General features: G+C 47.5%; 1 protein-coding gene and 1 long non-coding RNA gene across 2 annotated transcripts; both read right to left on the reverse strand.

The window, feature by feature from the left end:
• Positions 1–1,492: 1,492 nt before the first annotated feature.
• LOC135057468 (oocyte zinc finger protein XlCOF6-like) lies at positions 1,493–6,823 on the reverse strand. The gene is made up of 3 exons (XM_063963355.1): positions 6,728–6,823; positions 4,534–5,227; positions 1,493–3,144 (listed from the first exon to the last, which is right to left on the reverse strand). The coding sequence occupies exons 2-3, from the start codon at positions 5,207–5,209 to the stop codon at positions 1,562–1,564; spliced, it is 2,259 nt and encodes a 752-aa protein (XP_063819425.1). The 5' UTR covers positions 5,210–5,227; positions 6,728–6,823; the 3' UTR covers positions 1,493–1,561.
• Positions 6,824–6,917: 94 nt separating this feature from the next.
• LOC135057469 (uncharacterized) lies at positions 6,918–59,994 on the reverse strand. Its single transcript, XR_010244142.1, has 3 exons — positions 59,908–59,994; positions 52,650–52,785; positions 6,918–7,022 (listed from the first exon to the last, which is right to left on the reverse strand). It is a non-coding gene; the product is annotated as an uncharacterized LOC135057469 (long non-coding RNA).
• Positions 59,995–72,089: the final 12,095 nt, after the last annotated feature.

Below are 72,089 nucleotides of genomic sequence, written 5' to 3' on the forward strand. Positions count from 1 at the left end.
CGTTTTGCGATCGACCATGAATTAGGCCCATAGACGCTTATATAACACGATGGTCCGGTATTGATGTGGAGAGAGGTGCCGATATCTACTGGCAGGGACAATCTGGGGCTATTTGGATTGGGCATTTGTAAACTTGCAAGCGCACATCACGGGGGGGGGGGGGGGGGCGCAAGGACATGACACACGAGGACGTGCTGTAAGGGGGGCGTGGACTTACTGCACGCCCCCATTTCCATGGAGACAGACACTTTGGGAAGTAGGGGCGGCTAAACCAGAGAGCTAGAGGCTGCACTGCACACGGCCTTCCCATCTCTCTGTGGAACTGGATGAAACCACCAGTCCATTGGCACTTCTGGAATATGCCAGAGGTGACAGATGGGCAGTACAGCCCTGTCCAATGCAATAAAGTGTTGCTACAACCCTGTTGTGTATCACATCAAAGTAATGCTTTACTCCTGTGATTCCTGATGTTTAACTAGATACGATTTGCCTGCAAAACTTTTCCCACACTCAGAGCATGGAAATGGCTTCTCACCTGTGTGACTTCTCTGATGTGTAACAAGACGTGATTTGAATGGAAACCTTTCCCACACTGAGAGCATGGAAATGGTTTCTCACCTGTGTGACTTCTCTGATGTCTAAGAAAAAACAATTTGTGTTCCCTAATGCACACTAAGTAAAAAATAATACTACATAATAATCAGATATAATGGAGATCTTAGTTGGGTATATCTGCAGCTATAGGGTTAAGCCCCCAGGCCGATTGGCAAGGCTTCTCCATCACTGGGGGTCCCTAATACTAGGTATGGGTCTGGGGTGCAGGACCCCATCACGTCGGCACAGGTCAGCTACCCCAGGTCAGTACACAGGTGAAAGTTAATAAGGGTTAATAAGAAGCACCTAAGTGCTATGTATGTGAAGTGTGATTAAAATATTACAAAAATATATACAAAGTGATAGGGAAATCATAAGTGTTAATAAAGTGTTAGGGTGTGCAAAACTGAAGCCGCACAGCCATACCGACATAGGGGCAACCGCACCCCACACCCACCCCATAAATAATTACATATATGTCTGGGCCTGAATGCCCAGCGTAAGGCCACATGATAATGGCTCCTACAGGATCTGAGAGCCAGCTTACCTGGAGACACCCCTAACTTCTCCAATGGCACTCTGGAGTCAGCAATCCATCCTAATGCTGACCCACTCATGCCTCTCTAAATACAATGCACATAATGGCAAGCTGTTCAATCAGATTGTGATGTCACTCAGGTGCTAAAAGGGAGGGGTAATTCTGTGTAAGATAAAACAATTTGTGTTCCCTAATGCACACTGTATGTAATTATTTATGGGGTGGGTGTGGGGGGAGACACTTTGGGAAGTAGGGGCGGCTAAACCAGAGAGCCAGAGGCTGCGCTGCACACGGCCATCCCATCTCTCTGTGGAACTGGATGAATCCAACAGTCCATTGGCACTTCTGGAATATGCCAGAGGTGACAGATGGGCAGTGCGGACCTGTCCAATGCAATAAAGTGTTGCTACAACCCTGTTGTGTATCAGATCATAGTAATGCTTTACTCCTGTGTAATTTCTGATGTTTAACTAGATACGATTTGCCTGCAAAACTTTTCCCACACTCAGAGCATGGAAATGGTTTCTCACCTGTGTGACTTCTCTGATGTATAACAAGTTCTGATTTACACAGAAAACATTTCCCACACTCAGAGCATGGAAATGGTTTCTCACCTGTGTGACTTCTCTGATGTCTAGCAAGATGTGATTTGCGTGCAAAACTTTTCCCACACTCAGAGCATGGAAATGGTTTCTCACCTGTGTGACTTCCCTGATGTCTAGCAAGATGTGATTTGCGTGCAAAACTTTTCCCACACTCAGAGCATGGGAATGGTTTCTCACCTGTGTGACGTCTCTGATGTATAACAAGTTCTGATTTACACAGAAAACATTTCCCACACTCAGAGCATGGAAATGTATTCTCACCTGTGTGACTTCTCTGATGTCTAGCAAGCTGTGATTTGAGTGGAAAACATTTCTCACACTCAGAGCATGGAAATGGTTTCTCACCTGTGTGACTTCTCTGATGTATAACAAGTTCTGATTTATACAGAAAACATTTCCCACACTCAGAGCATGGAAATGTATTCTCACCTGTGTGACTTCTCTGATGTCTAGCAAGCTGTGATTTGAGTGGAAAACATTTCTCACACTGAGAGCATGGAAATGGTTTCTCACCTGTGTGACTTCTTTGATGTCTAACAAGACGTAACTTGAGTGCAAAACTTTTCCCACACTCAGAGCAGGGAAATGGTTTCTCACCTGTGTGACTTCTCTGATGTATAACAAGACGTAACTTGAGTGCAAAACTTTTCCCACACTCAGAGCATGGAAATGGTTTCACACCAGTGTGACTTCTCTGATGTATAACAAATTCTGATTTACACAGAAAACATTTCCCACACTCAGAGCATGGAAATGTATTCTCACCTGTGTGACTTCTCTGATGTATAACAAACTGTGATTTGCCTGCAAAACTTTTCCCACACTCAGAGCATGGAAATGGTTTCTCACCTGTGTGACTTTTCTGATGTCTAACAAGTTCTGATTTACACAGAAAACATTTCCCACACTCAGAGCATGGAAATGGTTTCTCACCTGTGTGACTTCTCTGATGTCTAACAAGCTGTGATTTTCCTGCAAAACTTTTCCCACACTCAGAACATGGAAATGGTCTCTCACCTGTGTGACTTCTCTGATGTGCAACAAGATGTGATTTGACTGTAAAACATTTCCCACACTCAGAACATAGAAATGGTCTCTCACCTGCATGACTTCTCTGATGTATAACAAGTTGTAATTTGCATGCAAAACTTTTCCCACACTCAGAGCATGGAAATATTTTATCACATGTATGAGCTGCACGATGTGTAACAAAATCTGAGGTATTAGATTTACAGTCATCGCAATTACAGGGATCAGATGAAATATCAGCACTGTGAGGTACTGGATGTATAGTTAGAGAAATGGGGATGTCTCCTGGAGAATACTGTGTGATGTTATCTTCTATTTTACTATCTGCAGACAAGATGAGATCTCCCTCCAAGGAATTCCTGCTTGTGCCTCCATCTGCTGGAAATAATATAACTATTATAATGCACAGTTCTATATACAGTGCACATATATTACTCCGCTCTACAGAGAATAACTAGAAAATCACATTATTCCCTGCCCCAGTGGAGCTAATAATCTATATTCCACATGACACACTAGGATTCATATATGTCAGAAGCCAATTAAACTACCAGTATGATTTTTGCAGAGGTGTAAGAAACACATACAAACTCCACACAGATAGAACCTTGGTTGGGCACTGAACTCATCACTAATGCTGCGAGACAACACTGCTCACCACTACACCACCGTGTCACTATTATGAATAATGCTTAGTTGTTCAATATCAGCTTATAAACTATGACCACATTATTACAATTATAAATGTACTAACATCAAGTAAGACTCTCGGAGAACCGATAAAATATTGTCTTCTGCTCCCACAATCACAGATGTCATAGCCCCAGCCACAGGGACATGCAGATGGCACATCACCAATGATTATCTCTCCCCCACATAACGCAGGCTTTACTATGTAATGTACACAGGCCAGCATTACAGAACAGGAAGCCTCTTCAGCTAGTGACATTGCTGAGCCACAATATCTATCCAGACTGCCCCCACACATACATACAGGACACTTGTGGGCTGAACAACCAACATCTGCTTCCACACTACACAAAGTGCTCCAGGTGGATATGTATGTTGCAACAGCAGCATCTATATGGTCCTCTGGTCATCCCCAGGTAGAATAGTCCCACCAGACTTAATTAAGCCAATAAGTCAATCATTATAGTGACAACCTAATTACTGTTGTATGAGATACACCAGAGAGTGTGGGGAGGAAACTGGTCAGGTCTCTGGGCTGGCTACACACACAGTGACATGATGTGAGGGGAAGAGCAGGAGTATAATAGGGGCTGATAGCTCCTGATGTATGAGATACACCAGATAGTGTGGGGAGGAGACTGGTCAGATTTCTGGGCTGGTAACACACAGTGACATGATGTGAGGGGGAGAGCAGGAGTATAATAGGGGCTGATGGCTCCTGATGTATGAGATACACCAGATAGTGTGGGGAGGAGACTGGTCAGATTTCTGGGCTGGTAACACACAGTGACATGATGTGAGGGGGAGAGCAGGAGAACAATAGGGGATGATGGCTCCTGATGTATGAGATACACCAGAGAGTGTGGGGAGGAGACTGGCCAGATCTCTGGGCTGGTAAGACAATGACATGATGTGAGGGAGCGAGCAGTATAATAGGGGCTGATGTTACCTGACTCCCACATTGAGCAGATACATTTCCCTCATTAGTCTGTACTGACAGAGGAGGGTGTAGGGGAAGAGACATTTGTAGTGATGCAGCAAGGAGAATATGTGACTCTTTTCTGTAGTAAGGATTACCTGTGCTGATATCTGTAGGCATTTCCTCTTCCTTACACTTCTGATCTCTCCTCACATACGTCTCTTCTTCACCCTCTATATCTTCTGCCTTCATATCAGTCACATACGTCTCTTCTCCCTCTATATCTTCTGTCTTCATATCAATCACATACGTCTCTTCTTCTCCCTCTATATCTTCTGCCTTCATATCAGTCACATACATCTCTTCTTCTCCCTCTATATCTTCTGCCTTCATATCAGTCACATACGTCTCTTCTCCCTCTATATCTTCTGCCTTCATATCAGTCACATACGTCTCTTCTTCTCCCTCTATATCTTCTGCCTTCATATCAGTCACATACGTCTCTTCTTCTCCCTCTATATCTTCTGCCTTCATATCAGTCACATACGTCTCTTCTTCTCCCTCTATATCTTCGGCCTTCATATCAGTCACATACGTCTCTTCTTCTCCTTCTGTATCTTCTGCCTTCATATCAGTCACATACGTCTCTTCTTCTCCCTTCATATCAGTCACATACGTCTCTTCTCCCTCTATATTTTCGGCCTTCATATCAGTCACATACGTCTCTTCTTCTCCCTTCATATCAGTCACATACGTCTCTTCTCCCTCTATATCTTCGGCCTTCATATCAGTCACATACGTCTCTTCTTCTCCCTCTATATCTTCGGCCTTCATATCAGAAAGGTGCTCATCCTGAATAACAACAAAATAACACTTTAGTAAAGTCTGATTACTTTAAGACTGAACAACAGAATATCACTGTATAAGACACACAGCTTCTCTACAGATCATATAGGGATAGTGTGGCCGGAGATCCCGTCAGCGACAGGGACAATGGCGTCAGAGGCATTGAAGGGGTTATTCCTCCGTGTCCGGCGCCATTTTACAGAGACAATGGGCGCTAGGCACCCCATTCAAATGTACTAACGGCGCCGGGAGCGGAGTGTTTAAAAATGTGTCTATGTTATATCACTGCGCTGTGCGCAGTTGGAGAGTTATAAACTGCACGTTTTATAATGTATTTGTATCCAAGTGACTACAGGATAAGTGATGGTACACTCTCACATAGGAAGTCATATGCTCAGTAACCTCCTAGTGTGATCAGATCTTTTGATGTGTTGGTCAGGGCACAGCAAGTAATGTGCTTGGTTTCTGCAGTTCCTGTGAGAAGGTGTACGAGTGAAATGACCAATGCTCTGGTTACAGCACTTCCTGTAAAATGACCCCTAGGTGGTCTTTTGGTGTGTATATGCTACTGGGGAAATCAGTTTGTTTTCAATGATTTCCTGAATGTTCACTCCAGATACGTGAATGGCAGGGGGAAACAATTTCTATACTTTGTATAAGTTGTTTTCCTGTACCATTTGTTACAAATACAGACACTACTGTATAAACTATAGAATCGGTGTGATCAAAGGAGAATTGTAAATTACCAGGTGGTAAAGGAAGCAGTTTAAACGATATCAAACTATGTGACAGGAAGGAGGAAATTGCTTTATGCATTTATATCCTTTTAAAATGTAATTTATTTATTTATATTTTGTAAGATATCGTGATTGGATGGAAAAAGACTCAAGGGTGGGACTACCCCATGAGATTCAGAGTGGTTTTACTGTATAAAAAAGTTCCTGCGAGCCTCAGGGGGATATACACCATCTTCTGTCTGCTGTGAACATCTGCTGTATTGCTGTTGCCCCTAGAATTAAGGAAGAGTTCTTTTTAGAACTATTTGAGCGAATAAACATCTTTTGCCTCAAGACGACCGCTTCATCTTCTGACCTGCAGGGTTATGTCAAACATAGCCCCGTTATTCGGCTGTTTTGGGTACACCCAGCGTCTCCAAGCTCCGCCTTACGCCAGCTACCATTCCGTGCTTGGGCAAGCGATTAGTGGGGATCAGTCAACGCCACACAGGTGTGGTAAGACAGCGTGTTGACGCATACACAGCAGAACTATGGTTCCAGATGCCACAGGAAGTCTGGTGGTGGCAGCATAGTACCCGCCCACTGCGCAGTGGGTGGTGTCAGTAACAGGCGGTTACTGACGGTAAGCGGGAATGCCCTAATTGGCCAGATCCCTTGTGACCTGGACTCCATTCTGTGACGGCGGGATGCGAGGCAGTGAGTGCTGTCGCAGGTGTCCGGTCACAGATAGTCACTTTGGTATATTGGTGAGACACTACATCCCACCTACCTGATCCTCCTGTGGGATCCTGTGATTCTCCTCTCTACAATCCTGGGAATACAGAAGACGGGGACATCTCTCTGGGGTATCTCTGTTACTGGGTCCATCTGCAGGAGACACACGGTGACTGAGTACAGTGTATATATGTGATTATCAGATGATGTGTGTATATAGGTGCCCCCATACCTGCTCTCCCCTGTACAATACATGACAGTCTCCTCTTACCCAGTGATGTGAGGGGCCGGTGATTCTCCATCATCACGTCCTTGTACAGACCCCTGTGTTCCTCTATATACTCCCCCTCCTGCATGGAGAGATAGACAGTGACATCCTGACACCTTATAGGCACCTGACACACACAATGCTACACACTATAGAAAAAGAACATCCTCACAGGTTATCCTGACATTCTCTTAGTGTTATGTTAGTCAATGTGAATTTAAGGAGACGCTACCTACTACCACAGTTTATACAAAAAGAGCAGAAATCTGCAGCTGAATGGGCGCCGGTCACTTCTCATATATAAAACACAAGCTTTTATTAAAAAATATTAAAATAATAGAAATCCTCACAAAACAGCCCATAAATAACAAAAGCAGAGGTTATGGTAGACTTACCTAGATAACCCTCTTTCTCTGAAGTCCACAGGATCTACCTTGGGATATATAGTAGCGACAGCAGAACGGGCACCAAACAGTTAAGCTTTTCAGACTCACAGGATGCAATGGGCCAGCCCCCTATATTCCCGCCTCCTGGCTCAGGCAATTCAGTTTGTTCCAAAGCTCAAGGCAGGAGCAGTTCAAGAGGGAGATCTATTCAGGTGAGAAGAACACAGGGGCGGAACTCTGGGAGGCAGTGGAGTCGGCTGCCGCCGGGCTCCTGGCCTCAAAGGGGCACATCTCCTCCACTGTCTCCCACTGCGCTGCTGCTGCTGTCTGTGAGGGGAGGAGAGCACAGCGTGCGCCTCCCCTGCCCCTCACTCTCTGGCGGCGGCGCGCTTTAATTAAGCGCCGGTCCGTGAGCCAATCAGAGCTTGCGGACCGGCAGCTAAGGCTGCCGGTCCGCAAGCTTTGATTGGCTCATGGACCGGCGCATAATTGAAGAGGGACACAGCCGCCGGAGAGTGAGGGGCAGGAGAGGCGCACGCTGCGCTCTCCTCCCCTCAAAGAGAGCAGCAGCAGCAGCGCGGTGAGCAGCACAAGGGATGGGGGGGGCATGTATATCTGGCACTGTGGGGACATGTATACCTGGCACAGGGGGTCATATCTGGCACTGTGGGGACATATACATCTGGCACTGGGGGGCATATCTGGCACTGTGGGGACACTGGCATTGGGGGCATAGCTGGCACTGTGGGGACATATATATCTGGCACTGTGGGGACACCGGCATTGGGGTCATAGCTGGCACTGTGGGGACATATACATCTGGCACTGGGGGGCATATCTGGCACTGTGGGGACACTGGCATTGGGGGCATAGCTGGCACTGTGGGGACATATATATCTGGCACTGTGGGGACACCGGCATTGGGGTCTTAGCTGGCACTGTGGGGACATATATATCTGGCACTGGGAACACTGGCATTGGGGGCATAGCTGGCACTGTGGGGACATATATATCTAGCACTGGGGGCATATCTGGCACTGTGGGGACACTGGCATTGGAGGCATAGCTGGCACTGTGGGGACATATATACCTGGCAATGGGGGGCATATCTGGCACTGGGAACACTGGCATTGGGGGCATAGCTGGCACTGTGAGGACATATATATCTGGCACTGGGGGCATATCTGGCACTGGGGGCATAGCTGGCACTTTGGGGACATATATATCTGGCACTAGGGGCATAGCTGGCACTGTGGGGGCATATATATCTGGCACAGGGGCATAGCTGGCACTGGGGGGACACGTATATCTGGCACTGGGGGCAGAGCTGGCACTGTGTGGGGACATGTATATCTGGCACTGTGGGGACACTGCATTGGGGGCATAGCTGGCACTTTGGGGACATATATATCTGGCACTAGGGGCATAGCTGGCACTGTGGGTACATATATATCTGGCACTGGGGGGACATGTATATCTGGCACTGGGGGGTCATGTGTATCTGGCACTGTGAGGCATATATGTATCTGGCACTGTGGGGCATATATGTATCTGGCACTGTGTGGCATATATGTATCTGGCACTTTGGAGCATATATGTTTCTGGCACTGTGGGGCATATATGTATCTGGCACTGTGTGGCATATATGTATCTGGCACTTTGGAGCATATATGTATCTGGCACTGTGGGGCATATATGTATCTGGCACTGTGTGGCATATATGTATCTGGCACTTTGGAGCATATATGTATCTGGCACTGTGGGGACATATGTTTCTGGCCGTGTGGAGGCACCCATTTTTTTTACATTTTTATATGTATGTGGCACTGTACAGGGGCATTATGGGTGGTCTTCAGGTTGCCAACTGTCGGGATCCCGGCGCCAGAATCCCGACAGCCGGCATACCGACAGTTTTTCTCCCTCGTGGGGGTCCACGACCCCCCTGGAGTGAGAATAAATAGCGTGGCGTGCGTAGCGAGCCCGCAAGGGGCTAATTTGCGCTCGCCACGCTGTCGGTATGCTGGTCGCCTGGAGCCCGGCAGTCGGCATACCATACCTCACCCGGGCTTTATATGTATTTGGCACTGTGCAACATGACTAAAAACGGAGTTATGACACAAGGTCATACTCCTACAAACGTCATAACGAAAGGTGTGTGCACAAAATAGGGTGTGGCTTTGTGAAAACTAGACCATGCCCCCATTTTTGCACACGCACCTTCGGCGTGCGCATGATACTGGCTCTTGCCCTTGACTACAGATCTTTTCTGGCTCTTTGCATCTGACTGGTTGGCCACCCCTGTCCTAGTATATTCAGAGAGCTGGCTGTGGCTACAGCTAGGGGGAGCTCCAGAACGCAGCTCCTGCCAGGCCCTTCCAGATGAGCTGGCCGAGTGAAGCTCTCTGTTCTTCCGCAAACAAGGAAGTGTACAGATGGCGCCTCAATTCAAAGGTGCTGCAATCCACCAGCCGGTATGGTCACCAATATCCCAAAATAGTTCAATTTATGTTCTAAAGTTTTGCTGAGGTGCGCTCCCAATATTGCTCCCCGGGATATGCAGCAACTCAAAGGCCCTCAAAGGGCAGAAACATGTTGGTGCCTGATTGAAGGTACCTGCAGAAGCCAGAGGGAACACACCGATTGTTGCTGCATATCCCGGGGAGCAATATTGGAAGCGTTTTTGGGTGGGCCACTGTGACACCCCACAAACTCTGGTAGGTGAGTCCACTAATCTGTGGTGGATTTCAGTTTTTATTTTTTGCAAATTTGCACTTTGTTGTTAAGACGCCCACTGTTTTATGTTGCACTTTAAAAATAAATCACTTTTGCACTTTAAAATAAGCAGTACTTCACTATATATTGCTATTTCCTCCTATTTCCGGACATCTTTTATCTGAACGGAGAGGTGAAGAGGTGGAGAAATTGGGAGGAAAATTGCTATTAAAGTCTGCGGAATAAAGGGAGTGATATTACAAGCGTATTTGGGTGGGCATTATCGACACCCCACAAATTCTGGTACGTAGGTCTGCCAAATCAAGGTGGACTTTAGCTTTTGATCAACATTTTATCATATATGCGACTAATTTTTGTGAACCTATTTGAGCCCTACGGTACTTCACTATATACAATTCTCTCTTTCTTTTTTGGGGATACCATTTAAAATTGGAACGAGGGAGTGCTGCTGAATAGAAAAATCGTCTGTAGATGTAAACTCTCTCTTTCCGGATAGAGAACATTACCCATAGTGACCCAGGGAGCGCACCTCTATTCTTCCGTTGGGCTGATAGCAGCAGGTAGGCACTGGCAGCACTTGCCTCAAGCTGCACTGTGGGGGTGTGTGTAGTTGGAAAGGGGAGGGGTGCTGGAGGGTCTTTAATGAATGTTGGCAGCACTGTGTTTTATGTGTGCATGTTCAAGCGAGGTGTGTGTGTGTGTGTGTGTGTGTGTGTGTGTAAGTGAAGGAAGCATGTGTCTGTTTTTGTGTGTGTGTTTTTAAGTGAAAGAGGCATGTGTACGTGTAAGGGAGACGTGTGTGTGTATGTGTGAGAGACGCGTGTGTGTGTGTGTGTGTGTGTGTGTGTGTGTGTGTGTGTAAGTGAAAGAGGCATGTTTATGTGTTTAAGTGAAGGAATTGTGTGTGTGTTTAAATGAAGGAGGCGTGTGTGTGAGAGTTTAAGTGAAGGAAGCATGTGTAAGTGAGAGGCGTTTGTGTAAGTGAGAGGTGTGTGTGTAAGTGAGGATTGTGTGTGTTTAAGCGAAGGAGGCATGTGTGTGTTTAAGCTAAGGAGGCGTGTGTAAGTAAGAGGTGTGAGTGTAAGTGAGAGGTATGTGTGTTTAAGTGAAAGAGGCGTTTGTGTGTTGTTTATATATATATATATATATATATATATATATATATATATATACTGTATATATTGGCACACCACTGCGCCAAAGCATCTACATTGTGACACACTGTTGGGTGAGGGAGTACTGTAGGTGTGCTATAAAGGTATGCTGGTGTCTATTTTATTGTGATGACTGACTTGGAGTGCCGTCCACTTTGTATGTGTATCTATATTACTATTTGGAAAGGCACCTGAGCACGCTACTACTGTTCAACATGAGTGCCGGATAGCTACATATGAAGGGTGTGTATGTATACAGTATGTAGGGGGGGGGCACCAACATTTATCATGCCTCCGGGCGACTGGGGAGAACTTACGCCACTGGAAGAACATACACACACTTCTATACCAAAGGACAGGAAGAGATTAGTAAGTGCCTCAGGGTGAGATCCCTGTGAACACTGTGGACTTCAGAGAAAGAGGGTTATCTAGGTAAGTCTACCATAACCTCTGCTTTCTCTATCTGGGTCCACAGTGATCTACAGGATCTACCTTGGGACATCCCAAAATAGCTACTAGTGGTGGGGATGCTCCTGATTGCAAAGGAGAATCCTTCGCCCAAATGCAGCATCCTGAGAGGCAAATGTGTCAAAGGCATAATGTCTAATGAATGTGTTAATGGATGACCATGTGGCTGCCTTACAAATTTGGCGCCATGGTAGGCTGTCCAAGAAGGTCCTACCTTACGAGTAAAGAGGCCAGACACATTGGGCCTAATTCAGATCTGATCGCTGCTGTGCGTTTTCGAAGCACTGGTCGGGCGCCCAGCATCCTCTACGGACTACAAGAAAAGGATTTACCGGTAGGTAATTAAAATCCTATTTTCTCTTACATCCTAGAGGATGCTGGGGTCCATTTTAGTACCAAGGGGATGTACCAAAGCTCCAAGTATGGGAGGGAGAGTGCTAAGACTCCCGAAGAACAGATTGACCAAAAATCAGGTCCTCAAAGGCCAAAGTATTAAACTAGTTGAACTTAGCAAATGTGTTCAGCCCTGACCAAATAGCTGCTCGGCAAAGCTGTAAGCCGAGACACCCCGGGCAGCCGCCCAGGAGGAACCCACCTTACAAGTAGAGTGGGCCTAAACAGATTTTGGACACGGCAATCCTGCAGTAGAATTAGCATGCTGGATAGTGAACCTGATCCAGCGAGAAATCGTCTGCTTAGAAGCAGGACACCCAACCTTGTTGGGATCATAAAGGACAAAGAGAGAGTCCGATTTCCTGTGATGAGAAGTCCTCTTCACATAAATCTTCAAAGCCCTCACAACATCCAAGGACTTGGAGGAAATTGAGGAGTCAGTAGCCACTGGCACAATAGGTTGGTTGATATGAAAAGTTGACACAACCTTAGGAAGAAACTGCGGATGCGTTCTGAGCTCAGCTCTATCTTCATGAAAAATCAAGTAGGGGCTCTTGCAGGACAAAGCCCCCAATTCCAACACACGTCTAGCAGATCTAGCAGATGCTAGAGCCAACAGTGTGACCACCTTCCAAGTAAGAAACTTGACTTCCACCTTCTGCAAAGGCTAAAACCAATCCGATTGTAGGAACTGCAGCACCACATTAAGATCCCAAGGTGCCGTAGGAGGCACAAAGGGTGGCTGGATGTGCAGAACCCCTTTCAACAAAGTCTGAACCTCAGGGAGAGCAGTCAATTGTTTCTGGAAGAAAATGGATAAGGCCGAAATCTGGACCTTAATGGAGCCCAAGCGTAGGCCCACATCCACACCCGCTTGCAGAAAGAGGTGAAACCGTCCAGTTGAAACTCCACCGTAGGAAACTTCTTGGATTCACACCAAGACACATACTTCTTCCAAATCCAATGGTAATGTTTAGACATTACTCCCTTCCTAGCCTGGATCAGGGTAGGGATGACCTTCGGAATACCCTTCCGAGCTAAAATCCGGCGTTCAACCTCCATGCCGTCAAACGTAGCCGTGGTAAGTTTTGATAGGCAAACAGCCCCTATAGGAGAAGGTCCTCACGAAGAGGAAGAGGCCTCGGATCCTCCAGCAGTAATTCCAGGAGATCCGCGTACCAAGCCTGTCTTGGTCAGATCGGAGCAATGAGGATTGCCTAAACTCTTGTTCTCTTTACTAGTTTGAGAACTTTTGGAATAAGTGGAAGTGGAGGGAAAACATACAATGACTGGAACACCCACGGAGTTACCAAGGCGTCCACCGCCACTGCTTGGAGGTCTCTCGACCTGGAACAGTACCTCCGAAGCTTTTTGTTGAGGCAGGAGGCCTTCATGTCTATCTGAGTAACTCCCCACCGACTTGTTACCTTTGTGAACACCTCCGGGTGGAGGCCCCATTCTCCTGGATGGAGATTGTGTCTGCTGAGGAAGTCCACTTCCCAGTTGTCCACTCCCAGAATGAAGATGGCTGACAGCGCCAGCACATGCTTTTCTGCCCTGGGGAGGATTCTTGTCACCTCCGACATCGCCGCTCTGCTCTTCGTTCCGCCTGGACGGTTTATATAGGATAATGCCGTTACACTGTCCAACTGAACCTGAATGGCCTGATCTTGCAGAAGATGTGCCGCTTGTAGAAGACCGTTGTATACGGCCCTCAGTTCCAGAATGTTTATCGGAAGGATGGATTCCGGACTTGACCACTTTCCTTGAAAGTTTTACCCTTGGGTGACTGCTCCCCAACCTCTGAGACTTGCGTCCGTGGTTAGAAGGATCCAATTCTGAATTCCGGACCAGCGGCTCTCGAGAAGGTAAGAAGCTTTTTTTCCACCATAGGAGCGAAATCCTGGCTTTCGGCGACAGGAGTATCCGCTGGTGTATGTGTCCAGGAGATACAGTTCGAAAGACCGTGCGTGGAATCTTCCGTACTGTAGAGCCTCGTAAGACGCTACCATCTTCACCAGAAGGCGAATGCACTGATGAACCGATACCCAGTCTGGCGTGACACCAGTGTTAGGGTACAAGCGCCGGCCCAGGACGTCCCTCACGCGCCAACACAGTGTTCTGAGACAGCAGGAGCGCAGCCTGCGAGAGCTGCATTCCCACACTTGTGCCGCCATACCCGCCGACTTCCCTCTAACCGGGTCGCCGGCGTCATACTCACCACCTCTTCTTTCTTCTGGCTCTGTTAAGGGCTGGCGGTCGTGCTGCGGGAGTGAGCGGTCACCTCGGGGGCTTGCAATCATCACCCTCAGGAGCTCAGTGTCCTGTCAGCGGAGACAGAGAACCATTAACTTCTAGAGTTGGTTCCTACTCCCCCCCTACGTCCAATGAAGCAGGGAGGCTGTTGCCAGGAGCCTGCCTGTGACCTAACAACTCAGAAAACAATAAAAACTAGAAAATCTCCTAAGAGCTCTCCTAGCTGTGACCGGCTCCTCCGGGCACCTTTTCTAAACTGGGTCTGGTAGGAGGGACATAGAGGGAGGAGCCAGCCCACACTATCAAATTTTTAAAGTGCCCATGACTCAAAGTAGACCCGTCTATACCCCATAGTACTAAAATGGACTCCAGCAACCTCTAGGACGTAAGAGAAAAGAACTTTAGCTGTCAACCATTTGAGATCCACTCGAATCAGTGGTTCAAAAGGAGCAACTTGAAGTGCCCTGAGAACTCATTCCAGATCCCAGGGAGCTGTAGGGGGGAACAAAAGGAGGTTGAATGTGAAGCAATACATGGAAAAAAGTGTGAACATCCTCTAGGTTAGCAATTTTCTTTTGAAACCATACAGATAATGCTGACACTTGTACCTTCAAGGAAGCTATACGGAGACCCTTGTCCATTCCTGCTTGAAGAAAAGCTAGAATTCTAGAAACTCTAAAAGACCTAGGATCTATACTTATGGCAGCGCACCACAGAAAATAAGCATGCCATATTCGGTAAAAGATGTGAGCAGAGGATGGTTTCCTTGCTTTAAGCATTTTTGGATTACCTCATGTGAAAAACCTTTTGCCTTTAAGACGGATATTTCAAGACCCATGCCGTCAGAGACAGTCAAGACAGATGTTTATAGAGACAGGGACCCTGAAATAGAAAATCTGGACGTTGAGGCAGAAGAAACGGAGCGTCCACAGACAGCCTCTGCAGATCTGTGTACCAATTTCTCCTGGACCACCCTGGAGCTATTAGTATCACAGCGCCCCCTTCCAGTTTGAATACTTCGAATCACTCTGGGTACCAGAGAAATTGGTGGAAACACGTGAGTCAGATGAAAATTCCATCTCACTGATAAAGCATCCAAGAAGATTGCTTCAGGATCCCTTTTTCTTGCCCCGTATGCGGGGGCCTTGTTGTTCTGACAGGATGCCATGAGATACACTTCTGGCAGTCTCCACTTGTTGACCAGGATCTGAAAGACTCCTGGATGTAAGGCTCATTAGTTTACAAGAATACCGCGCCTGCTGAGAAAGTCCGCTTCCCAATTTAGGACTCCTGATATGAAAAATGCTGACAAGGCTGGATGATGAAGTTCCGCCCACTTTATCATGCGGCTTACCTCTTCCATTGCCATTCGACTTTGAGTGCCTCCATGGTGATTGAAGTACGCTACTGCTGTGGCATTGTCCGAGCGAATCTGAATCGGTTTGCCGTGAAGTATTTCTTTTGCCAGGGTGAGTGCCATGTATATGGCCCAAAGCTCCAGGACGTTGATTGACAGATGACTTTCTTCCTTGGTCCAGCGTCCCCGGAACCAGTACTGTTCTGTCACGGCTCCCCAACCCTAAAGACTTTTGTCTGTTGTCAGCACCTTCCAATCTGAGATCCAAAAGGGTAACCCTTTATCCAGATGGGACGTCTCTGTAGCGACTAGACTAATGACCGACGCACTTCCTCAGGAAGAATTATTGTCTGGGGTTTAATCGTCTGATGCTGTCCGTTCCATATGGAGAGAAACAGATGTTGAAGGGGTCTTGAATGGAATTGAGCACATTCTACCATGTCAAATGTTGAGACCATTGATCCCAGAACTTACATTGCTGCCTGGATGGATACTCTCCGACTGTGTAGCAATTCCTGAACCCTCGTCTGCAATATGTTTATTTTGCTCAAAGGTAGAAAGATTCTCTAAAGACTGGTATCCAATACAGCCCCTAGATGGGTCATTCGTTGTGATGGAACTAACTTGTCACTTGGAGATGGCAATGCAAAGTTTCCTGGGACTGAGCCAGGATAAGCAAGTCGTCTAGATATGGGAAAATCCTTACTCTCTGACAAAGGAGATGAGCTGCCATCACCACCCTTGGAGCTGTAGCCAGTCCAAAAGGTAGAGCCTGGAACTGGAAATGCTGTTGGAGGATAGAAAACCTGAGATAACACTGATGAGAAGCTGCTATCGGTACATGGAGATAAGCATCCTGAATACCCAGGGACACCAAAAATTCCCCGGCTCAAAAGCTAGAATAATGGACCGCAAGGTGTCCATACAGAATCGGGGCACCCAGATATATTTGTTCAGAGTCTTAAGATTGAGAATGAGTCGGTAAGATCCATTCGGTTTCTGAACTAAAAACAGGTTGGAATAGAAACCTTGTCCCCTCTGTGCTGGAGAAAACGGCACTATTACTCCTGACTGCAGCAAATTCCGAACTGCGTCCTCTAAAGCCCTGGCTTTCGATTTCACCGGAGACGGGCTGGTACAAAAGAATCTTTGAGGGAGGTTTTTCCTGAAGGAAAAAGCGTAACAGTGAGACACCGCTTCTTGCACCCAGATATCTGTGGTGGACTGCTGCCATACCTGTGCAAAAAGAATTCGGCCTCCCACCCTGGGTTCCCCCAGGTGGAGGCCCGCGCCATATGGCCGATGGCTTGCTTTCTGGTTTAGAAGCCGCGCGTTTGGTTGACTAACGCTGCTTGGTCTTAATCTTACCAGTTTTATCTGATTGAGGCTGCTTGCTGTAATCCGTTACTTTTGCTTTACCATGAGCCCGAAAGCTGGAAATCTGGCTTATATGAAGAAGGATACAGTTAAAAGAAAAAAGTGGTATCTATCTATGTACAGGGCGCAAGAATTAATGATTAAGTAGAATACATCCCTTTTGTTATTGAGGAAATGATATGTCCTTCGTATTGGCAGCCCAGATTTCTCTGATTAGTTCTTCCTCCTCTCGTGGAACCATATGGTGTCCCCGATGTGCATGAAAAACAGAATTGAAGGAAAGATGTGTAGGACAATTTTACACCAATTTGATTATTTCCACAGCTCAGGACAATAAAAGGGCGTACCCCACTCACACAGAAGCAAGTGAGTGGAAACCCATAGAGGTATCTTTCAATTAGATTCTTCAAAATATATTAGCCTGGATCTTGGAAGCGTACCAAACTCACAATGGTGAAATGATGATGAATCACATAAAGGTATCTTTTTTAAAGGATTTGAGGTCTGTCAGATGCGTACCCCAACTTACACAATTTGTAGCTGGAACATATATATAAAGGTATCTTTCAAAAACAAATTTCCTTCTATCATCAAAAGGATGCGTACCACAACTCACTGGATATATGGATATTCGACTCCTGTCAAGGTATCTTTATCCACGATCACATTAGGTTTATTCAATACAGGATACACGATAAAAACCAGGAAGAAAGGAAAGAATTCCTCTTTGTTTGATTAAAACAGAGGATTTATTTTCCAAATACATCCAAAACAAAAAAGATAAATCGTATTTTTCTTCATAAAAAATATGATGAACAGCAGGATTAAAAATCTTATGATAAAAATTGATCCAATTCTGGTCATCCAAAACTACTCACAGTACCAATTGTTCTGCGGAAGGATCATTATTTTCTTTTTTTTTTAAAAAAGAACAATTGGTACTGTGGTTTTTATCGTGTATCCTGTATTGAATAAACCTAATGTGATCGTGGATAAAGATACCTTGATAGGAGTCGAATATCCATATATCCAGTGAGTTGTGGTACGCATCCTTTTGATGATAGAAGGAAATTTGTTTTTGAAAGATACCTTTATATATATGTTCCAGCTACAAATTGTGTAAGTTGGGGTACGCATCTGACAGACCTCAAATCCTTTAAAAAAGATACCTTTATGTGATTCATCATCATTTCACCATTGTGAGTTTGGTACGCTTCCAAGATCCAGGCTAATATATTTTGAAGAATCTAATTGAAAGATATCTCTATGGGTTTCCACTCACTTGCTTCTGTGTGAGTGGGGTACGCCCTTTTATTGTCCTGAGCTGTGGAAATAATCAAATTGGTGTAAAATTGTCCTACACATCTTTCCTTCAATTCTGTTTTTCATGCACATCGGGGACACCATATGGTTCCACGAGAGGAGGAAGAACTAATCAGAGAAATCTGGGCTGCCAATACGAAGGACATATCATTTCCTCAATAACAAAAGGGATGTATTCTACTTAATCATTAATTCTTGCGCCCTGTACATAGATAGATACCACTTTTTTCTTTTAACTGTATACTATTTTTGTAAAATTGGTGATTTTTACTTTGGTATTTTCAGTGGACGGGCTGCATTGCGCCACACGGGCTAACGGTTCAGAAAAAAATCTTTTCTCTTGTGTATATGAAGAAGGAAACTTCACCCTTTTGGAGTCTGTCTCAGACACAAGAATATTATTTAATTCTGTGTCAAACAGAATATCTCCAACAAAAGGCAAAGATTTCAGGACCTTCTTGGATTCCGAATAAGCCTTCCATGCACGTTGCCAGATAGCTCTGGGAGCTGCTACCAAGAAGGCACAGCCTGAGAAGCTACTGTACCAATATCTAGGGCAGCGTCTTCAATAAAAGCAGCTGCCTGCTTTATACATGCAATATGGGGTAAATGTTCTCTTGTAGCTGATGAAAGATCTTCTTCCAACGCATCTCCCCAGCCTGCCACTGCTTTAGCCACCCAGGCTGTAGCCATAACTGGGCTAGTCACTGCCCCTGCTAAGGAAACCACAGTCTTAAGAAAACCATCAATCTTTCTGTCAGTCATATCATTTAATGATGTTGAAGGCAGGGGTAATGTAGATTTATGCACAAGTCGCACTACGTGTGCATCTACCTTGGGAGGAACCTCCCTTTTTAAACAGTCTACAGTAGGAAAAGGATAAAAAGAACCCCATTCTTTGGGAATCTTAAACTTCTTACCGGGTGTAACCCATGCCTCTTGCATAATTTCTTTCAGCTGATCTGAGTTAGAAAATTCTGCTTTTACTGTTTTTGGACGTTTAAACACAGGAGCCTTGGATTTTAACACAGGCTCTGCTGCCTCCTCAATTGACAGAACTGACTTTACCGCCGCATTAAATTCAGGTATAACCACTGAAGAAGAGTGCTCCTCCTCTCTAGATGCAGATTCAGAATGGGAGGATTCAGGCTCATCACCTGAAGTATCCTCTGAATCTGAAAATTGTGTCGACAGTGTATCTCCGTGTCTATCTGACTCCCAATCCTTGGGCCTTGGGTTTCTGCTGAAAAACTCCAGAGGACTGAGCTAAATCTAACCCTGGATATGGTAAGACCATGGGGGGATGTTGCATGTAAGGGTTAAGTGGGAACCCCATACCTGATACCATAGCAGGAACAATACAGTCTGCTAATTTAGATGTCTGTGCAAATGCTGGCCAAGGTGGTTCCTGTGACTGACCAGGTACCTGACTTGGAGCTGGTTTATTCATATGGTTTTTATGGAAATGATAGCACTTTGCACACAAGTCATCTTGTACCAGATCCTGGGCGGGTAAGCCAGCTTTGCAGGACATGATGTGAATGTAGGTGCCTCGTCACTTTTGCCTTTATTGGACATAGCAACAATTAATACCACAATAAACAGTGTAAGTCTACGCATGAATGTGACCGTTCTCACTTTAATACTTTAAAGTTAAATACAATCAGATACTACCCCGCTTTGCACCAGCATTGAGGATCTGAATAAGAGAGAAACAGCTAACCGAAACAAACAGAGTTTAAAGTCAGCAGTCACACTAGCAATCAGCCACATAAAAGAATGTGTTTAATATATATATATATATATATATATATATATATATACGTCCACAATTGGGGCAGCACTCCCATTAAATATACATCTGCTCTGGTGCCCTCCTAAAAGCCCGCATGGGCCCACAATATACTACCCGGTAAGGCGGCACTCAGATATCAATCACGTCTCAAGGCAGAAGATTACAACGTTTCGGAGACCTTTATTCACACTCCGTCATCAGGTGACGGAGTGTGAATAAAGGTCTCCGAAACGTTGTAATCTTCTGCCTTGAGACGTGATTGATATCTGAGTGCCGCCTTACCGGGTAGTATATATATATATATATATATTATATAGAAACACAGAATTTGTCGGCAGGTGAGAACCTCTTGGTCCATCTAGTCTGCCCCCTTATTTTTTTTACATTATTTTTATCTCTAACCTTATTTGATCCTTATTTCTTTGTAAGGATATTCTTATGTCTATCCCATGCATGTTTAAATTGCTCTACTGTCTTAGCCTCTACCACCTCTGATGGGAGGCTATTCCACTTGTCCACTACCCTTTCTGTGAAGTAATTTTTTCGCAAAATTTCCCTGAACCTGCCCCCCTCCAGTCTCAGTGCATGTCCTCGTGTCCTATTGCTTCTCTTCATTTGTAGAATGTTTCTCTCCTGGACTTTGTTAAAACCCTTGATATATTTGAAAGTTTCTATCATGTCCCACCTTTCCCTTCTCTGCTCCAAACTATACATATTGAGATTTCTTAGTCTTTCTGGGTATGTTTTGTGATGTAGGCCAAGCACCATTTTAGTTGCCCTCCTTTGTACAGTTTCTAATGTATTAATATCCTTTTGACGATATGGCCTCCAGAATTGAAAACAGTATTCTAGATGAGGCCATACCAATGACCTATACAGTGGCATTATTACTTCTTTCTTTCTGCTGCTGATTCCTCTCCCAATGCAGCCAAGCATCTGACTAGCCTTCCTCATTGCCTTGTTACATTGCTTACCTGCCTCTAAGTCATCTGAAATAGTGACTCCTAGATCCCTTTCCTCCTCAGTAGTTTCCAGTATAGTGCCATTAATACTTATATTTAGCCTTTGGATTTTTGAGACCCAAGTGCATGACTTTGCATTTTTGTGGCATTAAACTGTAATTGCCACACTCTTGACCATTCCTCTAGTCTACCTACATCCTCAATCATTTGTTTTACCCCACCTGGTGTGTCTACCCTGTTGCATACCTTTGTGTCATCTGCAAAAAGGCATACTGTCCCTTTAATGCCATTTGCAATGTCACCAATAAAGATATTAAAAAGCACTGGTCCAAGTAAAGATCCCTGGGGTACTCCACTGGTAACATTTCCCTCCTGTGAATGCACTCCATTTACCACAACTCTCTGTTTTCTATCCTTCAACCAAGATCTTATCCATTCAATAATCCTAATATCCAATCCCAAACTTTCAAGTTTATTTAGCAGTCTGCGATGTGGAACAGTGTCAAAAGCCTTACTAAAGTCTAGATAAGCTATATCCATGGCTCCACCTTTATCCATCACTTTAGTCACACAGTCAAAAAAGTCAATAAGATTTGTTTGACATGATCTCCCCCCAGTGAATCCATGCTGGTAGGGATCCTGTAAATTGCCGGATTTGAGATCATCTACAACTATTTCTTTTAAGAGTGTTTCCATCAATTTCCCTACTACTGATGTAAGACTCACTGGTCTGTAGTTGTCTTGTTGAGACGAGAAGCCATCAGATCTATCTGCGGACAGCCCCACCGGTGAATTAACTGTTGAAATACCTAGGGATGATGTAGGCCCCATTCCCCCGGATGGAGGTCATGTCTGCCGAGGAAGTCCGCTTCTCAGTTGTACACTCCATGAATATGGCTGAGATGGCCCTTGCATTGGCCTCCACCCAGAGGAGGCATTTGACATTCTCGCACTGCTGATCTACTTCTTGTTCCCCTTTGTTGGTTCATGTACGCCACCGCCGTGGCTTTGTCCGATTGAACCTGGATCGCCCGATTCCTCAGGAGATGGGAAGCTAGCAGAAGGGCACTGTAAATTGCCCTGAGTTCCAGGATGTTTATCGGCAGATGAGAATCCTGAATTGACCATATCCCCTGGAACTGGGCCCCTTGGGTCACAGCCCACCCAACCCTGGAGGCTGGCATCTGTTGTCAGTAGAATCCATGACTGGATATTGAAAATCATGCCTTCTACTAGGTGAGGAACTTGTTGCCACCATAATAGAGAAATCCGGGCTTTCGGAGATAAGTTCACCTCCTGATGCATGTGAAGGTGAGACCCCGACCATTTGTCCAGCAGATCCAGTTGAAATGGCCGGGCATGAAATCTGCCATATTGGATTGCCTCGTAAGCAGCAACCATCTTGCCCACCAAACGTATGCAAAGATGTATGGACACCTTGCAAGGATGGAGCACTGAGCGGACCAAAGCCTGGATAGCCAAGGCCTTGTCCATCGGAAGACACACCTTTTGAGACACTGTACCCAGTATCATTCCCAGGAATTGGAGACGTTGGGTCGGTTCCAGGTGAGATTACTGGAAGGTTAGGATCCACCCATGATCCGTAAGCAAGCGAGTCGTCAGATCGATGCTGTGCAATAGACGCTCCCTGAACATAATCTTTATCAGGAGATTGCCCAAGTAAGGGACTATGTTGACTCCCATCCTGCACAGTGGCAGCCTCATCTCCACCATGACTTTGGTGAAGACCCTTGGAGCTGTGGATAGGCCAAAGGGCAAGGCCTGAAACTGGAAGTGGTCGTCCAAGATGGCGAACCTGAGGGAAGCCTGATGAAGGGGCCACATGGGAATATGTAGGCAAGCATCCTTGACATCTAGGGATACCAAGAATTCCCCCTCCTCCAGACCGGACACCACTGCCCGCAGGGATTCCATCTTGAATTTGAACACCCGCAGATACGGGTCTAGAGACTTCAGGTTTAAGATGGGTTGCACCGAACCGTCCGATTTTGGAACAACAAAAAGACTGGAGTAAAACCTCCGTTTGTGTAACGGAGGAGGTAATGGAACCACCACCCCTGTCTGCAAAAGTTTTTGAATGGCCTCTTGCAAGGTAACTTTTGCAGCGGGCAAAATTGGTAAGCCCGATTTGAAAAATCTGTAAGGAGGAAGAGCATGAAATTCCAGCCGGTATCCCTGGGAAATGAGATCCTTCACCCAAGGATCCCGGCAGGACTTCGCCCACACGTGCGCGAAGTGTTGAAGCCAAGCACCCACCTAAAAGTCGCCTTGCTGCTGGGGCCAACCGTCATGCGGAAGGCTTAGCGGCAGGGGATCCAGTGGTCTGGTCCAGGGTTGCAGCATTTGCAGGTTTACGGGACATACCACGAGATCCTCTTGGAGTGGTGGAGACTCCCCGGTCCCTGCCTCTGAACCTTGCCACACGAAAGGACTGCAAGGAGGGTGGAGCTGCCGACGGCAGATAGGTAGACTTACCCGCCATTGCCTGAGAAAGCAGGTGGCACAGCCGACGGGAGATAGGTAGACTTACAGCCATTGCCTGGGAAATCCATTTATTTAATTTGTCCCCAAACAAGGCATCACCTGTAAAGGGAAGATTTTCTACACCCTTTTCGGAATCAGCATCCCCTAACCATTGACGCAACCACAGAGCTCTGCGTGCCGAAACTGCCATAGCAGTAGTGCAGCCATTTATCTTACACAATTCCTTTATAGCCTCGATCATAAAATTTGCAGCAACCTGTATGTTTTGCAGTAGAGTAATGACCTCATCCTGGGGCAGATTGTCTAATCCGTTAATAATATTATCGGAACACTTGACCATTGCCCTGGAAATCCACCCACAAACTATTGTGGGGCACTGTGCTACACCCGCTGACATATAAATTGCCTTGAGAGTGGTCAACCGGCTCTTTTAGGGATATAGCCCCTGGCACCGGCAGTACCAATTTGTTAGACAGTCTGGGCACAGACGTATCCACTGACGGGGGGTTTTCCCATATCCTCAGCTGGGAGGGGAAAGGTAGCTAAAAACCTCTGAGGAATTTTACATTTCTTATCAGGGTTTAACCATGCTTCCCTGGCCAGGGAGTTTAACTCTTTAGACACAGGAAAGTTGCTGAGGTCTTTGGTCTTACATTAAAGCACAACTCCTCCTCTGGTTCTGACTCTTGATCCGGAATGTGAAGAACCTCTCTTACCGCAAAAATGAGGGCCTCCACCCCTGGGGACAGAGAGCTGTCCTAATCCATATCATCATCATCCACATCGGGCTGATCAGAATCAGACTGGAGCACCTGTGGCAGTGAGCGGTTATGTGAAACCAACAGAGTGGGCTGAAAATCCTTTCTGGTATCTGCTGCTTTGCCATACAATCAATAGACAATGTTTTAACACCTGTCTCTCCTTTTTAGCTGCAGCTAAATCTGAATTAACATTCTGAATCATGCTTTAAAGGTATCAAGCCAGTCAGGTGCCTGTGAACTGTGTCCCTGAGGAGATAAGGAACATTGCTCACACATGAGGGACCCCGCTGATGAAGGGGTAGAGTTACAAGCAGCACACATAACCATGTCAACAGACATCTTGACACAACTGTAATACAGCGCAGCTCACTGGAAAACACCCCCACACAGACCCTAGAGAGCCCCTGGAGTGACACTGAGGAACGGAGACCAGCACACAGAACACAGCGTGTGAAATAATGTGTATAACCTGATAAAAGTGCAGCGGCCCTACCGCTGTAGTGCTCCCCACTAGCTATGATCCCCTGGTTCCGGTACACAGTCTGCAACAGCGTGGGTCTGTGGAGTAGCAGCGTGCATGCAGCCTTGATGATCCGCAGCAGCAGGAAATGGTGCCTTCCTGCCTATGGTCCAGCTCCGGGTAGCCCCGGACCTTGCAATGGCGCGCGGTCCCTCACATTATTATACTGACCATGTGTAAATTTCATATAGATAACATCACAGACAAACCCTAAGGGGCAGTGAGCACTGAGGAGCATGAGCCCTGAGCCAGTTTTGTCCGCGGCAGGCACCGCAGCTCATGGCCCGTGACCGCCACGCGAAATGCCGCCAAACTGCAACGGGGACCCACTAACCAGGACCACGGTGTAACACTCACAGCACCTCGATCTTCGGCATCTGTTAGAGGGTGGCGGCTTGCTGCTGGCGTGGGCACACATACTAACGATGTGTGATCAGCACCTCAGGAGCTCAGTGTCCTGTCAGCTGAGATTACGAACCATTAACCCTCAGGAGGTTGGTTCGGACCCCCTTCTAAGTCCCACGAAGCAGGTAGCCTGGTTGCCAACCAGGACTACCTGAAAACAATATATTAAAACAAAAATTAAAGGAAACTCTCTGGAGCTCAAGAGAGACGCACCCGGTTCCTTGGGCACATTTTACTAAACTGAGTCTGGTAGGAGGGGCATAGAGGGGAGGAGCCAGCACACACATACACACACTAAAGGTTTTAAAGTGCCATGATCCAGTGGACCCGATCTATACCCCTATGAAAGTACAGTTCCCCAGTCCACTAGGATGTTAGAGAAATAGCAGATCATGGCAGGAAACTCGGCGGACACTGGTCATGAACTGGGAGGAGGTACGACCAGGGAAGCGTCTGACTCCTCACTGCTGACATCAACCTCAGGGATAACGGCCTCTACTATTCCCCAGAACCTATGATCCCTGAGGTCTAGTGCTGGTGCACCCGATGTGGCAGCAGAATTAGCGACTGTCCGGTAGACTCCACCCGAGACAATAAGGCTGCGTTATATGCACCTTAAACCGCTGATCGGTAACAGACGCCTTACCTTCTCCCCGTACTCCGGCCGCAGCCTGGGAGCATCAGTACATCCAGTCTGAAGCCCGCCGAAACAGCAGTGTACTCGGAGGTAACAGTTGCCGCAACCCGGCAGAGAGTTGTTGGAGCATCTTTATTAAGACACATAGAGAGATCACTCATAAAAAGAAAAAATACTATAAAATAACAAAAGCTTGTGGCTGCAGAATTTTTTTTTGTAGCCCAGCTGTTCTAGTGGTCCGGCTCCTGCCACACCAAACAAAAACTGATTTGCCTGAGCAGGGAGGCAGGGATATAGGGGGCTGGCCCAGTGCATCCCGGGAGTCTGAAAAGCGTAATTGTTTGGTGCCCGTTCCACTGTCACTAATATATATATATATATATATATATATATATATATATACACACACACACACGTTATGGTAAGAACTTACCGTTGATAACGGTATTTCTCCTAAGTCCACAGGATAACAATGGGATATAATGGAGCGATAGCGGATTGGCACCAAACGATCACAAGCTTTCAGTCCTCCCAGAATGCAACAGGCTCGTCCATATATCCCGCCCACTAGCTGTGGCAAATCAGTTTATTCCAAAGCATTTAAGCAGGAGCATTATGTAGAACCCTATTCAGGCGAGAAGACCACACAAGCACACCCTTCCCTACAAGAGGGAAGAGGATCAGTGAGTGTAAAGATTCTCAAATCAGATGCGTCAGGGTGGGATCCCTGTGGAACCTGTGGACTTAGGAGAAATACCGTTATCAACGGTAAGTTCTTACCATTACGTATATTTCTCCAGCAGGGTCCACAGGTTATCCACAGGATAACAATGGGACCTCCCAAAGCAACCCTAGTGGTGGGGACGCTTCTGATTGAACAGGAAAACCCTATGCCCGAATTAAGCATCATGAGAGGCAAAGTATCCCAGCATAATGTCTATTGATTGTGTTAACGGAAGCTATGCGGCTGCCTTCCAATCTGTTCTACTGAAGCACCCTGTTGTGCTGCCCATGAAGGACCTACCTCATGAGTAGTGTGAACAGAGACATTAGCCGGAACAGGGAGATCTGCTTGAGATTATGCTTGCGAAGTCCTTATTCGAAACTATCTAGCCAGCGTCTATTTAGTAACCAGCCATCTATTCTTATGGAGTCCATAAGGAATGAAAAGAGAATCCGTCTTTCTGATGGCACCGGTATGATTCACGTAGATCCTAAATGTTTAGACTACGTTCAGCTAGTCATCTCCCGCAGAGAAGTCCTGCTACCTGAAAAGGACGGGGCTACCATATCTTCATTAAGGTGGAATACAACCCCACGTTAGGAAGATTCCCAAGACCTAGGTCTGGGAACTATTTTACCTGGATAAAAAAATCCAGAACTAGGAAACGACATAACAGCGTTCCTACAGCTGATGCTATAATCAGTAAAAAGAGTACCTTTGTTGTCAACCATTTAAGATTCACCTATTAAGTGGTCCCAATGGGCAACTTGAAAGGACCTATAGGACTAGACTTAAGTCTTCTGTAGGTGAAAAACGCAATTAAATGTGCAGCATTCCCTGAAAAAAGTGCGCACAACCTGTAATTTTGGCAATTTACTTTGGAATTATACAGTAAATGCCAACACTTGCATTTTCAAGAAAGCCATCCTTAACCCCTATTCCTTCCTGTATGAAGGAATGGCAAAACTCTGGACACTCCAAAAACTTTCGGGTCCAAGCTTCTTTCAGTGTTACCAATGAATATACCATATTTGGTAAATATGAGCTGAGAAGGTCTTTCCTTGTTCTGAGCATAATTTCAATTATTTGCGAGAATCCTCTGGAGTTCAGGATACAGATCCAAGAACCACGCCGTCCAAGACAGTTGATGCAGATGTCGGTAACAACCAGGACCCTGTATGAGTGGATGTGGGCGTTGAGAAGCAGAAGTGGAGCACCATTCCCTGCAAATCTTAGTACCAACGCCTTCTGTATCAAGCCGGAACCATTAGATCACGGCACTTACCTTATTTCATTTTCCTCACCATCCTGACTTAGCAGAATTGATTGGAGGACACACATAAGTGAAATAAATTCCCATAGCGCCCACAAAGATCAGTCCCTGATCCTGTGTGACCCGTATTAGTGTACCTGAGTCTGAACCGACCGTTAAGCCCATTCGTCTACCGAAATGGTATGTCGAGATGAGAAACGCTTCTCAATCTAAGACTCCTAGTCACTTGCTACGGAAAACCTGAAAGATGGAGTTCTGGCCACTTTTGTACGTGACCTACCTCCTTCCTTTTTATCTGCGCTTTCCTCTTGAAAACTTGAAATACGCTACTGTCGTAGCCTCGTCTGGCCAGACGTGGACTGGTTTTCCCTTAGGAATGTCCTTTACCCGAACAATACCATGTATAGGATTGAAGTGGAAAACAGGCTTATTAACAGGCAATTTAGTCCTGTGGTCTAGGGTCCCTAGAATATTCTTCTGGACAGTGACCCCTGAAGACTTGCATATATTGTCAGGATACTCCAAACCGATATCCAAAATGATATCCCCTGTCTAGATGAGCTGTCTGTAGCCACTAGGCCAATGACCATCCTTAACTCTTCTGACAGTAGCTTGTTCACAGATACCACACCTGACACTTACAGGTGGTTTTTTACCCAAAGACCAACCAAGCATTTGTGTAGCTTCCAAGGACATCTGAGATTGGGCATCTCCAGTGTGACTCGGCTGCCGATAAACGAGATACCGTAGAAGCCCTGAGTGCAAATGTGTACACTTCAGCATGCCGATTTGTTAACACCGTTAACCGCTCATTTGCACTATTACGTGAAAAGATATAATCACCTGTGTAACAAGTCCCAAGTCTTATCATACCTTGGATACTTACTTCAAAGTAAATACCTCCTGCAGACTTGCGTCAGACAAAATCCCATCATGAGTAATCCGTTGTTACGAAACCAGACATGACTTTGCCCATTAAAAAACCCACCGTGCCACTGTTGACAAGTTATTGTAAATAGCACAAAATCCGGACAGGATAAGAAGTGGTCAAGAATGGCAATTGTCTTATCTCCTACCTATGGGGATAAAACTGTCCGGGGTAAATACTCTGGGATTGTGGCTAACCCAAAGGGTAAGGCCTAAACGGAGATGTTGCCTAAAGAGAAAAACCTTGAAATAACACAGATGGACAATGCCATCGAAATTTCTGCTAGGCTTGTCACAAGATTAGACACACACGGTACACATTTCAGTATGTGTACAAAAAAAATAGGATTTTAATACCTACCGGTAAATCCTTTTCTCTTAGTCCGTAGAGGATGCTGGGGTCACATCAAGAACCATGGGGTATAGACGGGATCCACAGGAGACATGGGCACTTTAAGACTTTCAAAGGGGTGTGAACTGGCTCCTCCCTCTATGCCCCTCCTCCAGACTCCAGTTATAGGAACTGTGCCCAGGGAGACGGACATTTTGAGGAAAAGGATTTATAGTTAAACTAAGGTGAGATACATACCAGCTCACACCTCAAGCATGCCGTACAACATGGCATTTAACACAACACAAGTCAACGGCATGAACAACATTAGCAACAGGCTGACCATAAACGTAACAGAACCTGTGTGTAACCACAACTAATAACTGCAGATACAGTACGCACTGGGACGGGTGCCCAGCATCCTCTACGGACTAAGAGAAAAGGATTTAGCGGTAGGTATTAAAATCCTATTTTCTCATACGTCCTAGAGGATGCTGGGGTCACATCAATAACCATGGGGTTTATACCAAAGCTCTAGAACGGGCGGGAGAGTGCGGATGACTCTGCAGCACCGATTGACCAAACATGAGGTCTTCATTAGCCAGGGTATCAAACTTGTAGAACTTCACAAAGGTATTCGAACCCGACCAAGTAGCTACACGGCAAAGTTGTAATGCCGAGACCCCCCGGGCAGCCGCCCAGGACGAGCCCACCTTCCTGGTAGAATGGGCCTTCACGGATTTCGGTAACGGCAATCCAGCCATAGAATGAGCCTGCTGAATCGTATGACAGATCCAGCGTGCAATAGTCTGCTTGGAAGCAGGAGCCCCAATTTTATTGTGAGCATACAAGACAAACATGTTTTCATAGTTACATAGTTGTTGAGGTTGAAAAAAGACAAATGTTCATCGAGTTCAACCTATTGTACATTACATTATTTTATTTAATTATTTTTTTCTTTAAATATTAATTAAATGCTGTATCCCTGGATATTTTTTTCAGCTAGGAATTTATCTAATCCATTTTTAAACTTATTGATTGTGTCCACCATTACTACCTTTTTTGGAAGAGAATTCCAAATCCTTACTGCTCTTACTGTAAAGAATCTTTTTCTCCGTTAGTTATGGAATTTTTTCTCCTCTAACCTCAGTGGGTGTCCTCGTGTCCTATGCAGTGTTTTTTTGATAAACAAATCGTTTGATAGATCCTTGTATTGTCCCTTAATGTATTTATAAATATTAATAATGTCCCCTCTCAGTCGCCTCTTTTCCAGTGTGAACATATCAAGCCTTTTAAGTCTTTCCTCATAGTCCAGTGCCTCTAACCCCTTAATCAGTTTGGTGGCTCACCTCTGAACCCTTTCGAGTTCCAAGATATCTTTTTTTATAGTATGGTGCCCAAACCTGTACACAATATTCCAGGTGTGGCAGCACCAATGATTTATACAGTGGCAGGATTACACTCTCATCCCATGTCTCCGTTCCCCGTTTTATGCATGCTAACACCTTATTAGCTTTTGTTGCTGCATTGTGACATTGCGTACTGCTACTAAGTCTACTATCGATGAGCACCCCCAAATCCTTTTCAACTACCGTTATCCCTACATTTTCCCCATTTAGTTTATAGGCTGCCTGATTGTTCTTAGTCCCAAGGTGCATAACTTTACATATGTCTATACTGAACCTCATTCCCCATTTGTCTGCCCAGGGCTCCAGTCCAGTTAAGTCATTGTGTAGAGACTCAACATCCTTGTCTGAATTAATTATTCTACATAATTTAGTGTCATCTGCGAAAATTGACACTGTGCTTTCCAGTCCCTCACCTAGGTCATTAATGAATATATTAAACAGCAATGGCCCGAGTACTGAGCCCTGCAGTATTCCACTGAGTACTGAAGCCCATTCAGAGTACATCCCATTAACCCCCACTCGCTGTTCCCTATTAAACAGCCAGTTACTCACCCAAGTACAGATAGTATTTCCCACCCCAAGCTCTCTTAGTTTGAGGATTAGTCTCCTGTGTGGAACTTTGTAAAAAGCCTTAGAGAAGTCTAAAAAGATCACATCCACTGCTTGACCCTTATCAATACTATCGCTCACTTTCCTAAGGTGAGCCGTTCTGGCAACATAAATTTTCAAAGCTCTTACTACATCGAGAAGCTTCGATTCCAGCAAGGCGTCAGTAGGCACTGGCACCACAAAAGGTTGGTTCAAATGGAACGATGACACCACTTTCCGCAGAAACTGCTGACGAGTCCTTAATTCTGCTCTATCTTCATGGAAGATCAAATAAGAGAAGATCAAATGTGAGACAAGGCCGCCAATTCAGACACCCGCCTTGCGGTAGCCAAGGCCAATAGCATGATCACTTTCCAAGTAAGGAATTTCAACTCTACCTCCTGTAAAGGTTCAAACCAATGAGTTTGAAGGAACTGCAACACCACGTTAAGATCCCATGGTGCCACAGGGGGCACAAAAGGAGGTTGGATGTGCAATACGCCTTTCACAAAGGTCTGAACTTCTGGAAGTGAGGCCAATTGTTTTTGGAAGAAAACTGATTAAGCCGAAATTTGAACTTTAATTGAGCCCAACTTTAGGCCCGCATCCACCCCGGCTTGTAGAAAATGGAGAAAACGTCCTAACTGAAATTCTTCCGTAGGATCTTTCTTGGATTCACACCAAGACACATATTTTCTCCAAATACGGTGGTAATGTTTAGACATTAATCCTTTCCTGGCCTGAATAAGAGTAGGGATGACTTCCTTGGGAATACCCTTTCGGCCTAGGATCCGGCGTTCAACCTCCAAGCCATCAAAGTCGCGGTAAGTCTTGGAACACGCACGGCCCCTGCTGTAACAGATCCTCCCTCAGAGGAAGAGGCCAGGGATCTCCTATGAGTAATTCCTGAAGATCTGGATACCAAGCCCTCCTTGACCAATCTGGAACAATGAGGATCGCTTGAACCTTCATTCTTCTTATGATCTTTATCACTTTTGGAATGAGTGGAAGCGGAGGAAACACGTACACCGACCGAAACACCCACGGTGTCACTAGGGCGTCCACTGCTATTGCTTGAGGGTCTCTCGACATGGAACAATACCTCTGAAGTTTCTTGTTGAGGCGAGACGCCATCATGTCTATTTGAGGAATTCCCCAAAGACTTGACACTTCTGCAAAGACCTCTTGATGAAGACCCCACTCTCCTGGATGGAGATCGTGTCTGCTGAGGAAGTCTGCCTCCCAGTTGTCTACTCCTGGAATGAAGATCGCTGACAGAGCGCTTGCATGCCTTTCCGCCCAAAGGAGTACCTTTGTGGCCTCTGCCATTGCCGCTCTGCTCTTCGTTCCGCCCTGGCGGTTTACATACGCTACTGCTGTTATGTTGTCTGACTTAAGACGGGCCGATTGCGAAGAACATGTTCCGCTTGCAGAAGGCCGTTGTGAATGGCCCGTAACTCCAGCACGTTTATGTGTAGACACATTTCCTGGCTTGACCATTTTCCCTGGAAGCTTTCCCCCTGCGTGACTGCTCCCCAGCCTCGGAGACTCGCATCCGTGCTCACTACGATCCAGTCCTGGACCCTGAACCTGCGTCCCTCTAGGAGGTGAGAGCTGTGTAGCCACCACAGGAGTGAGATTCTGGTCTTGGAGGACTGGGTTATCCTTCGGTGCATGTGCAGATGGGACCCGGACAACTTGTCCAATAGGTCCCACTGAAACACTCTGGCATGGAATCTGCCAAACTGAATGGCATCGTAGGCCGCTACCATCTTCCCCAGCAACCGAGTGCATTGATGGATCGATACTCTTGCTGGTTTCAGAATTGGTTTGACCAGGTTCTGAATTTCCAGAGCCTTTACCACTGGAAGAAAAACTCTGTAATTCTGTGTCCAGAATCATTCCCAAAAACGACAGCCGTCTTGTCGGAACCAACTGCGATTTTGGCAAGTTTAGGAGCCAACCATGTTGCTGCAGAATTGTCAGGGAGAGCGTAATGTTCTGCAGTAATTGGTCCCTGGATCTCGCCTTTATCAGGAGATCGTCAAAGTACGGGATAATTGTGACTCCTTGCTTGCGCAGGAGAACCACCATTACTTTGGTGAATACCCTCGGAGCCGTGGACAGATCAAACGGCAACGTCTGAAATTGGTAATGACAATCCTGAACTGCAAACCTCAGGTAAGCCTGATGTGGGGGATAAATGGGAACATGTAAGTAGGCATCCTTTATGTCTACCGACACCATAAAATCCCCCTCCTCCAGACTGGATATCACAGCCCGGAGAGATTCCATCTTGAATTTGATTTTTTTTAGGTAGAAATTGAGGGATTTGAGGTTCAGGATTGGTCTGACTGAGCCATCTGGCTTCGGAACCACAAACAGGCTCGAATAAAAGCCTTCTCCCTGTTGCGACGGTGGAACCCTGACAATGACTTGATTGTGACACAATTTTTGTATTGCGGCGCATACCACTTACCTGTCTGGAAGAAAAGTTGGTAAGGCTGATTTAAAAAATCGGTGAGGGGGGACGTCTTGAAACTCCAGTTTGTACCCTTGGGACACTATTTCTAAAACCCATGGGTCTAGGCCCAAACGAGCCCAGAACTGACTGAAGAGCCTGAGACGTGCCCCCACCGGTGCGGACTCCCACAGAGGAGCCCCAGCGTCATGCAGTGGACTTGGCAGAAGCCGGGGACCACTTCTGCTCCTGAGAACCGGTCACGGCCGGTGATCGCTTACCCTTTCCCTTTCCTCTAGTAGCAATGAAGGAAGACTCTCTGCCTTTTCTGTATTTATAGGGCCGAAAGGACTGCATCTGATACTGGTGTGCTTTCTTTTGTGGTGCAGGCACAAAAGGTAAAAATGATGACTTACCCGCGGTAGCCGCAGATACCAACTCAGCGAGGCCGTCACCAAACAATACACCACCTTTATACGGTAGAGACTCCATAGCTTTTTTGAAGTCAGCATCAGCATTCCATTGATGAATCCACAATGCTCTCATAGCTGAGACTGCCATGGCATTGGCCCGTGAACCCAAGAGGCCAATATCTCTCGCAGCTTCCTTTAGGTAGACTGCAGCGTCACTGATATGACCTAGCGTCAGGAGAATGTTATCCCTATCGAGGGTATCCAATTCAGATGACAGGTTATCTGCCCATTTTTCGATAGCACTACTCACCCACGCAGGTGCAATGGCTGGTCTGAGTAGTGTACCCGTGGAGATATAAATGGATTTCAATGTATTTTCCTGGCTACGATCTGCAGGATCCTTTAGGGCTGCCGTGTCAGGGGACGGAAGAGCCACCTTTTTGGACAGCCGTGATAAAGCTTTGTCCACAATGGGGGGTGACTCCTATTTATCCCTATCCCCAGAGGGAAACGGATACGCCACTATAATCCTTTTGGGAATCTGAAACTTTTTGTCAGGATTTTCCCAAACCTTTTCACAAAGCGCGTTCAGTTCATGAGAGGGAGGAAATGTTACCTCAGGTTTCTTCCCCTTAAACATACAGACCCTAGTATCAGGAACATCAGGGTCCTCAGTGATATGTAATACATCTTTTATTGCCACAATCATGTACTGAATGCTCTTTGCCAGTTTTGGATCTAATCTGGCATCACTATAGTCGACACTTGAATCAGTGTCCGTGTCGGTCAGCTGGGCAAATGAACGTTTGGGTGACCCCGAAGGGGTCTGTACTTGAAACAACACATCCTCTACGGATTTCTTCCAAGCCTGGTTCTGAGACTCAGATTTATCCAATCTTTTCAATCCCACAGCCTTTTGTGTCCCCAACACAGTCTCCTCCACTTTAGACATGCTGACACACGTGCACCTACCACACGCAGACACACTGGGTCTATAGGGGACAGACCTACAGCAAAGCCTGTCAGAGAGACACAGAGGGAGATATAGCAGCCCACACCCCAGCACCCAAAACCCGGTCTGAACACTACAATGTCCCAGTGCTTTTATAAACTAGTATAATGCACCAAATTCGCTGTGCCCCCCCCCCCCCATTTTCCACCCTGTTACTTGTTACAGCAGCGTGAGGAAGGACCAGTGTCTCTGCAGTCCCGTGAAAAGAAATGGCGCCGGGCTGTGGGCTGTGAGGGCTAAGCCACGCCCCCTTACTGGCGCGCTTCAGACCCGCTCATTTTTAAACTTTTTGACACTGGCGGGGGTCCGGACAGTGCCCAGGCACCCTGTCCGCTGCTGCCAGATAGATAAATGAGGTTTATATGCTGCCCAATGCGGTACCCAAACTTATCTGTTTTGATTTCATGAGAATGGAGTCCCCATCCTTCTATATCAACCAGATTAGACAAACCCCTCTATTTGGATTACCGAAAAGCATTATCTCCTGTGATGAGATAGTCGCTGTACTGACTTCCACTTCTATGGGCCCTGATTCCCCTGCCCAGGAGGCCAGTACCCCCATTAAGCCTCTGGGGCTCAGTCTGAGGTAAAACAATTTCAACTGCTTTCCTACAAAACCCCTGCCGTCGCCTCTACCCGAGACGAGCTGGAGCAAGGGAACCTTCGAGAGGACTACTTCATGAAAAGATAAGTAAGGATACCCCTTTTCTGCACTCCCGCACCTGCCTGTGTCAATATTTGCACAGCCCCACTCGGTATCAAACCCGGGATGCACACATTGTAGGCAGACACTGTATTCATGTTATAGTCACCATGAAGAAGTCAGCCCCCTACTCTGGGTATCCCCCAGAAAAGAGGCCCACACCATCTCCTGATGGTGAATGTGATTCGACAACTGGCCCTCTGGTTGCTGTCACCATCCTTTAGTTTTCCGTTATATGCCCGTGAAGGCCAGAATTAGACTCCTAAAATAGGATTTTAATACCTACTGGTAAATCCTTTTCTCTTAGTCCGTAGAGGATGCTGGGGATGCTTCAAGAACCATGGGGTATAGACGGGATCCGCAGGAGACATTGGCACACTATAAGACTTTGAATGGGTGTGAACTGGCTCCTCCCTCTATGCCCCTCCTCCAGACTCCAGTTATAGGAACTGTGCCAAGGATTTAATTATTTTAAACTAAGGTGAGATACATACCAGCTCACACCACTAACACGCCATTCAACAACAACGCATGTAACGGCATGACCAACAACAGTCACAGATTGACTGAACTCAACGCAACATGAGCGTAACTATAACCAAACTACAGATACAGCCCGCACTGGGACGGGCGCCCAGCATCCTCTACGGACTAAAAGAAAAGGATTTACCGGTAGGTATTAAAATCCTATTTTCTCATACGTCCTAGAGGATGCTGGGGATGCTTCAAGAACCATGGGGTTTATACCAAAGCTCTAGAACGGACGGGAGAGTGCGGATGACTCTGCAGCACCGATTGACCAAACAAGAGGTCCTCCTCAGCCAGGGTATCAAACTTGTAAAACTTCGCAAAGGTGTTTGATCCCGACCAAGTAGCAGCTCTGCAAAGTTGTAACGCCGAGACTCCCCGGGCAGCCGCCCAGGATGAGCCCACCTTTCTGGTAGAATGGGCTTTCACTGATTTCAGTAACGGCAATCCTGCCGTAGAATGAGCCTGCTGAATCGTATTACAGATCCAGCGTGCAATAGTCTGCTTAGAAGCAGGAGCTCCAATCTTGTTGGGAGCCCACAGGACAAACAGAGCCTCTGTTTTCCTAATCTGCGCCGTACTGGCGATATAGATTTTCAAAGCTCTGACCACATCGAGAGACTTTGACTCCGCCAAGGCGTCAGTAGCCACTGGCACCACAATTGACTGGTTAACACGAAATGATGAAACCAATTTGGCAGAAATTGTTGACGAGTTCTCAACTCCGCTCTATCAGCATGGAAAATCAAATAGGGGCTTTTGTGAGACAAAGCCGCCAACTCAGACACTTGCCTTGCAGATGCCAAGGCCAACAACATGACCACTTTCCAAGTAAGGAATTTTAACTCAACCTTGCGCAAAGGTTCAAACCAATGTGATTGCAAGAATTGCAAAACCACATTTAGATCCCATGGTGCCACTGGGGGCACAAAAGGAGGTTGGATGTGCAGCATGCCTTTTACGAAGGTCTGAACTTCTGGAAGGGAGGCCAATTCTTTCTGAAAAAAAGATCGACAAGGACGAAATCTGTACTTTAATAGAGCCTAATTTTAGGCCCGCATCCACACCTGCTTGTAGGAAATGGAGCAAACGCCCCAGCTAAAATTCTTCCGTAGGAGCATTCTTGGATTCACACCAAGACACATTTTCTCCAAATACGGTGGTAATGCTTTGCCGTTACTTCTTTTCTAGCCTGAAGAAGTGTAGGGATGACTTCACTGGGAATACCCTTTCGGGCTAGGATTTGGCGTTCAACCGCCACTCCGTCAAACGCAGCCGTGGTAAGTCCTGATACACGCACGGCCCCTGTTGTAACAGGTCCTGCCGAAGAGGAAGAGGCCAGGGATCTTCTATGAGCAACTCCTGAAGATCTGGATACCAGGCCCTTTTTGGTCAATCCGGAACAATGAGGATCGCCTGAACCCTTGTTCTTCTTATAATTTTTTATCACGTTTGGAATGAGTGGAAGTGGAGGTAACACATAGATCGACTGAAACACCCACGGGGTCACTAGGGCGTCCACCGCTATCGCTTCAGGGTCCCCTGACCTGGAACAATATCTCTGAAGTTTCTTGTTGAGGCAGGACGCCATCATGTCTACTTGAGGAACTCCCCAACGACTTGTCACTTCTGCAAAGACCTCTCGATGAAGACCCCACTCTCATGGATGGACATCGTGTCTGCTGAGGAAGTCTGCTTCCCAGTTGTCCACTCCTGGAATGAAGACCGCTGACAGAGCGCTGGCATGTCTTTCCGCCCAGTGAAAAATCTTCGTGGCCTCGGCCATCGCCGCTCTGCTCTTTGTTCCGCCTTGGGGGTTTATGTACGCCACTGCTGTCACGTTGTCTGACTGAATCAAGACCGGCAGACCTCGAAGATGATGTTCTGCTTGCAGTATGCCATTGTAGATGGCTCTTAATTCCAGAACATTTATGTGTAGACAAGCTTCCTGGCTCGACCACTTTCCCTGAAATTTTCTTCCCTGTGTGACTGCTCCCCAGCCTCGGGGGCTTCCGTCTGTGGTCACCAGGATCCAATCCTGAATCTGCGTCCTTCCAGAAGGTGAGAACTGTGCAGCCACCACAGAAGGGAAATTCTGGCCCTGGGAGACAGAATTATTTTCCGGTGCATGTCCAGGTGAGACCCGGACCACTGGTCCAGCAAGTTCCAGTGAAACACCCTGGCATGGAACCTGCCATACGGAATGGCCTCGTAGGCCGCCACCATCTTCCCCAGCAACAGAGTGCAGTGGTTTCAGAATCTGTTTTACCATGTTCTGTATTTCCAGAGCTTTTTCCACTGGAAGAAAAACTCTCTGCAATTCTGTATCCAGAATCATACCCAGGAACGACAGCCGTGTCGTTGGATCCAACTGTGATTTTGGCAAATTCAGGAGCCAACCATGTTGTCGCAGAATCGTCAGTGAAAGGGCAACATTCTTCAACAATTGCTCCTTGGACCTCGCCTTTATGAGGAGATCGTCCAAGTACGGGATAATTGCGATTCCCTGCTTGCGCAGGAGAACCATCATTTCCGCCATTACTTTGCTGAAAATCCTCGGAGCCGCGGACAGACCAAACTGCAACGTCTGAAATTGGTAATGACAATCCTGCACAGCAAAGAGCCATCCGGCTTCGGGACCATAAACAGGCTCAAATAAAAAACCTTCCCCCCTGTTGAGACAGGGGTACCGTGACAATCACTTGATTTTGACACAACTTTAGTATCGCAGCGCTTACTATCTCCCTTTCTGGAAAAGAAGCTGGCAAAACAGATTTGAAAAATCGGTGAGGGGGCACGTCTTGAAACTCTAACTTGTACCCCTGGGTTACTAGGTCTACTATCCAAGGATCCAGGTCCGAGTGCACCCAGACCTGACTGAAGAGTTTGAGACGTGCCCCCACTGGTGCGGACTTCCGCAGAGGAGCCCCAGCGTCATGCGGTGGATTTGGTAGAAGAGGGAGAGGACTTCTGCTCATGGGAACTTGCCACAGCCTGTGACCTTTTTCCCCGTCCTCTCCCCCTCGCAGCAAGTAAGGAGGACCCAAGTCCTTGTTTGAATTTATTGGGCCGAAAGGACTGCATCTGATAGTGAGGCGATTTCTTCTGCTGTGCAGGGACATAAGGTAAAAATGAAGACTTACCCGCGGTAGCCGTAGACACCAGGTCAGTGAGGCCGTCGCCAAACAAGACCTTACCGTTAAACGGTAGAGACTCCATCGCCTTCTTAGTCAGCATCAGCATTCCATTGATGTATCCACAATGCTCTCCTTGCTGAGACCGATATGGCATTGGCCCTTGACCCCAAAAGGCCAATATCCCTTACAGCTTCTTCTAAATATGCTGCAGCGTCCCTGATGTGACCCAGAGTCAAAAGCACGTTATCCCTGTCTAGGGTATCCATCTCAGGTGACAAGTTATCTGCCCACTTTTCAATAGCGCTACTCACCCATGCCGCAGCAACGGCAGGCCTGAGTAGCGACCCTGTAGTGACATAAATGGATTTTAGTGTATTTTCCTGCTTACGATCCGGAGGATCCTTTAGGGCCGCCGTGTCAGGGGACGGAAGCGCCACCTTTTTGGATAGACGCGATATATCTTTGTCTACCGGGGGGATTGACTCCCACCTTTCCCTGTCCCCAGAGGGGAATGGATATGCCACTGGAATTCTTTTGGGAACATGTATCTTTTTGTCAGGATTTTCCCAAGCCTTTTCAAAAAGTGCGTTCAGTTCATGAGAGGGAGGAAACGTTACCTCAGGTTTCTTTCCTTTAAACATACAGACCCTCGTATCAGGAACAGCAGAGTCCTCAGTGATATGTAGTACTTCTTTTATCGCCACAATCATGTACTGAATACTCTTAGCCAGTTTTGGATGTAATCTGGCATCACTATAATCGACACTGGAATCAGAGTCCGTGTCGGTATCTGTATCTGCTATCTGGGTAAATGCACGTTTCTGTGACCCCGAAGGGGTCTGGGCCTGTGACAAAGCATCTTCCATGGATTTCCTCCATGTCTGGTTCTTAGACTCAGATTTATCAAATCTCTTAGTCAACTTAGTCACATTTGCGTTTAAAACAGTCAACATATTCACCCAATCATCCGTCGGCGGTGCCGACACGGTCACTCTCACATTATTTTCTGTCCCCACTCAAGCCTCCTCCTGGGAAGAGCATTCAGCCTCAGATATGTCGACACACACGTACCGACACCCACAAACACACTGGGAGACAGACCCACAATAAAGTCTGCCAGAGAGACACAGAGAGAGTTCAGCCAGCTCACACCCAGCGCCTATCCCGGTACTGAAGCCAGTAATAAGACTGCCCAAGACCTGCTAGCGCTTTTTATATATATAATTTTAGCACCAAATCACTTGTGCCGCCCCCCCCCCCCTCCCCCCGTTTTGCACCGTTACTTGTAAAGCAGTGTGGAGGTCAGGGCCAGCGTCTCTGCAGCTTCTGTGAAGAGAAAATGGCGCTGGTCAGAGCTGTGGGGGCTAAGCCCCGCCCACTACATGGCGCGCTTCAGTCCCGCTTAAAAAAATCTTTATACTGGCGGAGGTCCCTCAACTAGTGCCTGGGCACTGTTATATCTTATTGCCAGTGCAGTTTGAGGTCCCCCATGCTGCCCAGGGCGCCCCCCCTGCGCCCTGCAGTGCCGTGTTATGTGTGGGAGCATGGCCGCGCTGCGCGGTACCTCAAACGCCGTCACTGAAGTCTTCTGATCTTCTCATACTCACACGGCTTCTGTCTTCTGGCTCTGTGAGGGGGGTGACGGCGCGGCTCCGGGAACAAGCAGCTAGGCGTACCAAGTGATCGAACCCTCTGGAGCTAATGGTGTCCAGTAGCCTAAGAAGCAGACCCCTTGAACTCAGAAGAAGTAGGTCTGCTTCTCTCCCCTCACTCCCGCACTGCAGGGAGCCTGTAGCCAGCAGGTCTCCCTGAAAATAACAAACCTAATAAAAGTATTTTTCTGGGAAACTCTGGAGAGCTCCTCAGTGTGCATCCAGTCTCACTGGGCACAGAATCTAACTGGAGTCTGGAGGAGGGGCATAGAGGGAGGAGCCAGTTCACACCCATTCAAAGTCTTATAGTGTGCCCATGTCTCCTGCGGATCCCGTCTATACCCCATGGTTCTTGAAGCATCCCAAGCATCCTCTAGGACGTATGAGAAAATAGGATTTTGATAACCTACCGGTATATCCTTTTCTCCTAGTCCGTAGAGGATGCTGGGGATGACATCAAGACCATGGGGTATAGATGGTATCAGCAGGAGACATGGGCCCTCTAAAGACTTTTCATTGGGTGTGAACTGGCTCTTCCCTCTATGCCCCTTCTCCAGACCTCAGTTGTAGGAACTGTGCCCAGGGAGACTGACATTTCGAGGAAAAGAATTACTTAACTAGTGGTGAGATATCTACCAACTCACACCCTCAACTCACACCCTCAACTATGCCGCACACATGGCATTCAACATAACACACGCCAGCAGGCATGAACTAATTGCAGCAACATGATGAAACCAATAAAACACAACTTGTGTAACTGTAATAACTAAACTGCAGGTAAAGTACGCACTGGGACGGGCGCCCAGCATCCTCTACAGACTAGGAGAAAAGGATTTACCGGTAGGTTATCAAAATCCTATTTTTTCATACGTCCTAGAGGATGCTGGGGACGACATCAAGACCATGGGGTCTATACCAAAGCTCCAGTACGGGCGGGAGAGTGCGGATGATCCTGCAGCACCGATTGACCAAACTTTGCCAAGGTGTCAAACTTGCAGAACTTAGCAAATGCGTTTGACCCTGACCAAGTAGCTGCTCCGCAAAGTTGTAATGCCGAGACCCCCCCGGGCAGCCGCCCAGGAGGAGAGTGGGCCTTTACCGACGTTGGTAACGGCAATCCAGCCGTAGTATGAGCTTGCTGAATCGTATTTCTAATCCAACGTGCAACAGTCTACTTGGAAGCAGGACAGCCAATCTTGTTGTGATCATACAGGACAAACAGAGCCTCTGTTTTCCGTATATGAGCTGTTCTAGCAACATAGATTTTCAAAGCTCTAACCACATCTAGAGACTTTGAATCAGTGAATGTGTCAGTAACTACTGGCATCACAATAGGTTGGTTTATGTGAAAAGCAGAAACCACCTTTGGAAGAAAATGTTGGCGAGTTCGCATCTCTGCCCTATCTTCATGGAAAATCAGGTAAGGGCTCTTGTGAGACAAGGCCCCCAATTCAGACACCCGCCTTGCGGATGCCAATGCCAAAAGCATCAACACTTTCCAAGTGAGAAACTTCAACTCTATCTTTTGTAGAGGCTCAAACCAATCCGATTGAAGGAACTGCAATACCACGTTAAGGTCCCATGGTGCCACTGGAGGCACGAATGGAGGCTGGATGTGCAGAACCCCTTTCACAAAGGTCTGAACCTCTGGAAGAGAGGCCAATTGTTTTGGAAGAACACTGACAAGGACGAAATCTGGACCTTGATTGATCCCAATCGTAGGCCCGTCTCCACACCATCCTACAAAAAATGGAGAAAACGTCCTAAGTGAAACTCTTCCGTAGGAGCTTTCTTGGATTCACACCAAGACACATATTTTCTCCAAATACGGTGGTAATGTTTTTACGTTACTCCCTTTCTGGACTGAATAAGGGTGGGGATGACCTCCTTAGGAATACCTTCATGGCTAGGATACGGCGCTCAACAGCCATGCCATCAAACGTAGCCGCAGTAAGTCTTGGTACACACACGGCCCCTGCTGCAGCAGGTCCTCCCGAGAAGGAAGAGGATGAGGATCTCCTATGAGTAACTGCTGAAGATCTGGGTACGAAGCCCTTCTTGGCCAGTCTGGGGCAATGAAAATTGCTCGAACCCTTGTCTTTCTTATGATCCTGAGTACTTTTGGGATCAGCGGAAGTGGAGGGAAAACATACACTGACGGAAACACCCACTGGGTCACCAGTGCATCCACTGCTACTGCTTGAGGGTCTCTCGACCTGGAACAGTATCTCTGAAGCTTTTTGTTGAGACGAGACGCCATCATGTTTATTTGAGGAACTCCCCAAAGACTTGTCACCTCTGCGAAGACTTCTTGGTGGAGGCCCCACTCTCCTGGATGGAGATCGTGTCTGCTGAGGAAGTCTGCTTCCCAGTTTTCTACTCCCGGAATGAATATTGCCAACAGAGCTTGTAGATGTTTTTCTGCCCAGCGGAGGATTTTTGTCACCTCTGCCATTGCCGCTCTGCTTTTCGTTCGGCCCTGCCTGTTTATGTATGCGACTGCTGTTACATTGTCCGCCTGGATCTGCACGGGACGGTCTTGAAGAAGATGTACCGCTTGTTGAAGGCCGTTGTAAATGGCTCTTAGCTCCAGAACGTTTATGTGAAGGCAGGCTTCCTGTTGTGACCAACGTCCCTGGAAGTTTTCTCCCTGAGATACTGCTCCCCAGCCTCGGAGACTTGCATCCGTGGTTACTAGGATCCAGTCCTGAATCCCGAACCTGCGTCCCTCTAGCAGGTGAGAGCTGTGCAACCAGCACAGGAGCGAAATCCTGGTTTTTGACGACAGGATTATCTTTCTGTGCATGTGTAGGTGTGACCCCGACCACTTGTCCAACAGGTCCCACTGGAATGCTCTGGCATGGAACCTGCCAAACTGTATGGCCTCGTAGGCCGCCACCATCTTCCCCAATAACCGAATGCACTGATGAATCGACACACTTGATGGTTTCAATATCTGTTTTACCATTTTCTGGATTTCCAGAGCATTTTTCAGCGGAAGAAATACTCTCTGAACTTCTGTGTCCAGAATCATCCCGAGGAAAGACAACCTTGTCGTCGGTTCCAACTGTGACTTTGGGTAATTTATGATCCACCCGTGTTGTTGGGAGTATTGACAGGGAGAGGGATATGTTTTGTAATAACTGCTCCCTGGATCTCGCCTTTATCAGGAGGTCGTCCAGATAAGGGATTATATTGACTCCTTTCTGACGAAGAAGGACCATCATCTCCGCCATCACCTTGGTGAATACCCTCGGCGCCGTGGAGAGACCGAAAGGTAACGTCTGGAATTGGTAATGGCAATCCTGAATCGCGAATCTCAGATAAGCCTGGTGAGGAGGATAAATGGGAACATGCAGGTAAGCATCCTTTATGTCCAACGACACCAAGTAGTCTCCCTCCTCCAGACTGGCAATCACCGCCTGAAGTGATTCCATCTTGAACTTGAACCCTTTCAGGAAGAAATTCAAATCTTTTAGATTTAGGATCGGTCTGACCAAGCCGTCCGGCTTCGGAACAACAAAGAGGCTTGAATAAAAACCCCTCCCTTGTTGTGACAACGGTACCAGGACTATGACCTGGTATTGACATCATTTTTGGATTGCCGCTGTTACTGCTTCTCTCTCTGGCGGAGAAGCTGGCAAGGTCGATTTGAAAAATCGGCATGGGGGAACGTCTTGAAACTCTAGTTTGTATCCCTGGGATACTATTTGCAACACCCAGGGGTCCAGGCCAGACAGAATCCAATCCTGGCTGAAGAGTTTGAGACGTGCCCCCACCCGAGCGGCCTCCCGCAATGGAGTTCCAGCGTCATGCTGGGGATTTGACAGAATTAGGGGTAGACTTTTGCTCTTGGGAACCTGGAGCTGGTGTGGGCTTCTTTCCCCTTCCCCTACCTGCAAAGAAGGGGGAAACTCGTCTTTTTGTATTTATTGGGCCGAAAGGACTGCATTTGCGGGTGATAGGTCTTTTTTGCCGGTGCAGGCGCAGAGGGCAAAAATGTTGACTTACCTGCGGTAGCCGCCGAGACTAACGCATCCAGGCCATCTCCAAATAAGGCCTCACCATTACATGGGAGAGCCTCCATGTTTCTTTTGGAATCTGCATCCGCGTTCCACTGGCGAATCCATAACGCCTGCCTAGCCGATACTGCCATGGTAGCGGCTTGCGAACTCAAGAGTCCAATATCCTTCATTGCTTCCAGCATGTAGGCGGCAGCGTCCTTTATATTCCCTAACTTAAGGAGTATCTCATCTTTATCAATCGTGTTAATTTCCGATGACACGCTTTCTGACCATTTTTCAATAGCGCGACTCACCCATGCGCAGGCAATAGTGGGCCTGAGCAGTGTTCCATTGGTAACACAAATGGATTTCAATGTCGTTTCCATTTTGCGGTCTGACGGCTCTTTAAGAGAAGCCGTGCCAGGAGCAGGGAGAATTACCTTCTTTGTCAAACTGGAAAGTGCACTGTCTAACACAGGGGCTGACTCTCATTTTTTCCTGTCTTCAAACGGGAAAGGATAAGCTCTGTGAATCCTTTTGGGAATACGACATTTTTTTATCAGGATTCACCCACATCCCTTCAAACAGAGCATTTAGTTTGTGTGAAGGAGGGAATGTGACTTTGGATTTCTTTTCCTTACATAAATAAGCTTTCTCCTGAGGTACAGGAGTGCTTTCTGTAACCTCCAACACGTCCCTTATAGCCACAATCATATATTGTATACTTTTTGCCAATTTATGATCTATCTCTCTGGATTCACTATTGTCGACACAAGAATCAGAATCCGTGTCGGTATCAGTGTTTACAACATTTGCAAATGGTCTCTTATGTGACCCAGAGGGACCGCCCACATCAGGAATAACAGCATCCTCAAAAAACACATCTTCCACAGATTTTCTCCAGCATGCAGCCTTAGATTCAAACTTATCCAATCTAAGGTTAATCAGATGCATACTGTCACGTAGCTCTTTCACCCATACAGGCTCTTTGTGTGCCGGTAGCGCCACCACATTACAACTCTGTGTCCCTAAAATGGCTTCCTCCGGGGAGGAACTCCCTGCCTCAGACATGCCTCACACGTGTACACCACACTCATAGACACACTGGGACTTATTTTGGGGACAGACCCACAGTAAAATCTGTCAGGGGGACACAGGATGGGAGCAGCCAGTTCACAAACCCAGCGCCAGTATTGCCTGTGAACACAGTATGTCCACAGCCCAAAGCGCTTTTAAATAGTAATATACACTATCAAATGCACCACAATCGCATTGTGCCCCGCCAATATAGCACCCTGTACTTGTCAGAAGTGGAGGAGAGGACCAGCGTGTTCTCTGCAGCCTGAGGAGAGAGAGAAAATGGCACTGAGTAGTGTGCTGGCTCCCTGAGGAAGAAGCTCCGCCCCCACAATGGCGCGTCCTTACACTCAGTATATTGACTTATTATTTATACTGGCGGGGGTAGGGCTGTGCCAGCGACATCTTATGTCCCCTTTTAGCCAGTTTGAGGTATTTTTCTTGCTGCCCAGGGCGCCCCCCCCCCCCCCCCCGCGCCCTGCAGTGCTTGTGTGTGTGGGCAGCAATGGCGCGCTGCGCTCCCGCCAGCCTCGCTGTACCTCAGCCGTCACTTTACTTGATTGAAGATCTATCTTCTTACACTCACCTGTCTTCTGACTTCTGGCTCTGTGAGGAGGGTGACGGCGTGCTGTGGGAGTGAGCATCTAGACACAGCTAGCGGTCAGTTCCCTTCAGGAGCTAATGGCGTCCTGTCAGCCAGAAGCAGAGCATTGAAACTCTGAGGAAGTTGGTTCTGCTTCTGCCCTCTCAGTTCCACGAAGCAGGGAGTCTGATGCCAGCAGTTCTCCCTGAAAATAAGAAACCTAACATAAGTCTTTTCAGAGAAACTCAGTAGTGCTCCTCAGAGTGCATCCAGTCGACCTGGGCACATTTCTAAAACTCTCACCCAATGAAAAGTCATGTCTCCTGCGGATCCCGTCTATACCCCATGGTCTTGATGATGTCCCCAGCATCCTCTAGGACGTATGAGAAAATAGGATTTTGGTACCTACCGGTAAATCCTTTTCTCCTAGTCCGTAGAGGATGCTGGGGACTCCAAAAGGACCATGGGGTATAGACGAAACCGCAGGAGCTTGGGCACACTATAAAGACTTAAACTGGGTGTGAACTGGCTTCTCCCTCTATGCTCCTCCCTCAGACCTCAGTTAGAAAACTGTGCCCAGGAGAGATGGACATTTCGAGGAAAGAATTTATAATTTACATACAGTGAGTGTTATACCAGCTCACACCACGAACATACCGCAAGACATGGCCTTCAACAGAATACCAGCCCACGGTATGGAAAACATACAGCCATATGCTGAGAGAATATGTAACACAACCTGTGTGTCAATCCAACCAATAACAAGAACCACATGCCATGGCATGAACAACGTCAGCGATAGCCTGACAGAGAAGAAATACCACAAGGCGCAACCAAAATCAATAACTGCAGACACAGTACGCACTGGGACGGGCGCCCAGCATCCTCTATGGACTAGGAGAAAAGGATTTACCGGTAGGTACCAAAATCCTATTTTCTCTTACGTCCTAGAGGATGCTGGGGACTCCAAAAGGACCATGGGGTCTATACCAAAGCTCCAGAACGGGCGGGAGAGTGCAGACGACTCTGCAGCACCGATTGAGCAAACATGAGGTCCTCATCAACCAGCGTATCAAACTGGAAGAGCTTAACAAAGGTGTTTGAAACCCAAGCAAGTAGCCGCTCGGCAAAGTGAAACCGCAGAGACATTTCGGGCATTCGCCCAATAAAAAACCCACCTACCTAGTAGAATGGGTGTCCCCCTACTTCGGTCGCGGCAAACCCAGCCGTAGAACTAACACGCCGAATCGTATCATAGATCCAATGCGCAACAGACTGCAGAGACGCAGGCGCCCCAAGCACGCTGGGAGCATACGGACAACCAGAGCCTCTGTTACCTCAAACTGAGCCCAATGGTCGACATAAATCCTCAAAGCCCTGACTACATCTAGAGACCTTGAATCAGCCCATGCTGAAGTTACCACAGGCATCAAAATAGGCAGATTTTCGATAAACCCTGAAAACCTTTTTGACAGAACTACTTTTCGAGTACTCAAATCTTTCCACTTGGAAGATCAAACATTGACTCTTGTGAGACAAAGCCGCTACTTCCGACAACCGCCTCGCAGTTTCCCAAAGGGCAATCGCATGACCACTCTCCCAGAGAGAAAATTTAACACAACCTTTAATAAAGGTTCCACTCAGTGAGACACAAGAAACGCAACACCACGTCAAGATCCCACTGTACCAATAGGGACACAAATGGAGGTGGGACGTGCAGTATTCCACTCACGAAAGTCTGAACTTCCGGAAAGGTGGCCCAAACTTTTTTTTTAAAGAAAATGTATAAGGCCAAACTGCCCTGAAGCCCAAATACGGTAGTAAGGCTTTGCAGTTACTTCTTTCTAGCCTGAAGAAGGGTGGAATTGACCTCACTGGGAAACCCCAGTCGGACTAGGAGATGACGTTCAAACGTCACGCCGTCAAACGCAGCCGCAGTAATTCTTGATACATGCCCGGAGCCTGTTGTAACAGTTCCCCCCGAAGAGGAAAATGCCAGGGATCCTATATGAACAAATCTTGAAGAACTGTATACCCCGCTCTCCTTGGCTAGACCGGAACAATGAGAGTCGCTGGAACCTCCGTTCTTCTTACGTTTATCACCTTCAGCAGAGTGAAAGCGGAGGAGACACATATACCGACTGAAAACACCCAAAGTGTCACCAGGTCGTCCCCTGCTATAGCTTGAGTGATCCTTGACCTAAAATCCTAATCCTGAGGTCCCTCGTTGAAGTGAGACGGCAACACGTCCACATGAGACACTCCTCAAAGACCTGTCACTTCTGTGAAATTTCTCGATGACGACAGTTTTTCTCCCGGAAGGAGAGCGCATCTGAAGAGGAAATCTATTTCTCCTTCGTTTACGACCGGAACGAAGAATGCTAATATAACATTTACCAGTCTTTCCACACGGCGGCAAACAATTTCAGCTTCTGCCATTGCCGCTTTGTTCCTAGTACCGCCCCAGCGACTTAGTCACGCCACTGCTGTCAAGTCATCCAACAGAATTAATACGGGCAAATCGCGAAGAATATGTTCGTTGAAACCTGCTCTTAAGTCAAGAAAACTTAATGTAGACAAGCTTCGCAGCTTGACCGTTTTCCTCTGTAAATACTGCCCATGTAAGAACTGCTCACCAGCCCTGGAGATCTGCATACATAGACACCCGGATCTAATCCTGGATCCCAAGCCTTCGTCCCTCTAGGAGACAAGAACTGAGCAGACACCACAGGAGTGATATCCTGGCCATTAGAACAATATACCGGTGCCTGCGGCGGTGAGACCCAGACCACCTTCCCAACAGGTCCCATGAAAACCACTCTGGTAGTCAACCTGCTCACCGAAAAAAAAACCTCCTAGGCCGCACCCAATGTCTTTATCAACGTAACAAATTGATGAAGTGGCACTACAAATCTGATCCGACTCAAGATCCTCAGACCTCTTTTCCACAGGAAAACACCAAACTTCAACCGTTCAGTATCTACCCTGATACCACCTCCGACATCTGCGCCATTGGGAACAACAGCCCATCCCTGTGTTGAAAACAGTCAGAGAGAAACATCGATTTGCACCACTTGTTTCTTGACCTCGCCCCACTCAGGCGAACATCTCAGTATAGAAATAACAATGGCTCCTACTATTGAAAGAAAACCATCATACTACCATCACTCCCGTGAAATGGCCAAGACCATCCTGGCTATCCCTCTAGGAAATCTGAATGCGTAGAACAACACGTCAAACTTTTTTTTTTCTTTTTTTTTTAACATAACCGGGACAGGAGGACAAGGCCCTGAACCTGACGCACCCCTGGTACGGCGTTGCGTACTACCTCCCCTTCCAGAGGGGAGACGGTGAAATCCCTTAGAAAACCAGTGAGGGCAAACATCAGTAACTCCAGAACGTCCCCCTTTGGATTCTATAAGTAATTTACCAGTCCTAGGGTATTCGTGGACCAACTGAAAGTAGTACTGAGACCTCACCGGAGCAGGGTCCCTCCACATAGACTCTGCGACTTGTGGTGTATGTGGTAGAAATAGAAACGACATCCACATCCGCGAACCCAACAAGGCTGCAGAACTCTTACCTTTTCACCTTTCACAGGCTGCACAGAAAGGGAAAAACAAAAAACTGTATTTAACCGATTAAAAAGACTGCATCCCTCAAAGGAATGCGTCACTAACTGTTGCCAGGGAATCTAACTCCCGAAGTTAGACTTACTAGGAATATCCACCGAGATTAGCTGAAATGAGGTATCCCCCCAATCAGCGGTACACCATCCCAGAGAAAAACTCCAGTAACTCACAGAGTCAGGCTCCTCAGTCCCCCGGCCACACTAACTGTATACATACGGCAGCCTGCCGCAAATTTATAGAGAGGATCCAACATAAGGAACCACCCTTCTCTCTTTAGGGTAAATCAATTTAATGACCTACCGAACACAAACACTCCCTCATGTGTCTGCAATGCAAAAACCCACAGCATAGTAAAATAATCATATCACTTAGCTTTCCTGTATACGATCCATTGAGACAGGGCCCCGTGTCGACCAGTCGTTGACTTTCACAATATTCCATCCGTGGCGGAAAAAGAATAACCCTTCTGACTTCAGGAGAGGGTGTGAGACACAGCCGACCTAGAGTTTTATCAACAGAGCGACCAGCACATGAGAAGGAATACCATTACACCAGTATTCATCAGAATCAGCATATGAACATACATATTGCAATACACATATAGCCACATATCCTATATATATATATATATATATATATATATATCATACAAATAAGCGGGAAAACCCAGAGCCTTCGGGGTCCCCCGTGACATTAATGTGTTCTGGACGTGTATGACCATGTACTGAAAAGCCCCAGTTGTGGATCTACCAGGAAGCATTATAGTTGACAGAAACCCCCAGTATTCGTCGACAGCAGGGATTAGGAACCAGGGAAAATTACCATCTTGCGACCCCAAGGGGTCCGAGGGAAGTAACGTACAACTTTATATACACAGGTATAAGTCATATACAGCATGTCCAGTTACCCCCGGTGACAACAGTTGGTGCCGACAGGGCCACCCACATACCATTGTGTCTCCCATAAATATTAACTTCTTATTTGTAGCAAGTACCCACGTGCGTCGGCGATGCCGACAGTGAACCCCATAGGTGTTTATAACTGAACACTCACGCCCATCGACACAAGTGTCCTAAATGGGTATAACTGACAGGAAGCACACAAACTACACACAAGAATGATCTGCCTGCCCATTCCTCACTCAAAACACACTATATAGGAACTAATGCTGCTCAGGGCGCCCCGTGCGCCCCGCACCCAAGCCAACCCTTCAGCTTGTCGGAGCACCGGCGCGCAGCGCACCCGCAGGCCGCCAATGGCGGGGGTAACGGCCGCGGCGTCCGTGGATTGTACCTTCTTTCTCCCCGCTTAGTAATTGCCGCCCAGGGCGCTCCCCCCCAGCGCCCTGCACCCATGGAAGCCGGCGGCGCTGGGGAAATGGCGCGTAGTGCGCTATAAGCCGCTGGCGGGGGTCTGGGACACGGAGCCCCAGACCCTCAACCGTACCGCAATACAGTGCGTTTAGCAAAACCTGAAACTTGCTGCCCAGGGCGCTCCCCCCCCCAGCACCCGTGGAAGCAGGCGGCGGGGGATTAAAGGCGTGCAGCGCTGTAGCATGCTGGCGTGGGTATGAGACACGGTGCAAAGGCACCGAAACAGCTTTCACTGCCAGCCTTACCAAGACATCAGTAACATGCTGCCCAGGGCGCTGGGGGGGGTGATACCGCAGCAGCATTACAAACATCTATAGCTGCCTTAAGCTACAAATGGAGCCACTTCTATCCTGGCCTGCCCTGGGACAATCAAACCCTGTCTCTTCTCTGCATTGTCACAGAGACCGCAGATATGCTAATAAATATTAGCCCCTTACAGAAACCAAGATAACGTGACTCATATATGGAATCTTGTTCCTAACCAGGTACTGAACGTTTCCAGTACCCTAGCCCAAACAGCTATTTGCTTTCATGCCAGCTGAAAATCCGGGCTGGCCTTAAACTGATGTAGAGGCCATTGTAACAAATATGCATATTTAAAAGACATTTTTAAAGACAGTACCCAGCTGGAAAAGGAAAAAAAAACAGATATCCCATTTAGTGAGATTTCTATTTTATTTGGGTGCCACCCAACTCTTTCCCCTGGTGCCCCCGTCAGGAGGTCCTATCTTATTCTGGGATTTTCCACAAAAAATGCCTTATACAACCTAGGCTCTGCTGCCTCCAAGGACAGCTAGCCCCCACTGCTCCATAATAACAGTTTACTTACTGAGTAAATATCTTTTACCTTGTATGCTGAAGTATAGAGCTTTCACCGTGTGATGAATTATCTGTGTAGCCTGTGAAGTGGATGCTTTATTTGTGTTCGGTTCTCAGCTTGCTTTACTCTGAAAAGCTGTAGGGGACATACCGTATGAAGAGAGCTGCATTTGTAAAAAAAAAAAAAAAATCAAGTTAAACCTAGACAATCTGCCTAGGTCAGAGAGGATAATACAGTTCATGCAAACAACATATGTATATGAGTATTGGTTACTGTAAATGCAACCTCTTAACTTGCCGCTCTAAGACATGCTAACATCTAGCACCTTCACAGAGTTATACACTATTTATGACTGTAATCACAATACCTCTGAAAGTGATATCAAACTGACCCTCCAGAGACAGTACCCACATCAGTACTCAGGTCAAAAAAGAACCACTGACAATATTATAACAAAGTCAGTAATCAAAACTAGCAGTCAGTCATAAATGTAATCTATAAATTAGACATATGAGCATATCATCAACTACAAACACATTTCAAAGTATGTAGGGGTACATATTACTGAATTCTGTTCTATTCAGACGATAATGTATTCAGAACGCAAAAGTGAAGAAAACCACAGTAAGTACACAGACTCATATGCAACAGGCACTAAGCTTAACTATTCACACTGACAAGTAGATAGAATTGTAGTGCTGTATAGCCCGCACTCAGTAGAGTGGGATACAGGGAGACTCACCTCACTTCCAGGCTCGATCAATACGTTAACAAACGCTGAGTGGAACCAGACGCTACCAGTGTACACCGACGTTCCGGGATTACAGCGAACACAGACGCACTGTGCACACAGACGCTCCGGGTCTATACAGATACACTAACCGGGTCTCCACACGGTAGCGTTTTAGTGAACACAGAAGCAGCAGCCTAAGCTGCGACCGAGACCATTCATGGTAGCGTTTGAGACACGCAGAAACTGGTCATGAACCGGGGGAGGGGCGACCAGGAGAGCGTCTGACTCCCCACTGCTGACATCACCCCAGGGATCGCAGCCTCATCCTAATCCTGGCACCTATTATCCCTAAGGCCTAGCGCTGGAGCACCCGTGGTGGTGGCGCAACAGCTACTGTTTGGTAGTTTCCCCCAATACAGTGCGGCTGTGTCCGTATTACCCTAGTAAGCGGCACCGATGCCTTACCTTCTCCCCGTGCTACGGCCACAGCCTGGTAACGTCTGCTGGACCTGCTAGAATATCCGACACAGTCGCCCGCCGAGACAGCACTGTACACGTGGGTAAGCGTTGTTGCGACCCGACGAAGAGTTGTTGGAGCGACTCTTTCCAATATGCGTGTAAGACGCTGTTAAGAAAGATCGCTCAAAACATAGTAAGACTATAAAAATAAAATAATAAAGCTTAGGGCTGCCTAGAACAGCAGCCCTGTGACCATGGTCCGACTCCTGCCGCACCAAATCAAAAACTGATTTGCCTCAGCTAGTGGGCGGGATATATGGACGAGCCCGTTGCATCCTGGGATGACTGAAAGCTTGTGATCGTTTGGTGCCAATCCGCTATCACTCCATCATATCCCATTGTTATCCTGTGGATAACCTGTGGACCCTGCCGGAGAAATACCAAAGTAGATCCTGTGGATCACTGTGGACCCTGATAGAGAAATATTAGTTAACAAACAAAAGGAAGACAGAAGTAGTGTTTACAATAAGACAGCAGTATATAATGTCACTATGTGGGAGCTCTACACTTACTTATACCACTTGTACTGACTATATCACTCACCTAAACATGATATACACGTAGCGACCGTACATCATACAGACACTGCAGGGTCACTGCATCTCATGTGCTCCTATTGTATGGGGACCGTACATCATACAGACGCTGCAGGGTCACTACATCTCATGTGCTCCAATTGTGAGGGGACCGTACATCACACAGACACTGCAGGGTCACTGCATCTCATGTGCTCCTATTGTGAGGGGACCGTACATCACACAGACACTGCAGGGTCACTGCATCTCATGTGCTTCTACTGTGAGGGGACCGTACATCATACAGACACTGCAGGGTCACTACATCTCATGTGCTCCTATTGTGAGGAGACCGTACATCACACAGACGCTGCAGGGTCACTACATCTCATGTTCTCCTATTGTGAGGGGACCGTACATCACACAGACACTGCAGGGTCACTGCATCTCATGTGCTCCTATTGTATGGGGACCGTATATCATACAGACGCTGCAGGGTCACTACATCTCATGTGCTCCAATTGTGAGGGGACCGTACATCACACAGACACTGCAGGGTCACTGCATCTCATGTGCTCCTATTGTGAGGGGACCGTACATCACACAGACACTGCAGGGTCACTGCATCTCATGTGCTCCTACTGTGAGGGGACCGTACATCATACAGACACTGCAGGGTCACTACATCTCATGTGCTCCTATTGTGAGGAGACCGTACATCATACAGACGCTGCAGGGTCACTACATCTCATGTTCTCCTATTGTGAGGGGACCGTACATCATACAGACGCTGCAGGGTCACTACATCTCATGTGCTCCTATTGTGAGGAGACCGTACATCATACAGACGCTGCAGGGTCACTACATCTCATGTGCTCCTATTGTGAGGAGACCGTACATCATACAGACGCTGCAGGGTCACTACATCTCATGTGCTCCTATTGTGAGGAGACCGTACATCATACAGACGCTGCAGGGTCACTACATCTCATGTTCTCCTATTGTGAGGGGACCGTACATCACACAGACACTGCAGGGTCACTGCATCTCATGTGCTCCTATTGTATGGGGACCGTACATCATACAGACACTGCAGGGTCACTGCATCTCATGTGCTCCTATTGTGAGGGGACCGTACATCATACAGACGCTGCAGGGTCACTACATCTCATGTGCTCCTATTGTGAGGGGACCGTTCATCATATAGACACTGCAGGGTCACTACATCTCATGTGCTATTGTGAGGGGACCGTTCATCATACAGACACTGCAGGGTCACTGCATCTCATGTGCTCCTATTGTGAGGGGACCGTACATCATACAGACACTGCAGGGTCACTGCATCTCATGTGCTCCTATTGTGAGGAGACCGTACATCATACAGACACTGCAGGGTCACTACATCTCATGTGCTCCTATTGTGAGGGGACCGTACATCATACAGACGCTGCAGGGTCACTACATCTCATGTGCTCCTATTGTGAGGAGACCGTACATCATACAGACGCTGCAGGGTCACTACATCTCATGTGCTCCTATTGTGAGGAGACCGTACACCATACAGACGCTGCAGGGTCACTACATCTCATGTGCTCCTATTGTGAGGGGACCGTACATCATACAGACACTGCCGGGTCACTGCATCTCATGTGCTCCTACTGTGAGGGGACCGTACATCATACAGACACTGCCGGGTCACTGCATCTCATGTGCTCCTATTGTGAGGGGACTGTACATCATATAGACACTGCAGGGTCACTGCATCTCATGTGCTCCTATTGTGAGGGGACCGTACATCATACAGACACTGCAGGGTCACTGCATCTCATGTGCTCCTATTGTGAGGGGACTGTACATCATACAGACGCTGCAGGGTCACTACATCTCATGTGCTTCTATTGTGAGGGGACCGTTCATCATATAGACACTGCAGGGTCACTACATCTCATGTGCTCCTATTGTGAGGAGACCGTACATCATACAGACGCTGCAGGGTCACTACATCTCATGTGCTCCTATTGTGAGGAGACCGTACATCATACAGACGCTGCAGGGTCACTACATCTCATGTGCTCCTATTGTGAGGAGACCGTACATCATACAGACGCTGCAGGGTCACTACATCTCATGTTCTCCTATTGTGAGGGGACCGTACATCACACAGACACTGCAGGGTCACTGCATCTCATGTGCTCCTATTGTATGGGGACCGTACATCATACAGACACTGCAGGGTCACTGCATCTCATGTGCTCCTATTGTGAGGGGACCGTACATCATACAGACGCTGCAGGGTCACTACATCTCATGTGCTCCTATTGTGAGGGGACCGTTCATCATATAGACACTGCAGGGTCACTACATCTCATGTGCTATTGTGAGGGGACCGTTCATCATACAGACACTGCAGGGTCACTGCATCTCATGTGCTCCTATTGTGAGGGGACCGTACATCATACAGACACTGCAGGGTCACTGCATCTCATGTGCTCCTATTGTGAGGAGACCGTACATCATACACACACTGCAGGGTCACTACATCTCATGTGCTCCTATTGTGAGGTGACCGTACATCATACAGACGCTGCAGGGTCACTACATCTCATGTGCTCCTATTGTGAGGAGACCGTACATCATACAGACGCTGCAGGGTCACTACATCTCATGTGCTCCTATTGTGAGGAGACCGTACATCATACAGACGCTGCAGGGTCACTACATCTCATGTGCTCCTATTGTGAGGGGACCGTACATCATACAGACACTGCAGGGTCACTGCATCTCATGTGCTCCTACTGTGAGGGGACCGTACATCATACAGACACTGCCGGGTCACTGCATCTCATGTGCTCCTATTGTGAGGGGACTGTACATCATATAGACACTGCAGGGTCACTGCATCTCATGTGCTCCTATTGTGAGGGGACCGTACATCATACAGACGCTGCAGGGTCACTGCATCTCATGTGCTCCTATTGTGAGGGGACCGTACATCATACAGACGCTGCAGGGTCACTACATCTCATGTGCTTCTATTGTGAGGGGACCGTTCATCATATAGACACTGCAGGGTCACTACATCTCATGTGCTCCTATTGTGAGGGGACCGTACATCATACAGACGCTGCAGGGTCACTACATCTCATGTGCTCCTATTGTGAGGAGACCGTACATCATACAGACGCTGCAGGGTCACTACATCTCATGTGCTCCTATTGTGAGGGGACCGTACATCATACAGACACTGCAGGGTCACTGCATCTCATGTGCTCCTATTGTGAGGGGACCGTACATGATACAGACCCTGCAGGGTCACTGCATCTCACGTGCTCCTATTGTGAGGGGACCGTACATCATACAGACGCTGCAGGGTCACTACATCTCATGTGCTCCTATTGTGAGGGGACCGTTCATCATATAGACACAGCAGGGTCACTACATCTCATGTGCTCCTATTATGAGGGGACCGTACATCATACAGACACAGCAGGGTCACATCTCATATGCTCCTATAGTGAGGGGACTGTACATCATACAGACACTGCAGGGTCACTACATCTCATGTGCTCCTATGTGAGGGGACCGTACATCATACAGACACTGCAGGGTCACTACATCTCATGTGCTCCTATTGTGAGGGGACCGTACATCATACAGACACTGCAGGGTCACTACATCTCATATGCTCCTATAGTGAGGGGACTGTACATCATACAGACACTGCAGGGTCACTGCATCTCATGTGCTCCTATTGTGAGGGGACCGTACATCATACAGACACTGCAGGGTCACTACATCTCATGTGCTCCTATTGTGAGAGGACCGTACATCATACAGACACTGCAGGGTCACTGCATCTCATGTGCTCCTATTGTGAGGGGAACGTACATCATACAGACGCTGCAGGGTCACTGCATCTCATGTGCTCCTATTGTGAGGGGACTGTACATCATACAGACGCTGCAGGGTCACTGCATCTCATGTGCTCCTATTGTGAGGGGACTGTACATCATACAGACACTGCAGGGTCACTGCATCTCATGTGCTCCTATAGTGAGGGGACCGTACATCATACAGACACTGCAGGGTCACTGCATCTCATGTGCTTCTATTGTGAGGGGACCGTACATCATACAGACACTGCAGGGTCACTACATCTCATGTGCTCCTATTGTGAGGGGACCGTACATTATACACTCTTGTGTAAAGTGATTTCCATGTATGTAGGTGTTAACCTTGGTACAAAACCCTTTGCTGTCAGCATATCCTGGGTTACATTACTGGAGCACTGACAGATAAAGGGCGCTCAGTCACAGCACAGTGTCCCCCTATCCCGGTTTCTGTATTTTGTCAGAAGTATATAAACACACACATACATACACTTTGTGAATTTTTAGCAAATTAAAAACCTAAACTCGGAGCGCTGTAATAATAGCGTAATATGACATGGTATTATTTTGTGGCTAAGCCTCTTACCCATGAAGCCACGCCCCTGCATTTTGGTTGTGCGTGCACTGGCCCTGTCTTAAATATTAGGGGGGGGGGAGCCGATGCCGTTTCTTGCGCACAGCGCTCAAATGTCTAGTTACGGCACTGATATATACTGTATACTTAGTGAATTGTTGGCAACAAAGAACTAGACTCTGATATCTGTTTTCTGAGACTGTGAAAATGAAGGTCTCTCAGAATTGCTCCTAGTTGAGGCCATTATCTCCGGTGGGAGCATTGGGATCATTATCTCAGGCTGGGGTCACCGTCTGTCTGATGCGTCTCCGCTGTGAGAGCTTCAAGTGTCAGACTGACCCTAGAATTAGATCTAGAATATAATGTAATATTATAACAGTCAGGCTGACGGGACTACACAGACACAGAGCCGAGAGCGCCCCGTTATAGCTGGGACTGGCTCCCTCACTGATTCCCTGACAAAGGCAAAACGCGTGGTGCCAGGACAATAGGAGGTCATGTGCGCACACCACACAGCACGCCTCCGCCACCCTCACTGCTATAACGTGGGGCATGCTCTGCTTTATTTCTGCCTCCTGACATGGAGCCATAACCCCCGCACTGCCCCCACTGCAATCCCCTATTGGAGCCACAGTTTTATATATACATATATATATATATATATATATATATATATATATATATATATATATATATATAAATATATATATTTTTTAGCCGTAATATAAGGGCACGACCGTGCCATTATAATATATAGAGGGTAATGCCTGCGCTCACTGAGAGGCGGATGTGTGACACGTGATATACAGAACACCACAGGCCGCTCCCCCTGTATAATAATTATAACAACAGGACACTACAGGCCACTCCGCCTGTATAATAATAATAATAGGACACCAAAGGCTGCTCTCCCTGTATAATAATAATAACAGGACACTGCAGGACACTCCGCCTGTATAATAATAATAATAACAGAAAACTACAGGACACTCCGCCTGTATAATAATGACAGGACACCACAGGCTGCTCCCCCTGTATAGTAGGACCCCATTACCTGCTTTTGCGGACGACTGACTCCCGCTCGAGGGAAACCCGGAAGTTGCCGCGAAAGAAAAAAACTCTCTTCCTGTGTGTGGAACGCAGCGGCCGAAAGTGGGATGGAACGCACAGCCCGGAAGTGAGGTGTGATTGGCATGGGAACACAAGCTGCTTCCTCCTCAGTAACCGGCCACACTAACGTTCATATCCCCGCCCCCGGCCCCTCCTCCAGCCCCGCCCCTGGGCTCAGCACAGGGAGAGGGCGCGGGTCCCGCACATGGCAGTGTGACAGGCGCTGGGGGCAGGCAGGGAGGTGTGAGAGAGGGCGGGTACCCGTGCAGCTGCTGCAGGACACAGAGCAAGGGCTGCATAGGTGCAATGCTTTCTGTGTGTATATCCAGAGATAGATGTACAGGGCGCCGGCACATCTGCAGCGCAGCCTCATCCGGAGGTGGGGGAGCACTGCTCTCATGGTGCCGGGGTAGTCTGTTTACTGGGCGTTTGTGCACCATGTATCTACCCAGCATCTGCGCGTCGTGTCCGGGCGTCTGTACACTATGTCCGGCCGTCGATGCACTGTATCTGGGCGTCTGTGTGTCGTTCTGGGGCATCTGTGCACCGTCAGGGAGTCTGTGTGTCGTATCGGGGTGTCGGTGTGTCATACCGGGGTATCTGTGCCTCGTGTCTGGGTGTCAGTGCCTCATGTAGGGCGTCTGTGTGCATCTTGATGTGGTATCTATGCATCTGTGAGTTGCGTCTGTCCGTCATTCCGGGGCATCTGTGCATTGTGTCTGCAACGTTCGGGGGCATCTGTGCCTCATTTCCGGGCGTCTGTGTGTTGCATCTGTCCATCATTCTGGGGCATCTGGGCATTGTTCTGGGGCAGCTGTGCCTTGTGTCCACGTGCGTGTGCCTCGTGCCGGGGTATCTGTGCTTCGTGAGCAGTCAGCGGCTCTGTCACTCATGCCTGACTGTCTATCTCTTATAGACTTGACTCTTCCCTCATGCACTCTTCCTTCCAGTTCCATGGGTGAAACATGAAACCAGGCTCCAGCACTCAGATTTGGGGCATGCGTTTGGGATATTGGCCATGTCATCCTTAGATGTACGATTTTCCTGCAGCCATAGCCCGCGGCCATATTGCGGCTTCAATGGTGTTATGAGATGCTACCAAAATCATGAGGTTACAGATCTGACTTGGCGAGTGCTTCGCCTATAACAGGACACTTTCCTGGAATTTATATATACTGGTCTGCTAGCTTGGCTTCTGCTTTCAAAGTGGGTGGTTCCTGGCCTAGCATCCTCTGCTTCATCTCTGGAGGGCACCCGCTGTAGAACTGCTCTTGGCACATCAGGTCAGTTAGTGCTTCCCATGTGGTGGCACGAGATCTCTTCCTACAACTTCACCATGTGCTGCTTCAGCTGTTTTCTGAATTGCTCATGGGTGCTGTGAGGGTGCCGGAAATAATTAAAGACTGCTTTAAGAGGGCACTTCCAAATCCACCATTACTACCTTCTCTGGTATAGAATTCCAAATCCACCATTACTACCTTCACTGGTAGAGAATTCCAAATCCACCATTACTACCTTCACTGGTAGAGAATTCCAAATCCTTACTGCTCTTACTGTGAAGAACTCTTTCCTCCGTTATGTATGAATTTTTTTTCCTATGAACCTCAGGGGGTGTCCTGTGTAGCGTTTTTTTAAAATAAACAGATCGTCTAATAAATCCTTGTATTGTCCCTTTATGTATTTATAAATATTAATAATGTCCCCTCTCAGACGCCTCTTTTCCAGTGTAAACATACCTAACCTTGTAAGTCTTTCCTCATAGTCCAGTGCCTCTAACCCCTTAATCAGTTTGGTGGCTCGCCTCTGAACCCTTTTGAGTTCCAAGATATCTTTTTTATAGTGCGGTGCCCGGAACTGTACACAATATTCCAGGTGTGGCCGCACCAGTGATTTATACAGTGGCAGGATTACACTCTCATCCCATGTCTCCGTTCCCCGTTTTATGCATGCTAACACCTTATTAGCTTTTGTTGCTGCATTGTGACATTGCGTACTGCTACTAAGTCTACTATCGATGAGCACCCCCAAATCCTTTTCAACTACCGTTATCCCTACATTTTCCCCATTTCATTTATAAGCTGCCCGATTGTTCTTAGTCCCAAAGTGCATAACTGTACATTTTTCTATATTGAACCTCATTCTCCATTTGTCTACCCAGACCTCCAGTCTAGATAAATCATTCCGCAGAGTCTCAACATCCTTGTCTGAATGACTCTGCACAGTTTAGTATCGTCTGTGGAAATTGACACTGTGCTTTCCAGGCCCACTCCTAGGTCATTAATGAGTATGTTACACAGCAATGGCCCGAGTACTGAACCCTGCGGTATTCCACTAAGCACGAGGCCCATTCAGAGAACATCCCATTAATCACCACTCGCTGTTCCCTGTTGTACAGCCAATTACTCACCCAAGTACAAATAGTGTTTCTTACCCCAAGCTCTCTTATTTTTAAAATTAGTCTCTGATGTGGAACTTTGTCAAAGGCCTTAGGAAAGTCCAAAAAGATCACATCCACTGCTTTACCCTGATTAATATTATCGCTCGCTTTCTCATAGAAGCTTATTATATTAGTTTGACATGACCTGTCCTTCACAAAACCATGCTGAATCCTATTAATAACCTTGGTGGTATCCAAGTACTCTAGTATGCTAACCCTTATTATACCTTCCAGTATTTCTCTTATGTCCTAGAGGATGCTGGGGTCCACTTTAGTACCATGGGGTATAGATGGGTCCACCAGGAGCCAATGGCACTTTAAGAGTTTGAGAGTGTGGGCTGGCTTCTCCCTCTATGCCCCTCCTACCAGACTCAGTTTAGAAGATGTGCCCGGAGGAGCCGGTCACAGCTAAGGGAGCTCTACAGAGCTTTTCTAGTAAAGTTTATTTTTAGAGTTTATTTTTTTACAGGAGGCTGTTGGCAACAGCCTGCCTGCAGCGAGGGACTAAGGGGGGGAGCAGTGTCCGCCCTGCGGGGTCTGAGCCACTGTCTCCGCTGACTGGACACTGAGCTACAGAGGGGTCGGATCGTTCTCTGCCACAGGGGACTGCTCGCCCCACCAGCATGCCGCCAACGCCTTACAGAGCTGAAGAGTGGTGAGTGAGTCACCGAACCCCCTAGCAAGCGGGGGGCAGGTGTGAAGATGGCTACGGGGAGGGAGCGCAGTATTAACTGCACTCCTGGGAGGCTCATGGTGCGGCGCTGTGAGGGGCGCCCTGGGCCAGCGCTTACCCCCACACTGGTCCAGAAGTCTGTTGGGGTCCATGGATCTCAGCCAGCACATTTTACCTCAGGCCAGTATAATCCTTGAAGAGCGGGAAGACAGCGCCATTAAGGGGGTGGAGCTTCTCAGAGTGGACCCAGCAGCATTCCAGCGCCATTTTCCTGCCTGCACAGCGCTGAGAGGAAGAATGGGTCCCTCCACAGCAACTCCAGCCATCTCTGTATCTCTCTTGTCATTCTTGTGGGGGAAACTCTGTCTGCCCCCACGTGTGTGTGAGTGTGAGTGTGTGTGTGTGTGAGTGTGTGTGTGTGTGTGTGTGTGTGTGTGTGTGTGTGTGTGTGTGTGTGTGTGTGGTGTTTGGTGGTCTCCTTTAGCTATGTCCAGGGACACTGTTTCATATGCTGCAGAGGATTTATCCTCCCAGGATGAGCCCATTCCATGTAATCAGGATAGCACTGGTTTAGCACAGATACCTGCAAGGGAACCAGAGTGGTTTTCCTCTATCAAATCTTGGATTTCTTAGATTTCTGACAGGGTTGCAAGTAATTAATCTGCAACCCAGGTATTACAGAGCTCTATGGCAGTATGGCCAGTTTCTGGTACCTCAGGACGCTCCGCTATGTACCCCCACACAAGATGACACGGATACCGATTCAGACACCACAGACGGTGTTGGGGTATGTGTTGCGGGGGTCCGCATCTCTTGCAAAGTGGCTGCAATTGTTGATAGCCTCTATCAGGGATGTGTTGAATGTTAATGATACCACACTTGAGGAGGCTTTTTTCACTGAAAATAAAAATGCCTCGCTAACCTTCCCTACCTCAAAGAAATTGAATGCTATATTTGAAAAGGAATGGGTAAACTCTGAGAATAAATTCCAGGTCCCTAAAAGGGTGCTGGTGGTGTTTCCTTTCCCTGAGGAGGATAGAAAAAAATGGGAAAATCTGCCGATTGTTGACACATCTGTGTCCAGACTCTCAAAAAAGGTCGTTTTGCCTGTTTCCGGGATCTACCGCCTTAAAGGAGTCGGCTGATAGAAAAATTGATAACACGCTTAAATCAATGTACACTGCTTCAGGGGCCATATTATGTCCCACTATTGCTAGTGCATGGATTGCAAAGGCTATAGTAAAGTGGTCGGCTACCTTACTTGAGGATTTGGATACGATGGAAAGGGATGACGTTGCTTTATATTTACGCAACATACATGATTCACCAGGTTTTATGGTAGAATCCATGAAAGACCTGGGTTCTATGGCTGCGGGAATATCTTCCATGTCTGTTTCAGCTCGTCGGGGACTGTGGCTGCGCCAGTGCTTGGCCGACACGGAATCCAGGAAAAGTGTGGAGGCCCTACCCTATACAGGTCAGGCTCTCTTTGGGGAAGCTTTAGATGCGTGGATATCCACGGCTACAGCGGGTAAGTATCCGTTTCTTCCCTCAGCATCACCTGCTCTGAAGAAGTCCTTCTCTTCACCTGCAACGCAGTCCTTATGGCCTCACAGGCCTAGAAAGGCCAGAGCGTCCAATACCTTCTTTAGGGGAAGTCGAGTTAAGTCCAAAAAACCTGCAGCTGCAGGTTCCCAGGAACAAAAGCCTGCTTCAGGTACGCCAAAGTCCTCCGCATGACGGTGGACCGCGCGGCCTGGAAATGGGGCCAGTGGAGCCAGACTCAGACACTTCAGTCACGTCTGGGTATCGTCCGGCCTGGATCCCTGGGTGATGGATATTGTATCCCGGGATACAGGATGGAATTTCAAAGTCTCCCTCCAGATCGCTTTTTCAAATTAGGCTTGCCGACTCTGTTGGCAGACAGCACTGTACTACAAGACACTGTCCAAAAACTGGTGGAGGCACAGGTCATTGTACCAGTACCGCCTCACATGCAGAACAAAGGTTATTATTCAAACCTTTTTGTGGTACCGAAACCGGATGGTTCGGTCAGGCCCATTCTGAACCTAAAATCATTGAACCCCTTTCTAATGGAGTTCAAGATGGAGTCTCTCAGGGCGGTGATATAAGGTCTGGAAGAGGGGGAATTCCTGGTATCCCTGGATATCAAGGATGCGTACCTCCACAATCTGATATGGCTGCCGCATCAGGCTTATCTCTGTTTCGCATTGCTGGACTGTCATTTCCAGTTCCAGGCCCTGCCATTCGGCCTTTCCACAGCACCAAGGGTGTTTACCAAGGTGATGGCAGAAATGATGATTCTCCTCCGCAAACAGGGTGTGAACATCATTCCATATCTGGACGGTCTGCTGATAAAGGCATTGTCCAAGTAGAAGCTGCTGCAATCCATTGTTCTCACAACACGCCTCCTCTGGAGTCATGGTTGGATTCTGAACCGTCCAAAGTCACATTTGGAACCAACCCAGAGGTTGTCCTTTCTGGGAATGATCCTGGACACTGAAGTGCAGAAGGTGTTTCTTCCACAGGAAAAGGCGTTGGTGATACAAACTATGGTCCGGGATGTCCTGAAGCCAGCCCGGGTGTCGGTTCATCAATGCATTCGCCCATTGGCAAAGATGGTGGCCTCTTACGAGGCTCTCCAGTACGGGAGGTTCCACGCTAGGACCTTCCAACTGGATCTTCTGGACAAGTGGTCGGGTTCTCATCTCCACACACCAGAGAATTCGTCTGTTGCCAAAGGCTAGGATTTCACTCCTCTGGTGGCTCCAGTAGCCTCACCTTCTGGAAGGCCGCAGGTTCGGGATTCAGGACTGGGTCCTTCTAACCACGGATGCGAGCCTTCAGGGCTGGGGAGCAGTCACTCAAGGAGTAACCTTCCAAGGACGGTGGTCAATCCTGGAAGCCGGCTTGCCCGTCAACATCCTGGAACTAAGAGCCGTCTACAACGGGCTTCTTCAAGCAGCCCCTCTTCTAAGAAATCGGGCCATTGAAGTGCAGTCGGACAACGTAACAACAGTGGCTTACATAAAACGACAAGGCGGAATGAAGAGCAGAGCGGCAATGTCAGATGTGACAAGAATACTCCTCTGGACTGAAAAGCACGAGTTGGTGCTGTCAGCCATCTTCATCCTGGGAGTAGACAACTGGGAAGCAGACTTACTCAGCAGACACGATCTCCATCCAGGGGAGTGGGGTCTCCATCAAGAGGTGTTCGCAGAAGTAACAGACCTTTGGGGTTTGCCCCAAATAGACATGATGGCCTCTCGTCTCAACAAGAAGCTTCGGCATTATTGTTCCAGGTCGAGAGACCCACAGGCAGTGGCAGTGGACGCCCTGGTGTCTCTGTGGGTGTTCTGGTCAGTGTACGTGTTTCCACCACTCCCACTCATCCCAAGAATCCTAAAGCTCATAAGGAGAACAAGGGTTCAAGCGATCCTCATTGCCCCAGACTGGTCAAGAAGGGCTTGGTACGCAGACCTTCTGATTCTAATGCAGGGGCCGTTCGTCTATCAAGACTTTGCGGCTACATTTGACGGCATGGAAGTTGAGCGCCTGATACTTGCTCGGAAGGGTATTCCGAAGAAGTTATTCCTACCCTCATACATGCTAGGAAAGGAGTAACGTCTAAACATTACCATTGTATTTGGAAGAAACATGTCTTTTGATGTGAATCCAAGAATTTCCTACGGTGGAGTTTCAACTGGCACGTTTCCTCCTATTCCTGTAAGCAGGAGTGGATATGGGCCTGAGGTTGGGTTCTGTAAAGGTCCAGATTTCGGCCATATCCATTTTCTTTCAGAAACAATTGGCGGCCCTCCCTGAGGTTCAGACCTTTTTAAAAGGAGTTCTGCATATCCAACCTCCCATTGTACTGCCTACGGCGTCCTGGGACCTTAATGTGGTGTTGCAGTTCCTCCAGTTGGATTGGGTTGAGCCCCTACAGGAGGTAGAGGTCACGTTTCTTACATGGAAGGCGGTCACGTTGTTGGCCTTAGCTTTTGCTAGACGTGTGTCCGAGCTGGGGGCTTTATCCTGTAAAAGCCCTTGATCATCCACGAAGATAGAGCTGAGCTCCGGACATGTCAGCAGTTTCTTCCGATGGTTGTGTTGGCATTTCATATCAACCAACCTATTACATCAAAGTCCTTGGATGTTGTAAGGGCTCTGAAGCTATATGTAAAGAGAACTTCTCGTTGCAGAAAGTCGAACTATCTGTTTGTCCTATATGATCCCAAGAAAATTGGGTGTCCTGCTTCTATGCAGACGATCTCTCGCTGGATCAGGTTCACTATCCAGCACGCTTATTCTACAGCAGGACTGCCGTGTCCAAAATCTGTTAAGGCCCACTCTACTCGTAAGGTGGGGTCTTCCTGGGCGGCTGCTCGGGGTGTCTCGGCAGTGCAACTTTGCCGAGCTGCAACGTGGTCTGGGTCGAACACGTTTGCAAAGTTTTACAAGTTCGATACTTTGGCCTCTGATGATCTGAAGTTCAGTCAATCAGTTCTGCACGAGCCTCCGCGCTCTCCCTTCCATTCTGGGAGCTTTGGTATATCCCCATGGTACTAATGTGGACCCCAGCATCCTCTAGGTCGTAAGAGAAAACAGGATTTTGGTTACCTACCGGTAAATCCTTTTCTCATAGTTCGTAGAGGATGCTGGGAGCCCGCCCATCGCTTCATTTTCCTGCAAATGTTATTTGGATCAGTACCACTTCATTTTAGTTGAGTACTACATTGTTACTTGGTAAGTAATGTTTCAGCTGTTGCTGAATGTTCAAGCTACGTTGGCTTGCCGTGCCTTGTATGTGTGAGCTGGTACGAATCTCACCACTATCTGTGTATAATCCTTCTCTCGAAGATGTCCGTCTCCTCGGGCAGTTTCTAGACTGAGTCTGGTAGGAGGGGCATAGAGGGAGGAGCCAGCCCACACTCTCAAACTCTTAAAGCGCCAATGGCTCCTGGTGGACCAGTCTATACCCCATGGTACTAATGTGGACTCCAGCATCCTCTACTGACTACGAGAAAGGATTTACCGGTAAGTAACCAAAGTCCTATTTTTTCCCCACTATAGATGTCAAACTTACCGGTCTATAGTTATCGGGATGAGTTTTAATTCCCTTTTTAAATATTGGGACTACCTTTGCTATATGCCAGTCCTTCGGTATCATACCTGATGTAATTGACTCACTGAAAATAAAATATAGGGCCTCAATAGCTCTGAGTTCCATAAGAACCCTGGGGTGAAGTACATCCGGCCCAGGAGATTTATTTATCTTTATTTTACTCTCGGACTACTTCCTCGTTTAACCAAGTACTTAGCAACGGGTCGTTATTATAGCTTATGTTTTGCACTACTTTCGTCAACCTGTCCTCTCTCGTGAATACTGCTGAAAAGAATTTATTCAATCTGATTTTCCCTATCATCATTAATCAAGACATCCAGCTCTCCTTTCTCTATCGTCCTAAGTGGATGCTGGGGTTCCTGAAAGGACCATGGGGGATAGCGGCTCCGCAGGAGACAGGGCACAAAAAAGTAAAGCTTTACTAGGTCAGGTGGTGTGCACTGGCTCCTCCCCCTATGACCCTCCTCCAGACTCCAGTTAGATTTTGTGCCCGAACGAGAAGGGTGCAATCTAGGTGGCTCTCCTAAAGAGCTGCTTAGAGAAAGTTTAGTTTAGGTTTTTTTCTTTACAGTGAGTCCTGCTGGCAACAGGATCACTGCAACGTGGGACTTAGGGGGAAAGTAGTAAACTCACCTGCATGCAGAGTGGATTTGCTGCTTGGCTACTGGACACCATTAGCTCCAGAGGGATCGAACACAGGCCCAGCCGTGGAGTCCGGTCCCGGAGCCGCGCCGCCGACCCCCTTGCAGATGCTGAAGCGTGAAGAGGTCCGGAAACCGGCGGCTGAAGACTCCTCAGTCTTCATAAGGTAGCGCACAGCACTGCAGCTGTGCGCCATTTTCCTCTCAGCACACTTCACTGGGCAGTCACTGAGGGTGCAGAGCGCTGGGGGGGGGCGCTCTGAGAGGCAAATATAAACCTTATACAAGGCTAAAAATACCTCACATATAGCCCATAGGGGCTATATGGAGATATTTAACCCCTGCCTGACTGGAAAAATAGCGGGAGAAGAACCCGCCGAAAAAGGGGCGGGGCCTATCTCCTCAGCACACGGCGCCATTTTCTGTCACAGCTCCGCTGGTCAGAACGGCTCCCAGGTCTCTCCCCTGCACTGCACTACAGAAACAGGGTAAAACAGAGAGGGGGGGCACATTAATGGCTATATATATATATATTAAAGCAGCTATAAGGGAGCACTTAATATAAGGATATCCCTTGTATATATAGCGCTTTGTGGTGTGTGCTGGCAGACTCTCCCTCTGTCTCCCCAAAAGGGCTAGTGGGTCCTGTCTTCATTAGAGCATTCCCTGTGAGTTTGCGGTGTGTGTCGGTACGTGGTGTCGACATGTATGAGGACGATATTGGTGTGGAGGCGGAGCAATTGCCAAATATGCAGATGTCACCCCCCAGGGGGTCGACACCAGAATGGATGCCTTTATTTGTGGAATTACGTGATGGTTTATCTTCCCTTAAACAGTCAGTTGAGGACATGAGGCGGCCGGACAGTCAATTAATGCCTGTCCAGGCGCCTCAAACACCGTCAGGGGCTGTAAAACGCCCTTTGCCTCAGTCGGTCGACACAGACCCAGACACGGGCACTGATTCCAGTGACGACGGTAGAAATTCAAACGTATTTTCCAGTAGGGCCACACGTTATATGATTTTGGCAATGAAGGAGACGTTACATTTAGCTGATACTACAGATACCGTAAAACAGGGTATTATGTATGGTGTAAAAAAACTACAAACAGTTTTTCCTGAATCAGAAGAATTAAATGACGTGTGTGATGAAGCGTGGGTTGCTCCTGATAAAAAGTTGATAATTTCAAAAAAGTTATTGGCATTATACCCTTTCCCGCCAGAGGTTAGGGCGCGCTGGGAAACACCCCCTAAGGTGGACAAGGCGCTCACACGCTTATCCAAACAAGTGGCGTTACCCTCTCCTGAGACGGCCGCACTTAAGGATCCATCAGATAGAAAGATGGAAGTTATTCAAAAGAATATATACACACATGCAGGTGTTATACTACGACCAGCTATAGCAACTGCCTGGATGTGCAGTGCTGGAGTAGTTTGGTCAGAATCCCTGATTGAAAATATTGATACCCTAGATAGGGACAATGTTTTACTGTCGTTAGAACAAATAAAGGATGCATTTATCTATATGCGTGATGCACAGAGGGATATTTGCACACTGGCATCTCGGGTGAGTGCTATGTCCATTTCAGCCAGAAGAGCCTTATGGACACGACAGTGGACAGGCGATGCGGATTCAAAACGTCACATGGAGGTTTTGCCGTATAAAGGGGAGGAGTTATTTGGAGTTGGTCTATCAGACTTGGTGGCCACGGCTACTGCCGGGAAATCCACTTTTTTACCTCAAGTCACTCCCCAACAGAGAAAGGCACCGACCTTTCAACCGCAGCCTTTTCGCTCCTACAAAAATAAGAGAGCAAAGGGCTTGTCGTACCTGCCACGAGGCAGAGGAAGAGGGAAGAGACACCAACAGGCAGCTCCTTCCCAGGAACAGAAGCCCTCCCCGGCTCCTGCAAAAACCTCAGCATGACGCTGGGGCCTCTCAAGCGGACTCGGGGACAGTGGGGGGCCGTCTCAAAAATTACAGCGCGCAGTGGGCTCACTCGCAGGTAGACCCCTGGATCCTGCAGATAATATCTCAGGGGTACAGGTTGGAATTAGAGACGGATCCTCCTCATCGTTTCCTGAAGTCTGCCTTACCAACCGTCTCTTCCGAAAGGGAGAGGGTGTTGGAAGCCATTCACAAGCTGTACGCTCAGCAGGTGATAGTCAAAGTACCCCTATTACAACAAGGAAAGGGGTATTATTCCACTCTATTTGTGGTACCGAAGCCGGATGGCTCGGTAAGGCCTATTCTAAATCTGAAGTCCTTGAACCTCTACATAAAAAAGTTCAAGTTCAAGATGGAGTCACTCAGAGCAGTGATAGCGAACCTGGAAGAAGGGGACTTTATGGTATCCTTGGACATCAAGGATGCGTATCTACACGTTCCGATTTACCCCGCACACCAGGGGTACCTCAGGTTCATTGTTCAAAACTGTCACTATCAGTTTCAGACGCTGCCGTTCGGATTGTCCACGGCGCCTCGGGTCTTTACCAAGGTAATGGCCGAGATGATGATTCTTCTTCGAAGAAAAGGCGTATTAGTTATCCCATACTTGGACGATCTCCTAATAAGGGCAAGGTCCAGAGAACAGCTGGAGACAGCTTTAGCACTATCTCAAGAGGTGCTAAGACAACACGGGTGGATTCTGAATATTCCAAAATCCCATTTAATCCCGACAACTCGTCTGCTGTTCCTAGGAATGATTCTGGACACGGTTCAGAAAAAGGTTTTCCTTCCAGAGGAAAAAGCCAAGGAGTTATCCGATCTGGTCAGGAACCTCCTAAAACCAGGAAAAGTGTCAGTACATCAATGCACAAGAGTCCTGGGAAAAATGGTGGCTTCTTACGAAGCAATTCCATTCGGCAGATTCCATGCAAGAATATTCCAAAGGGATCTGTTGGACAAATGGTCAGGGTCGCATCTGCAGATGCACCTGCGAATAACCCTGTCACCAAAGACAAGGGTGTCACTTCTGTGGTGGTTGCAGAAGGCTCACCTATTAGAAGGCCGCAGATTCGGCATTCAGGATTGGATCCTGGTGACCACGGACGCCAGCCTGAGAGGCTGGGGAGCAGTCACACAAGGAAGAAACTTCCAGGGAGTATGGACGAGTCTGGAAAAGTCTCTTCACATAAACATTCTGGAACTAAGAGCAATCTACAATGCTCTAAGCCAGGCGGAACTTCTCCTGCAAGGAAAGCCGGTGTTGATTCAGTCGGACAACATCA

This window comes from Pseudophryne corroboree, chromosome 3 (assembly GCF_028390025.1).
Source record: "Pseudophryne corroboree isolate aPseCor3 chromosome 3, aPseCor3.hap2, whole genome shotgun sequence".
NCBI lineage: Eukaryota > Metazoa > Chordata > Amphibia > Anura > Myobatrachidae > Pseudophryne > Pseudophryne corroboree.

What these genes read in the sequence shown, in the direction of transcription:
- LOC135057468 (XM_063963355.1), bottom strand. Translation starts at nt 5,209, where the DNA reads ATGAAGGCCGAAGATATAGAGGGAGAAGAAGAGACGTATGTGACTGAT. An exon ending in GCCTACAGATATCAGCACAG is followed by an intron (nt 3,145 to 4,533) that starts GTAATCCTTACT and finishes TATTATTTCCAG; the next exon opens with CAGATGGAGGCACAAGCAGG.